At 44.1% G+C, this 72,089-nt stretch overlaps 3 protein-coding genes across 10 annotated transcripts in view; all 3 read left to right on the top strand.

Moving 5' to 3' along the window:
* The window catches only part of LOC106586850 (uncharacterized), a 7,686-nt gene extending 6,130 nt beyond the window's left edge, over nt 1–1,556 (top strand). For both annotated transcript variants that reach the window (XM_014174569.3, XM_014174570.3), the window contains exons 5-7: nt 830–899; nt 1,000–1,124; nt 1,247–1,556. In XM_014174569.3, the coding sequence (XP_014030044.2) occupies nt 830–899; nt 1,000–1,124; nt 1,247–1,278 (227 nt within the window). In that variant the 3' untranslated portion in view covers nt 1,279–1,556. The remainder of the gene's footprint in view (nt 1–829; nt 900–999; nt 1,125–1,246) is intronic.
* A 12,616-nt stretch (nt 1,557–14,172) lies between these two features.
* LOC106586849 (uncharacterized) lies at nt 14,173–20,702 on the top strand. Its single transcript, XM_014174568.3, has 4 exons — nt 14,173–14,289; nt 14,809–14,914; nt 16,602–18,272; nt 20,356–20,702. The coding sequence occupies exons 1-4, from the start codon at nt 14,245–14,247 to the stop codon at nt 20,523–20,525; spliced, it is 1,992 nt and encodes a 663-aa protein (XP_014030043.2). The 5' UTR covers nt 14,173–14,244; the 3' UTR covers nt 20,526–20,702.
* A 594-nt stretch (nt 20,703–21,296) lies between these two features.
* Nucleotides 21,297–33,685, top strand: pknox1.1 (pbx/knotted 1 homeobox 1.1). Of its 7 annotated transcripts, none has more exons than XM_014174564.3 (11): nt 21,297–21,373; nt 22,984–23,047; nt 24,437–24,546; nt 24,763–24,934; nt 25,248–25,436; nt 26,930–27,074; nt 27,320–27,417; nt 28,177–28,305; nt 29,519–29,595; nt 29,773–29,936; nt 32,472–33,685. In XM_014174564.3, exons 2-11 carry the CDS (start codon nt 22,994–22,996, stop codon nt 32,651–32,653), a joined length of 1,320 nt encoding a protein of 439 aa, XP_014030039.1. In that variant the 5' UTR covers nt 21,297–21,373; nt 22,984–22,993; the 3' UTR covers nt 32,654–33,685. The 7 variants fall into 7 exon arrangements, 6 of the variants coding, with proteins under 6 accessions (XP_014030039.1, XP_014030038.1, XP_045563332.1 ...); XM_014174563.3 differs by having other exon boundaries at nt 21,300–21,373; nt 22,959–23,047; XR_014382662.1 differs by lacking the exons at nt 21,297–21,373; nt 32,472–33,685 and adding exons at nt 31,471–31,534; nt 32,178–32,254 and having other exon boundaries at nt 21,474–23,047.
* Nucleotides 33,686–72,089: the final 38,404 nt, after the last annotated feature.

Genomic DNA, 72,089 nt, shown 5'->3' with positions numbered 1-72,089 from the left:
ACCCTGTGTTTGCCAAGTGATGCAATGAACTTCACAGATGTGAAGCACAGCATTCCCCCTTCACAGCAACTTATAACCTGTTACCTGACCTTTCTAACTTAATCTTTTCTCTCTTACCCCTGTCGATGCCATACAGAGTCTACCACTTCTAAGTGCTGTTTTTGTGCATGAGGGTATTGGTCAAAGACGTGATTAGTTTTCATCATGTGGTTCAAGTCAAAAGGGGCATAGCCTGCTTGCCGTCTCCGTTCAGCTATTGCATTCCACTCCTGTCATTTGCCAAAGAGGCTAGCATTTCACAATCTTCAAATATGAATAGCGTCATTAATGAGCTCGAGGAGATCATAGGATTTGATCTTGATTCGATAACCCTCACAGCTATCATCCAATCACAATGTTTATGCAAATTAGACTGATAGTAAAAGGATTTAACTTCATGACGTCAGGTGCCAGTTTTGTTTCTTTCCTCATTAATGGGACGCAACGGAAGCAAACGTAGCTCTATTGAATCTGGTAGGCTAATAATTTCCGTATCATTATTTATTTCATTAAAGTCCTATCTAGGCACTTAAAATTCTAATTCTATGTTGCGCCAAATTTGCGCACACTCCATGTTACATAACTTTATTATGGGAAATATTCATTTTGTTTCAGACTACAAATCAGGATTTGCGCTGCAAATCTGGCTGCATATTGAACGTTCTATTGGCGAAAGGCCAGTCTCTTTGGCAAATGACAGGAGTGGAATGTCAGCTAAACAGACTGGTACCCAGACTAAAAAGGGTAATTGTTGTAAATTAATATAAAATAATTGTGGTTCTTTCATTAGACTCAGTTCAACTAGACCCAATCCAGAAGCTCTTCCTGGATTCGATCCGCGAGTACTCCTCAAAGAGCGTGTAAGTTACACCGCTGTTTCTGGCCATCTCTTCTGTCTTGCTCACAATCATCCCCTTTTTGTCATCAAGCGGACATTTGAACCCTATTTTCTTCTCTCAGGGCCAGTGGCGGCTTGGTAGATGCAGGCCCTGCATATGAGAAGAACTTGGCAGAGGAGCTGACTAAACTCCAGCGGCTTTATGGTGGTGGAGACATCACAGCTTTCCCAGAGTTCAAGTTCACAGGTTAGTAGTTTTATAAAGGTGGCCATGAGCCCATTTGAAATGCTTTATTAGATTCTTCTAGGACCAAGAATATAATTCATTAATATTCTCATTGCACACCATTTCTCTCCGTCTCTGTCCAGAGCCCAAGCTGGAGGAAGTGGCCCCTAAGTAAACATCACCAGTTTACTTTTCTGCAGCTTTTTCCTGTCCAGCTGTTCTATGAATATTGGAAGTCTAAAGATAACTGTATCAAGTTGATGCTAAAATCCTTTACATTTTCTATGTGGGGGGATAGAGCTGATTCCATATAAATATAAATTCTGACTTAAAGTCTGTTTTAGATGCACATGTTGGCGGTCAAGCGTAGGCTGAGCTGTGAAATATATATGCATTTGCATAGGATGATCCAGGAATGTTGGATGGGGGGTAAATAAACTGATCCATATTCTACTTTTCTTGCAGTCTTTCTTTCCAAGTTGATCAATGTCATCATTGTAAATCACATGCAATGCTTAAATAAAGACTACCCATGTTTGTATTGTATAACTGCACATAAGTTACTGAATGCAGATTTGCCTTGAAACCGCAGTTACAGAAAATGTGTGTTCATACAGTTGAAGTCGGAAGTTTACATACACCTTAGCCAAATACATTTAAACTCAGTTTTTCACAATTTGTCAATTAATCCTAGTAAAAAAGTCCCTGTCTTTGGTCAGTTAGGATCACAACTTTATTTTAATAATGTAAATGAATAGTAGAGAGACTTATTTCAGCTTTTATTTCTTTCATCACATTCCCAGTGGGTCAGAAGTTCACATACACTCAATTAGTATTTGGTGGCATTGCCTTTAACTTAACTTGGGTCAAACATTTCGGGTAGCCTTCCACAATAAGTTGGGTGAATTTTGGCCCATTCCTCCTGACAGAGCTGGTGTAACAGTCAGGTTTGTAGGCCTCCTTGCTCGCACACGCCTGTTCAGTTCTGCCCACAAATTTTCTATAGGATTGAGGTCGGCTTGTGATGGTCACTCCAATACCTTGACTTTGTTGTCCTTAAGTTGTCCTCATTGTCCATTTGGAAGACCCATTTGCGACCAAGCTTTAACTTCCTGACTGATGTCTTGAAATGTTGCTTCAATATATCCACAATTTTCCTTCTTCATGCCATCTGTTTTGTGAAGTGCACCAGTCCCTCCTGCAGCAAAGCACCCCGACAACATGATGCTTCCACCCCCGTGCTTCACGGTTGGGATGGTGGTCTTCGGCTTGCAAGCCCCATTCTCCTCCAAACATAACAATGGTCATTATAGCCAAACAGTTCAATTTTTGTTTCATCAGACCAGAGGACATTTCTCCAAAAAGTACGATCTTTGTCCCCATGTGCAGTTGCAAACCGTAGTCTGGCTTTTTATGGCGGTTTTGGAGCATTGGCTTCTTCCTTGCTGAGTGGCCTTTCAGGTTATGTCGATATAGGACTCGTTTTACTGTGGATATAGATACTTTTGCACCTGTTTCCTCCAGCATCTTCACAAGGTCATACTTGCTGTTCTGGGATTGATTTGCACTTTTCACACCAAAGTACGTTCATCTCTAGGAGACAGAACGCGTCTCCTTCCTGAGCGGTATGACGGTTGGGTGGTCCCATAGTGTTTATACTTGCGTACTATTGTTTGTACAGATGAACATGGTACCTTCAGGCTTGTGGAAATTGCTCCCAAGAATGAACCAGACTTGTGGAGGTCTACAATTGTTTTTCTGAGGTCTTGGTTGATTTCTTTTGATTTTCCCATGATGTCAAGCAAAGAGGCACTGAGTTTGAAGGTAGGCCTTGAAATACATCCACAGGTATACCTCCAATTGACTCAAATGATTTCAGTTAGCCTATCAGAACGTTCTAAAGCCATGACATCATTTTCTGGAATTTTCCAAGCTGTTTAAAGGCACAGTCAAATTAGTGTATGTAAACTGACCCACTGGAATTGTGATACAGTGAATTGTAAGTGAAATAATCTGTCTGTAAACAATTGTTGGAAAAATTACTTGTCATGCACAAAGTAGATGTCCTAACCGACTTGCCAAAACTATAGTTTGTTAACAAGAAATTTGTGGAGTGGTTGAAAAACGAGTTTTAATCACTCCAACCTAAGTGTATGTAGACTTCAACTTTATAAGACTTGGCTTACCATTCATGCCCATCACAAAACCAAAGTTAACACTATAAAAGCATAATTATATAAATCCAAGATGGCAGCCAATCACTGTCCGTCTGATCCTTGAGATCTGAGTTTTAATGATCCTGTCTACAGAAGCAAAAACGTTTGATGTGAAGGTGGTTGCTCTATTTTACTTTTTTATTTTAAGATCTCAGCCTCTTACTAAATTTGCTTGTACAAAGATTTCTGAAAATGTATTTTTTTCTGCCTTGGGCGGCTTGTAAACTAGCCTACACCTTTTTGGGGTTGGAGCGCGCCGAAGCAGCAGCGTCTGCCTGCGTGCAAGGTCTGCTACGCAAGCGCAGATGCACACTGAAGGCTTTTTATTTTATGTTATTGGTGATCTCTGGGAATGTGGGACCAACCCCTGGACCGGTAGATACCATGCGATCTCTACCGACTCCCAAATAAAAAAAAACAGCAGGTTTTGGCCTCTTGCATGTACCCTATCCCCAGACCGGACGCGCAAATAGATTTTTACCCCCCCATGCCAAACGCGATCACGACATGCAGGTTGAAATATCAAAACAAACTGAACCAATTACATTAATTTGGGACAGGTCGAAAAGCATTAAACATTTATGGCAATTTAGCTAGCTAGCTTGCAGTTGCTGGCTAATTTGTCCTATTTAGCTAGCTTGTTGTTGCTAGCTAATTTGTCCAGGGATATAAACGTTGAGTTGTTATTTTACCTGAAATGCACAAGGTCCTCTACTCGACTATTAATCCACACATAAAACAGTCAACTGAATCATTTCTAGTCATCGCTCCTCCTAGGCTTTTTCTTCTTTGGACTTTATATGGCGATTGGCATCTAACTTTCATAGTATTTCCCACGACAGACCGACCGACCTCAATTCATATTTCAATCCCCCACCTGGGTGTAACCAATGAGGAGATGGCATGTGGGTATCTGCTTCTATAAACTAATGAAGAGATGGGAGCGGCAGCAACGCGTTCAGCATCACAAATACAACGGACTATTTTAGCGCTCTGCAATGTAGAGGCTCGTTGGCGCAATGATTGAATAACATGTATGTGTACATTTATTTTGCAACGCTCGCGCACACGATGCAAGCGTGTTGTCAGCATGTTAATGTCAGAAGTCTATTTCCAAAAATAGACATGATTAGAATATTGGCCAATAAAACCATTACGTCTGCATTTGTTGTACCATAAACTTGGCAAAATCTGTGTCAAATAACTCTATTTCTATCGATGTGTAAATGGTTTTTAGAACGGATCGGATGAGTAAAGGAGGGGATGCAATTTATGTGAAATCCAAGTTTAACACCTGAAATTCTCGATTACCAAAGCCGAACATTTGGAATTGCTTGTGGTTATTTTATTTATTTTATTTCACCTTTATTTAACCATGTAGACCAGTTGAGAACAAGTTCTCATTTACAACTGCGACCTGGCCAAGATAAAGCAAAGCAGTGTGACAAAAACAACAACACAAGAGTAACACATGGGATAAACAAACGTACAGTCAATAACACAAAATAAAAATCTATGTGCAGTGTGTGCAAATGTATTAAGATTAGGGAGGTAAGGCAATAAATAGTCCATAGTGGTGAAATAATTACAGTTTAGCATTAACACTGGAGTGATAGATGGGCAGATGATGATGTTCAAGTAGAGATACTGGGGTGCTAAAGATCAACAACAAAAAAATAACAATAGGGGGATGAGGTAGTTGGTTGGGCTGTGTACAGGTACAGTGATCGGTAAGCTGCTCTGATAGCTGATGCTTAAAGTTAGAGAGGGAGATATAAGGGGAGGGAGATATCTCCTCTAGCTTCAGTGATTTTTGCAGTATATTCCAGTCATTGGCAGCAGAGAACTGGAGGGAAAGGCAGCCAAATGAGGTGCTGGCTTTGGGGGTGACCAGTGAAATATACCTGCTGGAGCGTGTGCTACGGGTGGGTGTTGCTATGGTGACCAGTGAGCTGAGATAAGGCGGGGCTTTACCTAGCAGAGACTTGTAGATGACCTGAAGCCAGTGGGTTTGGCGACGAATATGTAGCGAGGGCCAGCCAACGAGAGCACACAGGTCGCAGTGGTGGGTAGTATATGGGGCTTTGGTGACAAAACGGATGGCACTGAGATGGACTACATCCAATTTGCTGAGTAGAGTGTTGGAGGCTCTTTTGTAAATGATATCGCCAAAGTCAAGGATCGGTAGGATAGTCAGTTTTACGAGGGTATGTTTGGCAGCATGAGTGAAGGAAGCTTTGTTGCGAAATAGGAGGCCGATTCTAGATTTAATTTTTGGATTGGAGATGCTTAATGTGAGTCAGGAAGGACAGTTTACAGTCTAACCAGACACCTAGGTATTTGTAGTTGTCCACATATTCTAAGTCAGAACCGTCCAGAGTAGTGATGCTAGTCGGGCGGGCAGGTGCGGGCAGCAATCGGTTGAAGAGCATGCATTTAGTTTTACTAGCATTTAAGAACAGTTGGAGACCACGGAAGGAGTGTTGTATGGCATTGAAGCTCGTTTGGAGGTTTGTTAACACACTGTCCAAAACGTACATAAGGACTCCCATATCGTCGGGAAACGCACGTAACTCTCTTTCTGATGTCCTGCACAAGCTAAATGACTCTGAATTAATTATTTTAGGAGATTTAAACTGGGACATGTTTACATCTGTATTGGACTCTTTTAAAGAACTGCGTGACACTGAATCTCACGCAATTAATTAATGCGCCTTGTTAAGATCGAATCCAAGAGCACCTAACAAATCAACGCTATCGGACATTCTTCTAACGAATACCCCTCGCGAGTATCGCCTGGTATATTATGTAATGATGTCAGTGATCGCTGTGCAATTGCTTGTGTTAGAAACACAAAAATGACCAAAGCCTTTCAAAAGGCAATTAGACAGTTCTTACATTATCTGTACCAATAGACAGATGTTGACACTGCCTGGGACTATTTTTATATGAAATTTGTGTCCATTTGTGATAAGAATGCCCCTGTTGAAGGAACTCCTTTAGCACCTCAGATTCAGTGACTGCCTGCAGGGAGAAACATTTTAGCGGGACAGAGAAAAAGAGTGAGGAGCATCAGGGCTAGTCGCATTAGAAGGGGTGGGAGATGAGGAAATGTTGGACGGGCAAGGAGACATGGCTGAGTCAAATAGGAATCCTGACTCAATGAAGTGGTAATTAAAGAGCTCAGCCATGTGCTCCTTGTCAGTAACAACCACCTCATCAAAATTAAGGGACCTGGGAAGCTGTGAGGACAAGGGTTTATCCTCCAGGTCTTTAACCGTTTCCCAGAACTTCTTGGGGTTAGACCCACAGAGAGAAAACTGCTCCTTAAAGTAACTAACATTGGCCTTCCGGATAGCCTGAGTGCACTTATTTCTCATTTGCCTGAACGAGAGCCAGTCAGCCTGAGAATAACGTGTGCCGAGCCTTTCGCCAAATTGAATTCTTGAGGTGGAGTAACACTGCCAGATCACGGTCGAACCAGGGGCTGAACCTGTTTTTCATTTTCTTTATGGGGGCTTGTTTCTTAACAATACCACTGAAAATATAAAAAAAGAAGGTCTAAATATCTTTGACAGAGGGGGGATCAAGCTGATTCTATACCAATTTGCAGAGGCCAGGTCATGAAGGAAGGCTTGCTCAAAGTTTTTTAGCAAGCATCTATGACAAATCAGGACAGGTCGTTTCACTGAGCAGCCATTACAAACACAGGCTTAAAACAGTGATCACTAAGGTCATTCCAGAAGACACCAGACTGATACCTATCAGGATTATTTGTAAGGATAACATCAAGGAGAGTAGCGTTTTCTGGGTGTTTGAAGTCATACCTTGTGGGATTGGTAATAATCTGAGAAAGATTTAGGAAGTTCCATTGCTTTAGGACTTGGTCAGGTGGTTTAAGCATGTCCCAGTTTAGGTCATCTAGCAGGACAAATTCAGACTTTGATTTGCTGGTTTTAAGCATTACACTTTCAAATAACTCTTTGTTGACTGTTGCTGGGTGTTATCGTCAACCTTCAGCACCGGCCTGTACCCTACCTGCCCTAAACTCTCTCCTGACCCCTTACACTAATTGTTTAGGGACAGACTTGGTGGAGACAACCGAGCACTGAAGGTGTTCCTTGGTAAAGAATGCCACTCCACCACCTTTGGAAGATCTCTCTTGCCCGAAAAAGGTTATAACCAGAAAGGTTAACATTAGTGTTCAAAACACTCTTTCCTAACTCAGTAATGACCAAGACATCTGGATTAGAGATGTGAACCCACACTTTCAATTGATCAATTTTTGTTAATAAAATTCTAGTGTTAACGTGCTGAAAGCCAGGCTTTTATGAGAGCAGAAATCAGTGAAACAGATATGTGGCTAGCAACAGTAGATGGGCCAGGGTGTACATGCACATTTCCAGATATCATCAGCAGTAATACAATCAGGGCACGGCAGAGGACAGGGAGAGCTCTGCAGTACAGATTTTTTATGACATTTGAATGTGCATCAGATGGCAACAAGATCATACTGTACAGCAATTTCTTTAGGTAACATGAATACAAAGCCGGCGAGAGGTAGAATAGGAAGGGAGGCCAAGAGTCTGTGTAACCAATAGAGAGTCAGAGTCCCAAGTGTGGGAACAAACAGTCTGTTCCACGGTTGGGTAAACAAGCAAGTTCGTAGTCAACAAAGCATGCAGGAGTCATGAGGCAAATAGCATAAAGCACAATAAAAATAATAAACGATTTGGGGCTAGCCATTGTAAGTTCAAAGAGTCACCTACCCCATCAAGATAACTTGAGAGAGTAGGTTTATATGTGTCCAGTAGGCTATAAAAGTATTAAATAAAAATTTATAAATAGCAGGCTTACACTAATTAATTCAAGTGTTTCTGAGTAAAGCTCACATAAGACGATAGTTATTAGCATCTTATTATCTCCAAAACTCCCTATCCTGGCCAACATTTATGAATCCCTAGTGAATTCACAGTCAAAAAACGTTTTAATTTAAAAGAGCATACTATGCTGGGTTCAGTCTGGCTTTAGATCGGGGCACAGCACCACAACTGCAAAATTACATCATCAAAAAAAAGCAACATTGTGCTGCTGTGTTTGTTGATTTATCAAAGGCATTTGATTCAGTTGACCATGAATTGTTGCTAGCTAGACTCAGTAACATTGGTCTCAGTGAAGGGGCAGTAAATTGGTTTAGGAACTATCTTTCTGACAGAACACAATGTGTATATGCTGACAGTCACAAGTCTAGCTTACTAGAGATTAATATAGGTGTCCCCCAGGGTTCCATTTTAGCTCCTGTGTTGTTCTCAATTTCTATTAATGATTTGGGAAATGGGATGCAACCAGCAAAGTTAACCTCTATACACAGATGATACAGTCATATATTCATGTGCTCTTTCTCTGTTTCAGGCTGTTGAAGAGCTCCAGACTGCTATTCAGTCTCTGCAGACCTCCCTTTATGGTCTCAAACTGGTCCTGAATGTACAAAAAACAAAATGCATGACCTTTACTAGAGCTCGCACTCAGTCAGAGAAGGTTAGCATTGTCACATCTGGTGGCTTACCCATTGAAAAAGTGTCATCCTACAAATACCTAGGTATATGGTTGGATGACAAGTTGTCCTAAAGTTCATATGGATAATCTTGTGAGCAAGCTTAAATTAAAATTCGTTTTTTATTTTTGTAATAAGGCTTGCTTCCCGCTTATGGCATGAAATAAGCTTGTTCTGGACACTTTCCTCTTTGTAATTGATTATGGTGACTAGTTGTATATGCATACAGCCTCCTTCCAGCGACTGGACTCTGTTTAAATCAAATCATATCTGATTGTCACATACACATGGTTAGCCGATGTTAATGCGAGTGTACCGAAATGCTTGTGCTTCTAGTTCCGACAGTGCAGTAATATCTAACAAGTAATCTAACAATTCCCCAACAACTACCTTATACACACAAATGTAAAGGGATGGAATAAGAATATGTACATATAAATATATGGATGAGCGATGGCCGAGCGGCATAGGCAAGGTGCAATAGATACAGGTACAGTATATACATATGAAATTAGTAATGTAAGATATGTTAACATTATTAAAGTGGCATTGTTTAAAGTGACTAGTGATCCATTTATTAAAGTGGCCAGTGAAATGAGTCTCTATGTAGGCAGCAGCCTCTCTGAGTTAGTGACTGCTGTTTAGCAGTCTGATGACCTTGAGATAGGAGCTGTTTTTCAGTCTCTTGGTCCCAGCTTTGATGCACCTGTACTGACCTCGCTTTCTGGATGGTAGCAGGGTGAACAGGCAGTGGCTCGGGTGGTTGTTGTCCTTGATGATCGTTTTGGCCTTCATGCGACATCGGGTGCTGTATGTGTCTTGTAGGGCAGGTAGTTTGCAGGTAGTTTGCCCCCGTTGATGCGTTGTGCAGACCGCACCACCCTCTGGAGAGCCTTGTGGTTTAGGGCAGTTTCTGTTGCCGTCCCGGGCAGTGATACAACCTGACAGGATGCTCTTGTTTGTGCATCTGTAAAAGTTTGTCAGGGTTTATGGTGACAAGCCAAATTTCTTCAGCCTCCTGAGATTGAAGAGGCGCTGTTGCGCCTTCTTCACCACACTGTCTGTGTGGATGGACCATTTCAGTTTGCCTGTGATGTGTACGCCGAGGACCTTAAAACTTTCCACCTTCTCCACTACTGTTCCTTCAATGTGGATAGGGGGGTGCTCCCTCTGCTGTTTCCTGAAGTACACGACCATCTCCTTTGTTTTGTTGACATTGAGTGGGAGGTTGTTTTCCTGACACCACACTCCGAGTGCCCTCACCTCCTCCCTGTAGGCCGTCTCGTCGTTGTTGATAATCAAGCCCACTACTGTTGTCGTCTGCAAACTTGATGATTGAGTTGGAGGTGTGCATGGCCACGCAGTCATGGGTGAACAGGGAGTACGGGAGGGGCTGAACACGCACCCTTGTGGGGCCCCAGTGTTGAGGATCATCGAAGTGGAGATGTTGTTTCCTACCTTCTCCACCTGGGGGCGGCCTGTCAGAAAGTCCAGGATCCAATTGCACAGGGCGGGGTTGAGATCCAGGGCCTCTAGCTTAATGATACGCTTGGAGGGTACTATGGTGTTAAATGCTGAGCTGTAGTCAATGAACAGCATTCTTATTTTTAATGTTTTTAAATTTTACCTTTATTTAACTAGGCAAGTCAGTTAAGAACAAATTCTTATTTTCAATGACGGCCTAGAAACAGTGGGTTAACTGCCTTGTTCAAGGGGCAGAACGATAGATTTGTACCTTGTCAGCTCGGGGATGCAATCTTACAACCTTTCGGTTACTGGTCCAATGCTCTAACCACTAGGCTACCTGCCACCCATGATCTGAGGACGCAGGTAGGGATGCCGTCTGGGCCGGCAGCCTTGCAAGGGTTAACACGTTTAAATGTCTTACTCATGTCGGCCACGGAGGGGGGGGGGACGGTCGCAGTCCTTGTTAGCGGGCCGTGACGGTGGCACTGTATTATCCTCAAAGCAGGCAAAGAAGGTGTTTAGTTTGTCTGGAAGCGAGACGTCGGTGTCCGTGTCTGGACTGGTTTTCCTTTTTGTAGTCTGTGATTTCCTGTAGACCCTGCCACATACGTCTTGTGTCTGAGCTGTTGAATCCAGGTTATCCTGTGCCTGCTCTACGCACGGTACCCCCTTTCACCAGCACAGCCCAGTTTGTCCTGTGCCGGCACTCCGCCCTTGCTTGGCGCAAATCACCATTCAGCCAGGACGGGGTGTGCCAGCTCTAAGCTCCAGACCTCCGGTGCGCCTCCGGAGCCCAGTACGTCCTGTGCCTCCTCCTCGCCCTCGCCCTGAGGTGCGTGTTACTAGTCTGGCGCCTCCTATGCCAACTCCACGCATCAGGTCTTCAGTGCGCCTGCCCAGTCCAGGGTGTCCTGTCCCTGCTCCCCGCACTAGCCCTGAGGTGCGTGTTACTAATTTGGCGCCTCCAATGCCAGTCCCATGCATCAGGCCTCCAGTGCGCCTGCCCAGTCCGGGGTGTCCTGTTCCTGCTCCCCGCACTAGCCCTGAGGTGCATGTTACTAGTCTGGCGCCTCCTATGCCAGTCCCACGCATCAGGCCTTCAGTGCACCTGCCCAGTCCAGGGTGTCCTGTCCCTGCTCCCCGCACTAGCCCTGAGGTGCGTGTTACTAGTTTGGCGCCTCCAATGCCAGTCCCACACATCAGGCCTTCAGTGCACCTGCCCAGTCTGGGGTGTCCTGTCCCTGCTCCCCGCACTAGCCCTGAGGTGCGTGTTACTATTCCAGCGACGCTCCTCAGCCCGGAGCCTCCAGCGACGCTCCCCAGCCCGGAGCCTCCAGCGACGCTCCCCAGTCCGGAGCCTCCAGCGGCGGTCTGCAGCCCAGGGCCTTCAGCGGCGGTTGGCGGTCCGAAGCCTCCGACGATGATCCATGGTCTGGTTCCTCTGGACATACAGAAGCGGGGGATTCAGCAGGCGGTGGGGGTACTACGCCCGGAACCAGAGCCGCCGCCATAGACATTAGTCACCCACCCTACCCTCCCTTTGTGTTGTGTTTTTTTTTTTGGGGGGGGGGGGGTTGTTGTTTAGTTTTGTTTTGTAGGTGCGGTCGGAGTCCGCAACTTTGGGGGGGGGGGGGGGTACTGTCACGTCCTGACCATAGTAAGTTGTTATTTTCTATGGTAGAGTAGGTAAGGGCGTGACAGGGGGTGTTTGTTCTGTTTTTGTATTTCTATGTTTAGTTTCTAGTTTTGTATTTCTAGGTTAGTTTTTGTTTGGCATGACCTCCAATTAGAGGCAGCCGGTTGTCATTGTCTCTAATTGGAGGCCATATTTAAGTTGATGTTTGTCCCACTGGTGTTTTGTGGGTGATTATTTTGTGAGTAGTGTATGCCTGCTCTGTGTCACGGCTTCCTCGTTTTTGTATTTCAAGTTTATGGTTTATTGCATTAGTTTCACGACTGAATAAAAGATGTGGAACTACGATCACGCTGCGTATTGGTCCGATCCTTCCGAAAGCCTTGACAAATAACTGCACTTTCAGTGACCACTGAAGTTGAACACACTAAATTTCATATTCTATTTTCACCATATTTAGGGTCCTGACTTTCCAGTAAAACTTCGAAGGTCATGTGCAGGCAGGTATGTTAAAGTGGAATTACCAGACACAGCAACAGACACTGGAGCTATTTTACACCTAATTTATCTTGATGCACCCAAGAGAATGTGTACATAAAATTGAAGACTGAGTGAAATCATTAGATGCTTTATGCAACTCCATGACATTTTCATGAAGGAGTTGCCAACTGAGGTATAGGTATTTACAGTATCGGCATTTACAGTATCGGTATTTACACTATTGATATTTACACTATGTATGTGTTTAATAAAATATTGATTAAAATGACTACATGGTAAGGATATTGCTGCTGGTGATTCTCTGATCCACCTCTACGCAGACGACACCATTCTGTATACTTCTGACCCTTCTTTGGACACTCTGTTAACTAACCTCCAGACGAGCATCAATACCATACAACTCTCCTTCCGTGGCCTCCAACTGCTCTTAAATGCAAGTAAAACTAAATGCATGCTATTCAACCGTTCGCTGCCCACACCTGCCCGCCCGTCCAGCATCACTACTCTGGACGGTTCTGACCTAGAATATGTGGACAACTACAAATACCTAGGTGTCTGGTTAGACTGTAAACTCTCCTTCCAGACTCACATTTAATCCTAAATTAACAACAAAGCATCCTTCACTTATGCTGCCAAACATACCCTTGTAAAACTGACCATCCTACCGATCCTCGACTTCGGCGATGTCATTTACAAAATAGCCTCCAACACTCTACTCAACAAATTGGATGCAGTCTATCACAGTGCCATCCGTTTTGTCACCAAAGCCCCATATACTACCCACCACTGCGACCTGTATGCTCTCGTTGGCTGGCCCTCGCTTCATACTCGTCAGCCAAACCCACTGGCTCCAGGTCATCTACAAGTCTCTGCTAGGTAAAGCCCCGCCTTATCTCAGCTCACTGGTCACCATAGCAGCACCCACCCGTAGCACGCGCTCCAGCAGGTATATCTCACTGGTCACCCCCAAAGCCAATTTTTCCTTTGGCCACCTCTCCTTCCAGTTCTCTGCTGCCAATGACTCGAACTGCAAAAATCTCTGAAGCTCTTACCTCCCTCACTAGCTTTAAGCACCAGCTGTCAGAGCAGCTCACAGATCACTGCACCTGTACATAGCTCATCTGTAAATAGACCATCAAATCTACCTCATCCCCATACTGTATTTATTTATTTAACTTGCTCCTTTGCACCCCAGTATCTCTACTTGCACATTCATCTTCTGCACATCTATCACTCCAGTGTTTAATTGATAAATTGTAATTACTTCGCCACTATGGCCTATTTATTGCCTTACTCCCTAATCTTACTTCATTTGCACACACTGTATATATATATATTTTTTTTGTTCTATTATGTTATTGCCTGTACGCTTGTTTATTCCATGTGTAACTCTGTGTTGTTGTTGTGTCGCACTGCTTTGCTTTATCTTGGCCAGGTCGCAGTTGTAAATGAGAACTTGTTCTCAAAAAAAAGATATCAGAATTCTAAATTGTTAACTACCTTTCTATTATGAGAATAAACATATGGAGTATATACTTTTTACTATAGAACAAATTAAACTATTTTTAAAATCCACTGAGGTGATAAAAGCTCTTTTTATGACCTTGTAAAATCCACTGAAGTGGTAAATGCTCTTTTTAATCACCCTGTCAAAGAGGAAATAATGTCGTTCCCAGACACTTCCGCCCAAATGCGCGTACCTGGGGAGAAGGTCACGGAGCAATATAATTATTGTGTTTCCCCACGGAAAATACAAGACGGAGCACCAAAATGGCGGCCTCCTTACTTCGGCTAGGACGACTGGGGTCTCTCAAGGTACTATTCGTTGTTTATTGTCTAAACATGTTTTTGTTCAGTTGTCATTTCGATTATTTTACAAATAATATCTTCGTTAGATGATTGGTTTGTACAGTAGTCAACGTATCGTAACCGTTTCCTTTTAATATTAGCTAGCGTCCTTCTGACCGGAGGAGCAACACTGCTAGCTGTATTTACCAGCCTCCACATCTCATGTTTTAAGACTATGCTTCATCTCTGCCGTTTTATTTAGTCACAAATTGTGCTGATGACATTCATAATGGATAGTAAAAATACGTGCTCATTAATCAGAATTAAGCTAGATATTTAGGTTACGTAAGTACCTACCTAACACATTGAATAACTTACGTTAAGTCAAAATGTGCTTCGCCTGGTCCCATTGTCAAACTTGAAACGTTTGGCAGACAATTCCAGAAGGAGCTGGCAAGAGGGCATAAACAGACTGGAACACAGGGCTAAGCTAATGAATGCTGAATTTACAATATAAAACAATGGTATGTATTTATTTCTGTTTAGGTTCTCCAGAAAGAGAGCTGGGGCCTTTTGAGGAGCTCCTCTGCCGCGGCATTCTGCACCAAGGCTGGGGAGCCAAAGAAAGATGTTAAAAAGGCAACGGCTACAAGTAAGAGTGCAGCTATTTATACTTTTTTTCCCTCTTCATTTACGTTAATATGTTTTATTCTAGGTCCTTTTTATTCTCCCCTAGGTAACAGTAACGCCATTTCTCTCTCAGGTATAGCCCACACTTGGAGTATCTCCCTGATGTGCCAATACAACCACATCCCGGAATCTTACAGATAAACCATAACCATTTCCTAAAGCCAATTGTACTTCTCTTTTTAAACATTTGCTTGATTGCACTGGAACTGGGATTAAGGATGAATTAACTGGTTAACAAAAAGTCACATTTTTTCCCAAACAGTAAAATGTGACCAACAGAAAATACTATAAGATATCTCTATATAATGACCAGATGCATATTTCTCCGCCCTAACAATGGTAGTCGTCCCGAGGCTGGAAGGCAGGTGACATAGAAACGCATTGGGCTTGTTTTGGGCTAGAGTTAAAGCTCTCGCATTGTCTCTTCTCTGATACTATGTATGCATACAAGGACCAGACATTTTTCGTTAAGAGCTTAATTGGAAACATGCAACAATAGCAAGCCTAACAGTCAAAAAGCTATAGCCTAGTATTGAACATGCAGCTCCTGTAATGAAGCAGCTAATGAAAAGTCATTTTCAAACATTTGCCAAAATACAATTTGCTGGAAAACTCCATTCTAAACCTAATGCGAGTAGTTGTGACAGAGATTAACTTCTCCGTTAGAAACTTAGAAAGAGGGGGAATCTATAACAACAACTAGGATGGGTTGCTAATATGATTAGGATTGTGCCTTTCGGCTTCTGGACAACTGAAGAAAGTGCATATGAAAACCAGATCGGGAGAGAAATGCTGGTTAATGGCATCAGGAAGTCTTTATAAAATAGTTTCTATGGATGGATTTTCTCAAGGCTACTTTTCCAAGGTAAGACATAACTCATTATTTGAAGTAAAGCTTTCAGACAATTCCTGCCTCAAGCTCACATTGCAAAGTGGTGGGTGATACGCAGATAGCATGCCTACCGTTGACTATAGCCTATGCACTCTAATGGCAAATGGGACGCGCACTTTAGTTACGAGTTGAGATTGACAAATAAAAATACAGCCTTTTAAAAAAAAAAAAATCGTGTCCATCAAAGTTTTTAACACGCGATTGCATTTAGAAATGTTATTTGTTGCGCAATGATTGGGCTTACAAAAGCATGTTTCACTCCAGTGAGGAGCTACTCTGGTGCTGTCTGACAGGCTATTATGCTGTCTGGTAGGCTATTATGCTCCTCAAACTAAATAAAATGAGTGACGACTAAGGAAAATACATGCGCACCAATTTCATCCCACCAAATTATGAAAATTAACCTATAGACCGATAAGCATTAACCGGTCAAAATGTATTTTTTAGCAGCTAACCAATTTTTTTTTTTATTTAAATGCATTTTTTCATTAATTATTATTATAATAATTTTTTTGAACTGTTAACATCCCTAAAATCCCTAACAGGGATTTATCATAAGAATCTAGAGAAGGTAAAATTACAACGGTTAAATATTAGTTCCACAGTAGCTTTGGTGTCAGGAGTTTTCTGTGTTGTTTGGCATAGGTGGTTTTATTTGGTGACAAGCCTCCTGGTTATGAGGAACATGCTGATTAGGCTATATACTATTACATTTGTTTTGTGTAACCTGTTCCATTTACCATTTCCTCATCCCTAGAGGCCTCAGAAGAGAGGGCTGCACCACAAGCCTACAACACCACGGTTGCCTTCCCCGTTAAGCTTTCATCCTCAGGACTTTCCCCAGCACAGGCTCTAGGTGAAATTGAATCAGTGGCTAGCCCCGTCACTGCTGAAACAATAGTAGCCGCAGCTGCAGAACCAGCTACCTTTTCCACTTCTGCAAGCCATGCTGACACTATGCCTGCTGAAACTGCTGTGGCTGAAGAAACCGCTAGTCCTGCTGTAGATGTGGCCGCTCCAGTCATAGAGGTGGCTAAGTCTGCCCCTGCTTCTGAGAGTGTTGCAGAGATCACATCCCTTGTCACAGAGGAGGCTGCAGCACCAGAAACACCAGTTGTAGAATCCACTACACCAGTTGCCAAGGCCGCAGTAGTCGCTGACGCTGTTGCAGAGGCTGCTCCAGTTGCTGAGGCTGTTGCCAGTGAAGCCGCCCCAGTTGAAGCAGTCGCGGCAGAGGCTCCTTCAGTTGCGGAGGCTGTCGCCGAACCTGCTCCAGTCGCTGACATTGCTGCTCCCATCGTCGATTCTGCTCAACCTGTAATCGACGCCGCCACTGAAGTCACGGATGCCGCTCCCCCAGTTGCTGATTCTGTCGTTGCTGCAAGTGATGAAGCTCCCGCGCCAGAAGACATTCCAGTTTCAGCCTCTGCCGATCCACCTGTTGTTGATGCTGCAGCCTCCACTGAACCTGGAGCCCCAGCCGTTGAATCCTCATCTAGTGATTCTGACTCCTCCGACTCTGACACCGACTCTGATGATGAGATGCCCGAATTGAAATCAAAGGCAAAACCAGGAATCCTAGCAGAAAAAAAGAAAAACGCAGAAAAGGAAGTAGTGGCTTTGGCCAGCGACGCTGAGGTGGCAGTGCCGTCTGATGCCATCCTTGTGGCCACTGCTAAAGCTGTGCAAGAAGCTACACCTGCAGCGACTCTGAACGCCGTTCCTGAAACTGTCAAGGAAGAAGCACCAGAAGTTGTAGCCGACGCCGCACCAGAAGTTGTAGCCGACGCCGCACCAGAAGTTGTAGCCGACGCCGCACCAGAAGTTGTAGCCGACGCCGCACCAGAAGTTGTAGCCGACGCCGCACCAGAAGTTGTAGCCGACGCCGCACCAGAAGTCACCAAAGAAGTTCAAGCGGCCGCTCCAGAAGCTGCAAGTGCTGAGCTGGTTGACCCCACCTCTGTCCTGGAAGCAGCCACTGCAAAAGCTACCCTGGAGGTTGGCCCTGAAAGTGCCCCTGCTCCAAGTTTTGAGGAGCTAGTAGACTCTGCCCCTGAGATCGCTAGTGTACCCAAAGAGATTTTTGCAGAAGCTGCTCCAGAGGTTGAAGTGACGCCTCCAGAAGTCACAGCTACACTAGAAGTCACTCCAAAAGTTGTACCGGAAGCGGCAGAAGAAGCATCTGAAGCTGCCCCTGTAGAAATTGCTGCTGAAACCCCTGTTGAACCTACAGCGGAAGATGCACCGGCTGTTGCTAAAGCTGCCCCAGCTGAAGCCGCAGCAGAGGTGCTGGTAGACATCGCCCCTGTAGTGGCTGAAGCTGCAGGAGAGGAGCTGATAGACAACGCTTCTGTAGTGGCTGTAGTCGCAGGAGAGGAGCTGATTGCAGAGGCCCTGGCTGAGGCAGAACCGAATGAGACATCAGAGGGTATACACAACACCTCGTCTAAATCCTACTCTTTCTCTCCTCTGTGGACTTTTCCAACCACAGATGGCCATATTTATTTACAATGTCCTTCATAACACGTAGGGTTAAATGTTAATACATTGTAAAGCGCATTTAATTGGCTGTAGCTAGCTTTATTGCCGTTCATAATGCAAAATTCTTAAGTGAAAGTATACTCATTTCACACACCGTGATACTTTAGCTACTTCAGCCAAGTGCGAGACGCATGTTTGAATTGTATGCTTTTTCACCTTAGCCCTGTCTGCTTGCCTTGCAATTTAACTCTCTTGTTATACTGAGGGTTCCTAGTTGGGACTTTGGGTCTGTATTTGCATATTTTATTTTATTTACAAAAGCTTTGCCTTTTTAATACCTTGCCTGCACTGTGCCTCGAGAGGTTCATACTGTGAATGTTTGGAGGTCACTGCGATGCATGGTATTTGACTGGCTCATGTTGGAATCTTCACACAAAACAAAAACCTAAACTAATCCTGCCCTGTTTCCTCCCCTCACTCTTATGACGCACTCTTATGACGCCAAGATGGAGCACTCCTGCTCTCTGTCCATATGTCTCACCTTTCTTTCTTTCTTTCTTTCTTTCTTTCTTTCTTTCTTTCTTTCTTTCTTTCTTTCTTTCTTTCTTTCTTTATCCATCTCTACTCCCAGGGTGTTGTTTTTATTTACTGTATTTGGTATATAATATTCTCTAATGTCCATTGACACGTGTGTATTCGGTTTCTGGGTTGTATGCCAAGGTGTACAGTACATGCTAAGGTGTACTGTACATGCTAAATGCTAAGGTGTACAGTACACTCTAAGGTGTACTGTACATGCTAATGCTAAGGTGTACAGTACATGCTAAGGTGTACAGTACATGCTAAGGTGTACTGTACATGCTAATGGTAACGTTACAGTGAACCAGCCTCCCACCCATGACTCCATCTTGAAGAACCGAAGCTGGGAGTGATCACTCATTGGTCTCCTTTCACTTCTTTCTCCCACTTTCTCTCTTACTCTGGACTTGTGTGGATATGCACGCTATCAATTCATGAAAATGTCTGTATATGCACATGAGGTGGAAGGTGTCATTTTGCGTATGACCGTCACCTAACTTATTTCAGTGTGATTGGATTTGGACCTGTTAACCCTCTTTTTAAGCCTGCCATTTCAAATAGGCGAGTTGCCCCCAAACAGGTCAGCTTACAATATTGCAGTAGTATTTGAATAATGGTCTGGGTATTGTCCAATTTGGTATTTTGAACAACAAAACATGACAACCAGTGTATAAAACCTTATTTGATATGGTCAAGAATAATCGTACTTCAAGGATAATACATCTATTTTTACATGCTGCCCAATTGACAATGTCTCATTCAAGCTTCTGCCAAAGTTAATTTTCTAATTGGCTGTTAGTGCCCTTTTGCTATCCTCATTCTCCCCTTCCTTCCCAGAAGGTTGTGCTGTAGACAATAGATGCTAAGGCCATTCACATCAGCCTGTCTCCAGGCTCTATAGTTGGGGTATATCCTTAATGCTGTAGGAAATGCCCCACCATAAATTACTTTTGTCAAATGGGTGAATACATTTACATTTTAGTCATTTAGCAGACGCTCTTATCCAGAGCGACGTACAGTCGTGAATGCATACATTTCATTTCATGCATTTTTTTTGTACTGGCCCCCCGTGGGAATCGAACCCACAACCCTGGCGTTGCACACACACCATGCTGGCATTGCAAACACCATGCTCTACCAACTGAGCCACGACCATGAATATTTAAATGTGTACCTTTTTTTAAAAGACATTTTTTTTAAATAAGTAAATGCTGTGTCATGTATGGGCATCACTTTTTGTGGCTAGTGATTTATACTTTTAAAACATTTTCTATTTGACGGGGTTCCGAATAGCACTCTAAAACCAAATGGAACTCGCCAATTCGCAAACCGCCTATTTCTACCTTTTGGGTTCTGGTTTTATTTAACCAAACTCCAAGTCAATCAGGGTACCCAATACCCTTATGCCTGTGCTGTGTCTTATACCCGTCTCTGTGTTCTACCCCCTTCAGAGGCGGCAGCTGCACCTCCAGAGCCAGCCCCCGAGCCTTTCGACAACAGCACTTACAAGAACCTCCAGCACCACAACTACAACCATTACACCTTCGCAGACCTGGACCTGGAGATGGCCAAGTACCGTCTGCCCCAGCCCTCCTCCGGTAGACCCTCCCCCAGGCACTGAGACAGCCAGGAACCCAGGCCCCATGTCTCCAGACAGCATGTCCCTGATACCGCTGACCACCCCATGTCTTTTTTTGTTGTTGAATAATAGTGATTTTGCCTTGTACTTTATGATCCCTAAGATGTGCTTGTAATTCTGTTTATAAGAAATCTATTATATTAAACTACACAAAAGGGATCTGAGGCGTTGAGGTTTTTCTCTTGTTTTTATAATAAGGGGAAAATATCTAACATTGATTCTTTGCCAGGTTCTGCCTCGGGTCATTTGAATAGTGCTGTATATGCAAATATTTTGTATCTACGTTCTATTTTAATGACTCCCGACTTTGACTCTGTGTCTGATCGTTCAGTACACATCCTGTTGACCTAATTATCACAGCAGTACAATCACAACACTGCACATCTGAGAAAGGATCTTCTTTGTCTGTAATAATACATTACCCACTAATGTGGGAGGAGGATAAGGCTCCTTGTAAAAGTCACAATGTCAAGTTAATTACATTAATTTCATTGTTATAACAGGCTTTTCATTTTGCATTGACCTAGATTAAAGAGTAGCAGTGGTTTAGATTTTGCCAGGCATTCCGCCAGCAAGATATGGGGGGGGGGGGGGGTAGGCAGTCATTGTAAATAAGAATTTGTTAACTGACTTGCCTAGTTAAATAAAACAAAAATATGCCTAGATTTGGGGCGAGAACAAGGCACACCAGACGTCACATCTCCCCCCCCCCCCCGTATAAATATTCATGAGACAAATATCCTGCGTGACCATGCGCGATGACGCAGCACGACAACTGCGGATCCCGATTGCTGCAGCCACTTGTCAGTGTGACGAAGATTGGCACTCAGGTAAGCTGTCACTCAAATTCTTCTTTTTCCGTTCCCTATCAATCAAACAATCTGGGCCGCACAGAATAATGCCTAGGGCAAAAGCTCGGGGGGGGGGGGAGGGAATGGGAGGCCAGTGGAGTTCATGTAGCAGTGAATAGATATCCGGAGCCAAGGAAGATGGAAATTACCCGAGGAAGGGTGGGAAAGAAGGATTCTGAAAAAGCAAGGGCGACAGCTAGAAGCAAGGCCCCAGCCAGTTTACCCCTTCCAGTTGAATCGCGACTGGCACAGGGGAGGGATAGGCAGCTGTTCCTTGCTTGATTGATTGATTGTTGTGGGCAAGATTTTAGAACTAAAATTAGAAACTAATATTTATAAATTAATTTACGAATAGTAATAATACTTTAATACAATGTCAATGGATATTGGATGAAATACGCGTTTATTTACACTTTAATCCAGCAGTATTTTATGTCACTTTACTGTGTTTTCGCGCAGTGTGAAAGCGGTAGCTAATCCGCCGCTGTAAATATGGCGCTTCTGCTAACTTCACTATTGCAAACTAACGTTTAAAACAAGGACTCTTCAGCTGGTGTTGCGGCCATGAAGGGAGTTGATGCATATTACATTTAGTACACATTTGACGCTGTTATCGCGTAATTTTGTGGGCAAAAGAAAATTCGCAATTTATTAGCTAATAAGCTAACTAGCTAGATAGTTGCTTTCGTAAATAAACTAGCTAACGTTAGCTATTTTGTTTAGCGACCTTGTCTGAACAAGTAAACATCGCAATAAATATCGTTTTAAAGTTCTCTGAAACTGAATTTTTACTTTACTGAATTGTCTCACTCGACAGCTTTCCTTCATATGATTCAAAGCTAATCCAATAATTGCTTGCTATTGCTAACCGTCAAGAAGCTAGTTGGCTTTGTTGCCTCGAGAATGGCAGCGATAAAAGCAAGTCGGTTTAACGTGGTGGGTGTGTGCCATCAGTTAGGATCATTAACCTGGTTTCATGATAAGACATGTATGATGCTCATCGATTAATAAGTCAAGACGTGCACAAAGCAGTACATTTTGAATGCAAGCGTATCAAACTTCACACATTTTGTTCCCCTTATAGCCTTTGTTTCCTAAGCCTTTAATATGTAAATATACATACATGTTTCATTGTCGTTGGACGAAGACTTTACAGTCAAATAGGTAGCTGCATGATCGTGTATGTTATTGCTCTACAGGGAGTAGATAATCTCTGTCAGAGCAATCCAGCATTGCCATGCTCTATTCATAGACATGGAAATTAATCAAGTATAAAAGTGGAATGTAATCGTGTTTAGGCCGTTAAAAACATTCTTATTTCTATGGTTTAGACTACAATATGGATCAAATATTTATGGCACTTGGTCTTTCAAAGAGGGAAAAACAATTCAATAGATTTTCACTGTAGTTTAGCAATTTACCTCAACCCTTCTCCATAGTGCAGTATTAGTCAATATTGTTTACCAAATACAAATGTCAGTTTTTGTAACTTGTACTGTTTTCTAATGTCCATTTATCACGAAGAGTAATTTATACTATAATAGCCTTTTTTAATTCTCAACAGTGTGTGGACCTATGTGTCTTTCTAGGTCCGCCAACATGATGGCTGCCCAGTCGGATTCCATAGACAAGTACCCGGAGGGAGAGCAGCAGGTGGGTCAGAAGGACAAATTTAGTCTGAGGCTCAGCTTTGTGGCCTACTTAAACCACGAGCATGGGTGTAAGGGAAGATTTCATGTTCTTGAGTTGCTTATTTGAAGTTTTGAAATATTTTTTATCCATCAATGTAAAAAAAAAAAAAAAAGTAGAACTACTGTCATTTTTACCTGCAGAATGTTTTGGGGTGTGTTGTAATTCCTTAAATGAGTTATTACTATGTATTTAGAATGTATTGCCAAAACTACGTATGAGCAGCTTCAACCCAAAGCCATAAGGCTGCTGAACAATTAATCAAATGGCCACCTGGACCCCTCCCCCCTTTGTTTTTACACTGCTGCTACTCGCTGTTTATCATCTATGCATAGTCACTTCACCTCTACCTACAGTACATGTACAAATTACCTCTAACCTGTACCCCCGCACACTGACTCTGTACCGGTACCCACTGTATATAGCCTCGTTATTGTTACTTTATTTTAAAAATTATTTTACATGAGTTTATTTATAAAATATTTTCTTAACTATAAGGTTGTATTGTTATAAGGATAAGGTTGTACCTGTTGTATTCACCATTTCACAGTAAAGTCTACACCTGTTGTATTCGGCGCATGTTTATTTATTTTTATCTTTATTTAACTAGGCAGGTCAGTTAAGAACAAATTCTTATTTTCAATGACGGCCTAGGAACAGTGGGTTAACTGCCTTGTTCAGGGGCAGAACGACAGATTTGTACCTGGTCAGCTCTGGGATTTGAATTTGCAACCTTTTGATTGCTAGTCCAACGCTCTAACCAGTAGGCTACCCTGCCGTGACCAATAAGATTTTATTTTGATTTAAGAAAATGGTGAGGACATATCAATGTGACTAACTTGAGGTTTTCCTGCTCTAGCAAACAACTATTTTTTTAGCACATTTGCTCTCAATCAAAGCCATTGTTGGTTCAATCACATGGCTGGAGATGGGATTTATGTTCTTGGAAGAACTGCTGGTAGGCAATGTGAAAATATGTGAAAGCATGAGAGGAGGAGCACGTTGGCTTCCAATCAGTGAATGTGTCTGAATTCATTCGCTCAAAGACAAGCTTTGTGTAGCTATCGGTAATAAACATGATATGCCACGACTCATCATTCTATTCTACTCCTGTCCAAAGAGAGACTGACAACCTCTGTATCATTCACCCATTTGAGAATCATTTAGCTAGGCTATTTCCTTCCATTGTGTACTGAGAAAACAGTCCTCCAACCTATTACCAATGCCAACAAGACCAATCTTCTCATGGCTTGTTTAGTAGTCGTTGAGGCAGGGTTCTGAGCGTTACCTAACCACTACTATTGCTCCTCACTCTGCTTTCATCTGATCTCCCTCGCTCCCGTTTCTCTCCAGATGCAGGGGGTGGAGCAGGCGGACGGTGAGGAGGGTTTGGATGCAGCCTCCAGTCCAGCCCCCACTGAGCCCCAGACCCCCATGGATGTAGATAAGGCTTCCATATACCGGTACACCCCCTGACTCTGTTGGCCCCCTGACAAAGCTTTGGTCAACCCCCACCTCAATTACTTTCAAAAAGGAAATGCTGCTGCTGTCAGTCTTAGATGTTGTCGGGGCTTATGTGCCCTACTAATGAAATTATGGAGTAAACACTACCACGTGTAACAAAGTAAATTATGGTAATTTAGTGATGTCTCTTCGTGTGTCTGTGTGTGTTGTTGCAGGCATCCCTTGTTCCCTCTCCTGGCCCTGCTCTTTGAGAAATGTGAGCAGTCTACACAGGGCTCAGACTGTGTCACGTCAGCCAGCTTCGACGTGGACATTGAGAACTTTGTCCGCAGCCAGGAGAAAGAGGGCAAAGCCTTCTTCAGTGAGGACCCTGATCTCGACAATCTGGTGACCTCCCTCATTTGCTGTTAATATTCGTTGAATTATTTTCCATCACAATGACCTCTAGTGACACTATTCATACATTTATGCAAATGACACATGGAAAGTGAGCTACTGTTTCATTGGCGCTGTTTGACTCTTAATAGTTTGATGAAGCCAGTTGTCCACACATAAACATTACAACAGCCTTATACTAAAGTATCTACCAGTGGAATAAATTGTGTATTTACTATAACAGACTACTATGCACATGCCATTTTCAATGCAAACGTCCTGGCCTCTCATAACTACTCTCCCTGACCTGACCTTTGACCCCTAGATGGTGAAGGCTATCCAGGTGCTGCGGATCCACCTGCTGGAGCTGGAGAAGGTCAGCGACCTGTGTAAGGACTTTTGCAGCCGCTACATCTCCTGCCTCAAGACCAAGATGAACAGCGAGACGCTGCTGAGTGGAGAACCTGGCAGCCCCTACTCATCTGGACAGGGTTTCTCCCCCACCAAGATCCAGGTACACACACCCTGCCGTACAGATATATTTTGCTGCCGTCATACACACCCATTATATACTGCTATACCCACACCATTATATACTGCTATACCCACACCATTATATACTGCTATACACACACCATTATATACTGCTATACACACACCATTATATACTGCTATACACACACCATTATATACTGCTATACCCACACCATTATATACTGCTATACACACACCATTATATACTGCTATACACACACCATTATATACTGCTATACACACACCATTATATACTGCTATACACACACCATTATATACTGCTATACACACACCATTATATACTGCTATACCCACACCATTATATACTGCTATACACACACCATTATATACTGCTATACACACACCATTATATACTGCTATACACACACCATTATATACTGCTATACACACACCATTATATACTGCTATACACACACCATTATATACTGCAATACACACACCCATTATATACTGCTATACACACACCATTATATACTGCTATACACACACCATTATATACTGCTATACACACCCATTATATACTGCTATACACACACCATTATATACTGCTATACACACACCATTATATACTGCAATACACACACCCATTATATACTGCTATACCCACACCATTATATACTGCTATACACACACCCTTGTGTACTGCTATACACACACCCATTATATACTGCTATACACACACCCTTATATACTGCTATACACACACCCTTATATACTGCTATACACACACCCTTGTATACTGCTATACACACACCCTTGTATACTGCTATACACACACCCTTATATACTGCTATACACACACCCTTGTATACTGCTATACACACACCCTTGTATACTGCTATACACACACCCTTGTATACTGCTATACACACACCCTTGTATACTGCTATACACACACCCTTGTATACTGCTGTACGCACACCCTTGTATACTGCTGTACGCACACCCTTGTATACTGCTGTACGCACACTCTTGTATACTGCAGTACGCACACCCTTGTATACTGCTGTACGCACACCCTTGTATACTGCTGTACGCACACCCTTGTATACTGCAGTACGCACACCCTTGTATACTGCAGTACGCACACCCTTGTATACTGCAGTACGCACACCCTTGTATACTGCTATACACACACCCTTGTATACTGCAGTACGCACACCCTTGTATACTGCTGTACGCACACCCTTGTATACTGCTGTACGCACACCCTTGTATACTGCTGTACACACACTGAATCCGTAAAACATAGATCACACCTTGCCTATTATATACACACATGATGCTATATACACAGACTATTGACCCATGAAGACTCCGTTTAACCTGTGTGTGTGTGTGTGTGTGTGTGTGTGTGTGTGTGTGTGTGTGTGTGTGTGTGTGTGTGTGTGGTGCGTGCGTGCGTGCGTGCGTGCGTGCGTGCGTGCGTGCGTGCGTGTGTGTGTCGTGCAGACGTCCAGCTCTTTCACAGGAACCCTCAGTCCCCAGGGGATTGTGGTGCCAGCATCGGCCCTGCAGCAAGGCAACGTAACCGTGACAACAGTCAACCCCACACAGGTTATAGCAGGTATGTCACCCTGGCATACAACAACCACAGGTAGAGCCTCAGACACCAAACCCCCACCTCCCTCACCTCAATAGGAATCATAGGGGCGGTTTCCCGATCACAGATTAAGTTTAGTTCTGGATTATATTTCAATGGAGAGTCCAGGACGAGCGAGGCTTAATCTGTGTGGCGGAAACCGGCCCTTAGCGTACAGCTGTCTGTTTCTGTACCAGCAGTTTATGAAAATAAATAAGGACTCCTCTGAAAGCATTGTTGGATCCTTGTGTTTCCTCCAGGTGGCACAGTCTACCAACCAGTCACAGTAGTCAACTCACAGGGCCAGGTGGTGTCACAGACCCTCTCGCCCCAGACCATACGCATCCAGAACACACAGGTAAGACACACAAACACATCTGGAGGCTGACATTTACTGCCCGCTGAACAGCCCCCCCCACGCTGCCCCGCTGAACAGCCCCCCCCACGCTGCCCCGCTGAACAGCCCCCCCACCACGCTGCCCCTCTGAACAGCCCCCCCCACGCTGCCCCTCTGAACAGCCCCCCCCACGCTGCCCCGCTGAACAGCCCCCCCCCCCACGCTGCCCCGCTGAACAGCCCCCCCACCACGCTGCCCCTCTGAACAGCCCCCCACCACGCTGCCCCGCTGAACAGCCCCCTGCCCACGCTGCCCCTCTGAACAGCCCCCCCCCACGCTGCCCCTCTGAACAGCCCCCCCACCACGCTGCCCCTCTGAACAGCCCCCCACCACGCTGCCCCGCTGAACAGCCCCCTGCCCACGCTGCCCCTCTGAACAGCCCCCTGCCCACGCTGCCCCTCTGAACAGCCCCCCCCACGCTGCCCCTCTGAACAGCCCCCCCACCACGCTGCCCCGCTGAACAGCCCCCCCCACGCTGCCCCGCTGAACAGCCCCCCCACGCTGCCCCGCTGAACAGCCCCCCCCACGCTGCCCCTCTGAACAGCCCCCCCACCACGCTGCCCCGCTGAACAGCCCCCCCCACGCTGCCCCGCTGAACAGCCCCCCCACCACGCTGCCCCGCTGAACAGCCCCCCCACCACGCTGCCCCGCTGAACAGCCCCCCCCACCACGCTGCGTAAATGTGAAAGAATATAGAAACCTAACTGTAACTCTCTTCAGCTCCAGCTACAGCTCAACCAGGACCTGAGTTTCTTCAACCACGACGACAGCTCACCCAAGAACAAGCGTGGCGTCCTTCCCAAACAAGCCACCAACGTCATGCGCTCCTGGCTCTTCCAGCACATCGGGGTGAGTAGAACACAGGCCAACTATGGGTTACAACCTGGAATGATTCTGGGATTTGATTGGATTGCAGTGCAAGATAAAAACACTAACTACTTAAAGGAAAGGTTCACCCATTTTGAATGTTAAATTGTTTTTGTAGAACATCACTCAGAGATTTATCTGTTCCCTGGGTCATTTCATGTTTTCATTTGTAGCTTGAGTTGTTGGCGTTTTTAAGCGGGCAGAAACCCAGCCAGTATGACGTAGTATTGTGATAAAGTCTCTCTCACTACACTGGAATACGACTTTTAGATGGTGAAAATGTCTATCATACATGTCAGATTTCAATACTGGCCGATGTCATAACTCGGGAGGGTGTCTTCTCTCGTATGAGCCTATGATCGTATTTTTGCAATACTCCTACCTCGAGAAATGTGTAATTTAAGCACATTTCTCCTTTGTCTGCCTCTTCAGTCCAGGGTGCATTGCATGGTGCAGTTGCCAGAGATATTATAGAAAAGAGATAGTAATCCAATGAATGAAGGAACGAATAATGCCCCACCCAATTGCGTTCACGTTGTCATGCTGCGTCACGCGGTTGCCAAGCTAATCGTCACACAATTCCTTCTCAGTCAGTGTATGTCGAAAAACGTGCCTATTTTCCTCGAAAGTACGTAATGTTACGATTCCAAAGCTACACGATACTACAGATAGCAAGTTAATTATCTCGGAAAAGATTTGTAATGTTGTACTTCTTGTTGATGAAATTCGTGCTAATATTGGGGTTTAGAGCCAGCGTCCAATAGACTCCCATTCCCTCTTTGAAGGAGATTGCTCCTTGTCCCAGAATGGTCCAGAGTGCACACGCATCCCATTGACGTAGCATGGGCAACGTTTCCCATCTCCTCAAAAGTATTTCTGCCTTTGAAAATGTCAGACTCCACCCTGTGAGCAACGTTATATGCTGATATGTTCTTTGGTATTATTGTGTGTAGCTAGCTAGCTAGCTAGCTAGCTAGCCAGCCCATAGAGAGAGCATTTCATTGTGGATTTGAGCTGCAACAGATTTCCACAAATATTTTTCCCTGTTGCTACCAACCTTATTATGACGGCATAATGGAACATTTGTTCACAAAAAAATATTGTTCTTAATATTGTTATTTAACACTGTAAATGATAGGAATTAGTGGTTTTGGGTGGATTTAGCAGAGCATGACTTTTTGTTTTATTTCTATAGCACCCCTACCCCACGGAGGATGAGAAGAAGCAGATCGCTACTCAAACTAACCTCAGCCTCCTCCAAGTCAACAACTGGTGAGTTACATGAACCCATGCCACACTACCATGAACTATCACCTAAGACTATAAAATACCAGAAAGAACAACCTCTCCTAGCTTGAACCAATCCAATAATGTGTCAAGTTTAGTGATTGGTTAAACCCCTTGTTTCCCCTCTCGTGATTGGTCCAACCTTTCCTCCTTCTCTCTCAGGTTCATAAACGCGCGGAGGCGGATCCTGCAGCCCATGCTGGACGCCAGCTCTTCGGAGACACCCAAAACCAAGAAGAAACCTCCTCCGAACAGGCCTCTACAGCGCTTCTGGCCTGACTCCATCGCCACGGGGATGACCCAACAACAGGTCCAGATGCCAGATGGTACTTTTTTACAATTTTTATTTCACCTTTATTTAACCAGGTAGGCTAGTTGAGAACAAGTTCTCATTTGCGACTGCGACCTGGCCAAGATAAAGCAAAGCAGTTCGACACATACAACAACACAGAGTTACACATGGAATAAACAAATATACAATCAATAATACAGTAGAAAAAGTCTATATACAGCATGTGCAAATGAGGTAGGATAAGGTAGGTAAGGCAATAAATAGGCCATGGTGGCGAAGTAATTACAATATAGAAATTAAACACTGGAATGGTAGAATGTGCAGAAGATGAATGTGCAAGTAGAGATACTGGGGTGCAAAGGAGCAAGATAAATAAATAAATACAGTATGGGGATGAGGTACTTGGATGGGCTATTTACAGATGGGCTATGTACAGGTGCAGTGATCTGTGAGCTGCTCTGACAGCTGGTGCTTAAAGCTAGTGAAGGAGATATGAATCTCCAGCTTCAGTGATTTTTGCAGTTTGTTCCAGTCATTGGCAGCAGAGAACTGGAAGGAGAGACGGCTAAAGGAGGAATAGGCTTTGGGGGTGACCAGAGAGATATACCTGCTGGAGGACATGCTACGGGTGGGTGCTGCTATGGTGACCAGTGAGCTGAGATAAGGCGGGGCTTTACCTATCAGAGACTTGTAGATGACCTGAAGCCAGTGGGTTTGGTGATGAATATGAAGAGGGCCAGCCAACGAGAGCATACAGGTCGCAGTGGTGGGTAGTATTTGGGGCTTTGGTGGCAAAACGGATGGCACTGGGATAGACTGCATCCAATTTCTTGAGTAGAGTGTTGGAGGCTATTTTGTAAATGACATCGCCGAAGTCAAGGATCGGTAGGATAGTCAGTTCTATGAGGGTATGTTTGGCAGCATGAGTGAAGGATGCTTTGTTGCGAAATAGGAAGCCGATTCTAGATTTAATTTTGGATTGGATTGGAGATGTTTAATGTGAGTCTGGAAGGAGAGTTTACAGTCTAACCAGACACCTAGGTATTTGTAGTTGTCCACATATTCTAAGTTAGAACCATCCAGAGTAGTGATGCTGGACGGGTGGGCAGGTGTGGGCAGCGAACGGTTGAATAGCATGCATTTAGTTTTACTTGCATTTAAGAGCAGTTGGAGGCCACGGAAGGAGAGTTGTATGGCATTGAAGCTCATCTGGAGGTTAGTTAACAGTGTCCAATGAAGGGCCAGAAGTATACAGAATGGTGTCGTCTGCGTAGAGGTGGATCAGAGAATCACCAGCAGCAAGAGCAACATCATTGATGTATACAGAGAAGAGAGTCGGCCCGAGAATTAAACCCTGTGGCACCTCCATAGAGACTGCCAGAGCTCCAGACAACAGGCCCTCCGATTTGACACACTGAACTCTATCAGAGAAGTAGTTGGTGAACCAGGCGAGGCAATCATTTGAATGTTTGAATGTTGTGATTGACAGAGTCGATAGCCTTAGCCAGGTCGATGAATACGGCTGCACACTAATGTCTCTTATCGATGGCGGTTATGATATCGTTTAGGACCTTGAGCGTGGCTGAGGTGCACCCATGACCAGCTCTGAAACCAGATTGCACAGCGGAGAAGGTGCGGTGGGATTCGAAATGGTCGGTAATCTGTTTGTTAACTTGGCTTTCGAAGATCTTAGAAAGGCAGTGTAGGATAGATATAGGTCTGTAGCAGTTTGGGTCTAGAGTGTCTCCCCGTTTGAAGAGGGGGATGACCGTGGAAGCTTTCCAATCTATGGGAATCTCAGACGATATGAAAGAGAGGTTGAACAGGCTAGTAATAGGGGTTGCAACAATTTCAGCAGATATTTTTAGAATTAGAGTGTCCAGATTGTCTAGCCCGGCTGATTTGTAGGGGTCCAGATTTTTCAGCTCTTTCAGAACATCAGCTATCTGGATTTGGGTGAAGGAGAAATGGGGAAGGCTTGGGCGAGTTGCTGCGGGGGGTCCGTAGCTGTTGATCGGGGTAGGGGTAGCCAGGTGGACAGCATGGCCAGCTGTAGAGAAATACTTATTGATATTCTCGATTATCGTGGATTTATTGGTGGTGACAGTGTTTCCTAGCTTCAGTGCAGTGGGCAGCTGGGAGGAGGTACTCTTATTCTCAAAGGACTTTAGTGTCCCAGGACTTTTTGGAGTTAGAGCTGCAGGATGCAAATTTCTGCTTGAAAAAGCTAGCCTTAGCTTTCCTAACTGCCTGTGTATATTTGTTCCCGGGCCAGGTCGAGTAAGTACTGACTTGCTACACTGCTCATTGGATAAGCACTGCTATGTGTCAAGAGTTGCTGGAGCTGTTGGCTATACTTGTTTTTAAGGTAACTAGGCGCAAGCGCTTACTGTAATGGAAATGATAGCCACAAGGAGAATTCAGTCACAAGGCAAATTCAAGGCTCCCTTGTTAAAGCGACTTATTTTACAATGGGTCTCCCTTTGTGTGGGAATAAGACACTAGAGAAAAACATGAGAGCTATGTGTGATGTCACTGACGTGTCCTCTCCTGGTCGTCTGTTCACCAGGAACCACGGTGATGATGAGCGTGGAGGGTCTCCGGAGCCTGTCATCAGACGGCGCCACGCTAGCCGTGCAGCAGGTGATGATGGGCGGGCACAGCGAGGACGAATCAGGAGACAGCGGGGACGAGGACGATGATGATGACATGGCTGGGCTGGGCCTGGACAACAGCGACTCGCTGCAGTAGGACACAGACGTACTGTACACACACACATACACACTTAAAAACAAACTTTGTGTGCTTTGTTTTAATATGTATGTGTGTGTGTGTGTGTGTGTATATATATGTGTGTGTGTGTATATATATATATATATATATATATATATATATAATCACATACACATATGTGGTGGTTAAGACCTTCCACAACTGACACATTATGTAGGCGGGCTGATAATGAATAAGGCGGGCTGATAATGAATAAGGCGGGCTGATAATGAATAAGGCGGGCTGATAATGAATAAGGCGGGCTGATAATGAATTGCAACACACACTAGAACCAAATCAGAGCCATTTTTGATGCTCTGCTAAAAATAGGATGGCTCAGATTATGTACGTACTGTAGATAGACCGGTATTGCATCGCAAGTACACAAATGCGGGTACATGCAATTATACGCTCTCTCAATCGGTTTACACAGAGCACAACCACTGGACATACGGGATCACTCCTGATGTCCCTTTAACGAACGGAGTGTCTTGTTTGTGAGGAGTTTGATTTCAGAAAGCGTTTTTTACTACGTCGTCTGTGTGTGTAGGCCAGTGATTTTCTGTGTAATATCATTGTGTGTTCCAAAAGACCGAGAACGGAAGCAGCAAAAGAAAAATCATGAAGTGTTAAATAACACACTCTGAATCTCCGTTACTAAATGTTGAATGATTTCTTATTTTTCATTTCATCTCTTTTTGGATGCCAACACTTTCAAGTTGTATCTGTAATGGGTTTTGTTCACTTTGCATGCCTGTGTTTGACTACATGTGCCCACTCTGATTAGGACTGGCTTACCCTATAGGTCCAGCAGAGCCCATTAGGAAAATGTAAAGTAAAGAGGCTTATTTTTATATACAAACATGAGAAGTATGTTTTTTGTTTGTTTGATGTTCTCTTGTTTTGTTTGGAATGTTTATGTACAAACGTTTTGTTATTGAAGCTAGCGGCCCTGTTTTCCAGGGTCCAATTAAGTTTTCTAAATATTGATGATAAATGAGAAAAAAATTATGTCAAATGGTTTTTAACACGATCCGAAAAAGGCCTTATTTACAGTTAACTGCCAAAATAATGGAAACACTTAAGTAAATGAGGGATACAAAGTATATTTAAACCAGGGCGTTCTACACAGGGTCTGGTTCAGGAGTCTAATAAACACATTAACATCCCATCATGCTTAGGGTCAGGTATTAAAAATGCCCAGTTGCTGATTTATTATGGCTAGAAGGGATCTGTGTGTGTGTGTGTGTGTGTGTGTGTGTGTGTGTGTGTGTGTGTGTGTGTGTGTGTGTGTGTGTGTGTGTGTGTGTGTGTGTGTGTGTGTGTGTGTGTGTGGTGTGTGTCATTTACCAGATCTCTACCAAATTGAACACTTATGGGAGATTGTGGAGCGGTGCCTGAAACAGCGTTTTCCACCACGTCAATAGAACACTAAATGATGGAATGTCTCATAGAAGAATGGTGCATCCCTCCAGTAGAGTTCCAGACACCTGTAGAACCAATTTAACGGCACATTGAAGCTGTTCTGACGGCTCCTTCTGGCCCTACACCCTATTAAATCGGGGTTTCCGTTATTTTGGCAGTTACCGGTATGTTCTTTTTGTAAAGACATAACTATAGTGAAAAGCACAGAAAGCCTAACTAGTAGAAGCTACACTCCCCTACGTTTTGTTTGGACAGTAAAACGTTTACTTTGGCACTTCAGCATTTTGGGATTTGAGATCAAATGTTTTATGAGGAGACAGTACAGAAAGTCACCTTTTTATTTCAGGGAATTTTCATACGTATTTGTTTTACATTTTTTTACATTTTAGTCATTTAGTAGACGCTCTTATCCAGAGCAACTTACAGTAGTGAATGCGTACATTTCATACATTTTTTTTTTTCTTTTCGTACTGGTCCACCGTGGGAATCGAACACACAACCCTGGCGTTGCAAACACCATGTTCTACCAACTGAGCCACACGGGACCTTTACAGTTCAGAAATTGATGCACTTTATGTATCTAGTCCCCTCCATTTGAATAACTATTTGGACAAACAGTTTGTAAAAATGTTGTGGTATTTGGTCCCATATTCCTTGCACACAATGATTACATCACTCTTGTGACTCTAGAAACTTGTTGGATGCATTTGCAGTTTGTTTTGTTTGTGTTTCAGATTATATTGTGCCCAATAGAAATTAATTTTAATTACATTTTTTTTTACCTTTATTTAACTAGGCAAGTCAGTTAAGAACAAATTCTTATTTTCAATAACAGCCTAGGAACGGTGGGTTAACTGCCTTGTTCAGGGGCAGAACGACAGATTTTTACCTTGTCAGCTCGGGGATTCGATCTTGCAACCTTTCGGTTATTAGTCCAATGCTCTGACCACTAGGCTACCTAGAGAAATGAAAGGTGAATAGTGTATTGTCATTTTGGAGTCACTTTTTTTGTAAATACACACTGCTATGTTAATGTGGATGCTACCATGATTACGGATAATCATGAATTAATCGTGAATAATAAAAATGAGTGAGGAAAGTTAAGGGCATAAATGTCATATCCCACCCAAAAATGCTAACCACCTGTTACTGCTAATGGTGAGAAGTTAGCATGTTTTGGGAGCATGATCTTAGTGCGTCTGTAGATACATAAAGTGCATTCATTTCTAAACTGTAAAACAGATATGTATGAAAATACCCTCAAATAAAAAAGGTGACTTTCTGTACTGTCACCTCATATAAACATTTGATCTCAAATCCCAAAATGCTGGAGGATAGAGCCAAATTAAACATTTTAGTGTCACTGTCCAAATAAATACATAGGGCAGTGTATATGCCTATAGGGAAATTAGTCAACGGAAGCTAAACTACAGTAGAGTGACGTAGCTACGGCATAGTAATATGTTACATTGACAATTGCAGTTGGGATAGAAATTCAGAAACATATACTTGATTTGCAGTACCCTCATTTTCTGCAAACAAGTCCAGTTTTGCCAGTGTGTCATGTTTTAAAAAAAAAAAAACATTTTTTTTTAATCATTTATAATAGTTCCGTTCGATGTCCCTCTTTCAAGTGCACAATTCAGTATACTATGCTTATTGCAACGGTCACAATGAACTGAAATAGTTATTATGGTACTTAGGCATACAGATCCACAACACAGAGATACAGCACAAATGCAATCACAGTCTAAAAAAAACATGGCTATGTTGCATGCATTTAATCTTTTATTTATGTACATATACATATTGCATTAGAGGCAGAGAGCAGTTGGGATCCTCTGACCTCAGGCAGCACATCGGTCCTCAGTTTGAGAAGGACTGGAGTACTGTGGCTGATCTAGGGATAGCTTTTTAAGAATGTTTTCCAAATGCTCCATCTTCTATTCTAATATTATTGCATAAAGTTCAGGGCCTTTTATTGTTGGGAAAACCTGCACCAATGTACTGTATATTTCCAATCTTATGCTTCTATTTTCTGTCATTCAGAAAAACTGACATGAGATTTAGATCCCCACTGAGTGTTTCTGGCTCGGGGTCAGGTGGTTCTCTGCTGCACTCTCTCTCACATCTCTGCTGTGTTTTTTTTTGGTTTTTTAAAATCTACTGTTGACTTTTCTCTGTCTGTTTGCCCTAGAGCTTTTCTATTTTGGAATAAATGATGCCTAACCTCGACTGTCGTGTTCCTCTGCCTTCATTGTGCTTGGTAGTAGACATGATTCGTGACAAAAATCAACCCTACAAAGGTTATGGCAGGTATGTCAACATGGCATACCACTTAGACGCCAAGCGCCGCCACCCATCCTCACCTTGATAGATGATATGGCTGGGCTGGGCCTGGACAACAGCAACTCCTTGCTGTAGGATACACACCAATAGACAAATACACTCAGACTTTGTGTGCTCTGTTGAAAATATATATTATGGTGGTTCAAACCCACAACTGACATATATGTAGAATAAGGCAGGCTGACAATGAGTAAGGCAGGCTGACAATGAGTAAGGCAGGCTGACAATGAGTAAGGCAGGCTGACAAATGAATAAGGCAGGCTGACAATGAATAAGGCAGGCTGACAAATGAATAAGGCAGGCTGACAATGAGTAAGGCAGGCTGACAATGAGTAAGGCAGGCTGACAATGAGTAAGGCAGGCTGACAATGAGTAAGGCAGGCTGACAATGAGTAAGGCAGGCTGACAATGAGTAAGGCAGGCTGACAAATGAATAAGGCAGGCTGACAATGAATAAGGCAGGCTGACAAATGAATAAGGCAGGCTGACAATGAGTAAGGCAGGCTGACAATGAGTAAGGCAGGCTGACAATGAGTAAGGCAGGCTGACAATGAGTAAGGCAGGCTGACAATGAGTAAGGCAGGCTGACAATGAGTAAGGCAGGCTGATAATGAATAAGGCAGGCTGACAAATTAATAAGGCAGGCTGACAATGAGTTAGACAGGCTGACAATGAGTAAGGCAGGCTGACAATGAATAAGGCAGGCTGACAATGAGTAAGGCAGGCTGACAATGAGTAAGGCAGGCTGACAATGAGTAAGGCAGGCTGACAATGAGTAAGGCAGGCTGATAATGAATAAGGCAGGCTGACAAATTAATAAGGCAGGCTGACAATGAGTAAGACAGGCTGACAATGAGTAAGGCAGGCTGACAATGAATAAGGCAGGCTGATAATGAATTGCGTACACACACCAGAACTAAATCAGAGCCATTTTTTTATGCTCTGCAAAAAATAAGATGGCTCAGATCTTTGACAGAATACATATTATGTATGCAATGTAAACTGAACAACAATATAAACGCAACATGCAACAATTTCAAAGATTTTACTAAGTTACAGAGTTCCAATTATTATTCAATTGAAATAGATTCAGTAGGCCCTGATCTATGGATTTCACATAACTGGGCAAGGGCACAGCCATGGGTGGGCATGGAATGGGCATAGCCCCACCCACTGGGGAGCCAGACCCAGCCAATCAGAGTGCGTTTTTGCCCACAAAAGTGCTTTACTCAGCATCCCCTCAGACGATCCTGCAGGTGAAGAAGCCGGATGTGGAGGTCCTAGGCTGGCGTGGTTGCATGTGGTCTGTAGTTGTGAAGCCGGTTAGACGTACTGCCAAATTCCCTAAAATGACATTGGAGGCGGCTTATGGTAGAGGAATTAACATTCAATTCTCTGGCTACAGCTCTGTTGGACATTCCTGCAGTCAGCATGCCAATTGCACGCTCCCTCAAAACTTGAGACATCTGTGGCATTGTTGTGACAAAACTGCACATTTTAGAGTGGCCTTTTATTATCCCCAGCAGAAGGTGCACCTGTGTAATGATCATGTTGTTTAATCAACTTCTTGATGTGCCACACCTGTCAGGAGGATGGATTATCTTGGCAAAGGAGAAACATTTCTGGAATCTATTATTTCAGCTCATGAAACATGGGACCAACACTTTACATGTGTTTTTATATTTTTGTTAAGGAGTAAAAGAAGTCACAATAAGTTGCATGGACTCACTCTGTGTGATAGACGGATATTGCATTGCACATACACACGTTCTCATACACACACCTACAATAGACCTTTCTATTCTGAAGTTGCAGTACACTCTACAGGAGGTTGGTGGCATCTTAATTGGGGAGAACGGGTTCGTGGTAATGACTGGAGCGGAATGGTTTCAAATACATCAAACACATGGTTTCCAGGTGTTCGATTGCATTCCATTTGCTTCGTTCCGGACATTTTTATGAGCCGTTCTCCCCTCAGCAGACTCCACTGGTACACTCACTGATTCATAATTGTATTTATTACATAAACCTATAGGGCTTATTGCAACCATCAATGGCCACCAGATTCTTGTCAGCTAATCTCTCTTTTAACCATCAACAGCACTTAAATCACCCTCGCACACCTGATCTCAATTGTTACCATTATTGTCCATCAGCGACACCTCTTGAACCTGAGGGGAAATGTTAATGCATGTGGTTCCCTCTGCTGGATACAACCATAACTGCAACATGAGTATGTGATCTGTTAACCTGTATCTACACAACATGGGCCAGTTAACTCCATTGCTTCCCACAATTGTGTCAAGTTGGCTGGATGTCCACACAGGAAACTGTTGAGCGTGAAAAACCCAGATGTGTTGCAGTTCTTGATACCAGTGCCGATTTTAGCATGTAAATGTTGGTGGGGCAAACTCCCCCCACATTTTTTGGGGATTCATGCCAGAAAATCCACTACACGACACTAATCATGACATTAATTGCACTTATAACAGTGACAAATGGTGCCCCAAAACTGTTAGGGCCTACATAAAGCTGTCCCAGCAGCAGAGATTTCTTTTCAGCACCATGGAGGGAATCCTTACTACTGCTACACCTGGCTATGAGCGGAGCCTTGTCTGGCAGCGAAACAGTTCAATCAGCCTCATGTACTGCCTTTTAAAAAAACATAGCTGATATAGCTGACTTGCTTAAACAAATGTGGTTTCTACTGACAATTGAAATGTACAGACTATGGCATAAGGGGAGGATGAGCGGATAAGAGGCAATCTGTAATTTTGAATAAGACATGAGCGAGCTAGTCAATATAACTATTTGTAAAGCACTTTTGAAATGTACAGCAATAGAATTCAGAACATGGGCCGTTCTTACAGTATTCTCCCTGTACACCAAGTCAGAACAGTATTATAAATAAAGGGTGCATATAAGCAGACAATGAGAGCTCTTATAATATTTGATGATTACATTTCTCTAAAACAGGCTATAGGCTACATGTGCACCACCAAGTCAGAACAGTAGGCTAAGTTAAGAGGGGGAAAGGGACCAAATTATTAGGGTGAGGTACATGCACTAGCGGTTCTGGGGGGGGGAACACTAATTTAACCCACACATTTTCTAGAGGGACGGCTTTAGGCGGAACACAACAGTATCGTACCACATGCATCTGTATTATGAACATGGTCTTTTGCCTGCAATGCAGTGAAGAAAAGGATATGACAACAATAACGTCTAATGTAACTAGCCCCCCCCCCCCCCCCCCAGTTGAAATGGTGTAGAACTGCCACTGCTCCCCAGTCCTTATCAATTACAAAGCATACCCATAACATGATGCAGCCACCACTATGCTTGAACATTTGGAGTGGTAGGCAGTAGTGGGGTGTATTGGATTTGCCCCAAACATAAGACTTTGTATTCAGGACAAAAGTTAATTGCTTTGCCACATTTCTTTTACAGTATTACTTCAGTGTCTTGTTGCAAACAGGATGCATGTTTTGGAGTATATTTATTGTGCAGACTTCCTTTTCACGCCGTCAGTTATGTTGTAGAGTAACTACAATGTTGATCCATCCTCAGTTTACCACAGCCTTTAAACTATTTTAAAGTCACCATTGGTCTCATGGTGAAATGGCTGAGTAGTTTCCTTCCTCTCCAGCAACCTAGTTAGGAAGGACACCTGTATCTTTGTAGTGACTGGGTGTATTGATACACCATCCAAAGTGTAATTGACTTCGCCCTGCTCAAAGGGATATTAATTTAATCCCTTCATTGAAATCATTGCCTTTATACATTTTAATACATTTACTCTTGCCATAAAGGGGTTGAATATTTGTTTCAAGATCATCTGCAATGTTAAATTTCCCAAAACGGAAATCCACTTTGACATTAAGACTTGTATGCAGCGACATTTCCCTCAATTTAATCAATTATAAATTCAGGCTGTGATGGAAAACGGGGTGTAAATACTTTATAAAGGCACTGCATCCCATGGAAAGAGCAGATGTTCTGTACACTCAGCGTATGCTACCCTTAACTATTTGCATCCCATTCAGAGCCAATTTTGCCTCGACATAAACACTACAGCTTACGCAATAGTGAGTCAATATCAAGAGTTCAACTGAACACAACCCCTGGCTCATGTACAATTTAAACATGACAATGCTGTGAACTGCAGCGAAATCTATTAACTAAAAAATAAACAGGCCTACAGTGTTCATGGGCTAATCAGAACTAGGAAACTGAAATTTCCGACATGCTATTGTAAGTCGCTCTGGATAAGAGCGTCTGCTAAATGACTTAAATGTAAATAATTGTCTGCGTTAGGTCAGATGGATCAACTTGCTGGCAAGGAGGGTGCTGCTGGTCAACAGGATAATCAACTCACTCTACATGTACTTAATAGGATTTATGTTGTATGCTTAAGCCAATCAACCTGGCACCATGAATAGCCCAGTAGCCATTTGTGGATGGACACTGACAGACCCATGGTCCATAGCTAGAGCATTAGCTCACCACGGTGGTCATGCAATTTAGATAGGCCGGATTTAATATTCAGAGCATGAGCATAGCACTATTAAGAATTTGCACAACCTACAAAAGCCTTGACATTTACAGGGGTTAAACATTATGGCTTACATCCACATACATTCCTTTTACTCGCTCATGAGTCAGATTAAGGAACCACAGCAGAACAATATTCATTTTAACAGTAGATTCACATTATGGGAGAACACCCATTTAAAATTTCACAGATATTAAAGTCATCCCAGTGTCCTGAAATTAAACATTTCATTAGCAAAATTCACCAAACTACATATGAATCAAAAGCCCAAGGATGTCCAATTGCAGTATTGAGAAGTAGGTGTCCTGACATGTGCCCTCTGATATCCAACTAGCTTTATAAACAGAGGTAGACCTTGACTACATGTTTGCTTTCAACCCACAGAATGCTACTCACATTTTTCTTTGACATAACAATTCACTATTCAGCTGGAAGGACAGCGACTACAACGAAAGATACTATATATCAAAAGTGGAAGTGAGATGAGGTAAAAAATAATAATAATTTCACCTTTATTTAACCAGGTAGGCAAGTTGAGAACAAGTTCTCATTTACAACTGCGACCTGGCCAAGATAAAGCAAAGCAGTGTGACACATACAACAGAGTTACACATGGAATAAACAAGCCAATAACACAATAAACAAGTCAATGATACAGTAGAAAAAAAAGAAAGTCTATATACAGTGTGTGCAAATGGCATGAGGTAGGCAATAGGAGCAAATAATTACAATTCAGAAGATTAACACTGGAGTGATAAATGAGCATATGAAGATGTGCATGTAGAGATACTTGTGTGCAAAAGAGCAGAAAAGTAAATAAAAACAGTATGGGGATGAGGTAGGTAGATTGGGTGGGCAATGTACAGCTGCAGCGATCGGTTAGCTGATGTAATAATAATTCATAATTCATAATTATTGCACTCAAAATTAATGACATTACTTAAAATCTATTGGAAACATTCAAATATACATGGATGTATTGTGGTCATCGGTCTAATTTTCAACTCCAAGTATTCTGCAGCAGGACAATTCCCCAAGTCCTCAACAGGCCGGGACAAGTGCAATACCATACAAGTAAAAAGCATTGCTGCCTATCCCAACCTGCACAGAAAGGGATTGTTATTCTGACGAAGGATTAAATGAATCACTGCTATGATCAGTTTTGCATGGATTTGCACAGCGGTACATTGAAAAGCTGAAAGCAAACCAGCAAAACGAACCAGAGACCAGTGGCTCCATCCCTCGGCGGCGTCTGCTGTACCCTGTGGCGATGCATGCATTTAGAAGTACATCAAGTGCTCACACTGCAGTAGATGGCCATAGAACTACCTGCACTATAAGCACTTTAATACTGCTGAAACCCGTTTGCACACATTAACGTTGCTGTGGGTGGAAAAGGGTGTAGGATGCCCAAGAGCCCTCCATGCTGCTCAACTGATTATACATTTGAAAAAGTCACCCGGACAGATGGACACACAGGCCACCGTCAGTTTTGCATAGATTTGCACAACTCCATTTCTCTTGTAGTGCAACTATGCAAAACTAGCAGAGGTCTGCAAGGATAAATCATACACTTTTCATAGACCAGACGAGTCCCGGCCCTTATGCCAGAAGGAGCACGTAGGGCAGTAGGTGCTGGTCTACTTCACTATCTGCACTAGATGCACCTTAGCATAAGCACCAGTTAAGGTTCACACAATCAGTGTGCAATGAAGCCAGTCATCGTGCCACTATAGTGCTTAAAGTGCCTTCACTGCAGTAGATATTAGATGACTACCTGCACTGTAAGCACTTTGACACTACAGTGACTTAGGCCAGTGAAGCATCCATGCACATATCCAAAACCAACGACGGAATGTTTCTGGGTCAATCACTTGAACAGGGCGCTGGATTCCAAGTGTACATCCCAATGGGTGCCTGTAAAAGGAGAGAAGAGAAACAATTAATTGTAAAAGACAGACTACCAGACTATTTTAGCAAGTTCGATGGGCCTATGGTTGACAACTTTACCATGTGAGTTGAGAAAGTAACCATAGCTACACTGCATTCACTGTAGCATCATGTAAAAAATATTTTTTTAGCTAGGAAGACCTCGTTTTACATGTTTTGCGACATATTGAAAAGCCACCATAATATTAGTTAGATCAATTTCGCTTGCAAGTGTGCACCTAGTTACACGCAGAGCAATACATCACACAAAACAATTTGTACAGGCGGCAGGATCAAACGCGCAATCTAGAAACATGTTGACAATTCAACCAATAGTGGAGATCCTTGGAAGACATCAAGGCAAGTTTAAACGTTGTATGAAATGCGCAGCTTGCGGCCGCCGCGTCGTGGGAGCTGCACATGCGTTCTCTAACAATTCACCAATCCCCCTCCCCCACTGCCATGGCGCCGCTGAGTCCGCATTACCAACATTACCAACCATAATCAGTGTTAGCTGTAATAAACAAACAAATATAGCCCATAATAGACTCAATACACTGCGTATGTTGGGGGTGTATGAAATATGCGTTGGTAGTTGGCCAAGCGCACCACGCACACGATATAACACAAAATCCGTAGGAATCGCACACGGCAAAACGCTGCATACAAAGCATGTGGTAGCTGGCTCACGGTTAGCTGGCTAGCCCATGCCACAATAAGTTTATTGCCGAGAGAGCAACTTGCCTCTAATTTTGGCAAACTAGTGTTGGTCGTAAATCATACATTGAGAATTTAACAAAATGTGGGTAACACTCATTTATCAAGCAAGAACGTACGCAAAGATCCTAACCGCTAGCCATGACCGTTAGCAAGCTAGCCCCCCGGCCTTCACAATCCGCGCATACTATTCAACACTGTTGATATGTCATCGACTGCATGTTCTGGACACTTTACACACACGCGTGAAACATTTTGGCCGGCGTTAACACAATTTTCTTTCACTAGCCACCCGCTGATAACTAGTTGAAATAACTGGCCAAGTAATATATGTAGATAAGTACTCTGTAGTTATCGTTAGCTAGCGTAGCGTTGAAATCCAGCGGAGGCGTGCGGCCTGCTACTTCCCCATGTGTTACTGCATTGTTCTGGAGACACTTCAACAAAAAAAACGCACACCACTGAAGACAGAGTATACCAAATCATTTCACTTTATTTCCCGTCTAGGCAAATATCATTAAAAATGGACGAAATCCAGCATTACCAGAAGTAACGCTCACTTCAGCTAGCCACACTGCATCAGGAGGCAACAGCCCACGCTTTTCAAACATCTCTCATTCTAATAACTATGGAGGAGAGTGGCCATGCGCCTCTTACATCGCTTTTAAAAAGTCGTTTTAAAAGAATATAATTCCCGGTATCATTTAGGTAAATCTGTGGCAACAAACTGCGCGAATAAGCACGGTTTAACTTGGAAAGTTGCATCCCAGGAAAAGGCTAACAACAGGTTTCTTGTCAATACCATGCGCGAACTAAGACAGTCGCCTCTGAAATCCACCATCTTCACTCACTTGTGCAGACTTACCCTTTACTGTCACTGCTCCAGGCATATCTACGAAAGTAAACCACAAACTTGTCAATTGCACAGTAGCTAACAAACATCGCATCCGCATTTGCTGCTATTTTGATTCGGCATGAGTTTCTGAATCGTAGTAAAATTGCGAAAGTGGCGCGAACATACCGTGGTTTTAACCATGTGGTGAATGAAGGGCGGCTCCCGCCGTCCAACGTAAATATCTACAACCCCGACTCCTTCATTAGCATAAATCAACCACTTCCGATCTTGACCCTCCGCCAATCAGACACACGAGTTACAACAATGGACATGTTGGACACGACTCCTCTTCTCTTGGACCATCGTGTATCTTAGATTGGCTACGAATATATCAAAAAATAGACCTAGCCTATGTCTCTTATGATGAATAGATTGCAGGCTAGTGAGATAAAATAATAAAATACCAAAGTTCTTCAGCATCAGTCTGAACTATTTTCTGTTTTTAGGTTAGATAGGTTATGCAATTAGAATTCATTATAATAGGGATAATTAGTTTAATGTATTCTAAATACGTGAGATTTACATTACTTTTTTTTTTTAAGTTGCAAAACTAAATATGGAGGGAAATCATGATAACACTTTGGTAACACTGCAAGTATAATGCTTTATTACTTGTTATAAACAAGATCATTTATCGGTCGTCTCTCCTTCCAGTTCTCTGCTGCCAATGACTGGAACGAACTACAAAAATCTCTGAAACTGGAAACACTTATCTCCCTCACTAGCTTTAAGCACCAGCTGTCAGAGCAGCTCACAGATCACTGCACCTGTACATAGCCCATCTATAATGTAGCCCAAACTACTACCTCTTCCCCTACTGTATTTATTTATTTTATTTATTATTTTGCTCCTTTGCATCATATTATTTATATTTTAACTTTGAACTTTCTTCAAATTACAAATCTACCATTCCAGTGTTTTACTTGCTATACTTTATTTACTTAGCCACCATGGCCTTTTTGCCTTTACCTCCCTTATCTCACATCATTTGCTCACATTGTATATAGTCTTATTTTTGTCTACTGTATCATTGATTGTATGTTGTTTTACTCCATGTGTAACTCTGTGTTTTTGTATGTTGTCGAACTGCTTTGCTTTATCTTGGCCAGGTCGCAATTGTAAATGAGAACTTGTTCTCAACTTGCCTACCTGGTTAAATAAAGGTGAAATAAAATTAAATTAAAAAATGAGGTTTATACTGTATGTTATGCCTATGAAGGACATTTGCAACAGACTCAAAACGCTGTTATTTAGTAAGGACCGTTATTAGACGATAGGCTAACATGATAAAAGTCTTGCAATGCTTTATAACATCATCATAATGCATTATACCTGGAGGCTCTCAAATAAAGGTTTACCTAAAACATTAATGTAGTCTCCATTGAACAGATTTTTTAGTTCATAGGCTTAATCTGTGTTCGGGGGGAAATAATAATTAACAATCATTAGGACTAGTTATATTTGAAAGTCAATTTAACTACAGGCATTTTGGCACTCCATATTTATAAACTTTATTTCCCACTGTGATTAGCCTATATGGGCGGCAGGTAGCCTAGTGGTCAGAGCGTTGGACGAGTAACCGAAAGTGTTGCAAGATCGAATCCCCGAGCTGACAAGGTAAAAATCTGTCAGCGCAGAACAAGGCAGTTAACCCACTGTCACTAGGCTGTTTAAAATTCAAATATGCCTGTACTAAACCCCAAGTCTCAACTATAATAACTCCCATTATATCCTTAGCACATTCACTGAAACTACGTGGACTGTTCAGTTATAGTGTGTCATGCAAATGCAATGATTATTTTTTACATTCATTTTTTTTTATTTCACCTTTATTTAACCAGGTAGGCCAGTTAAGAACAAGTTCTCATTTATAACTGCGACCTGGCCAAGATAAAGCAACAACACATTGTACACATGGGATAAACAAACGTACAGTCAATAGCACAATAGAAAAAAGTCTATATACAGTGTGTGCAAATGTAGTAAGATTAGGGAGGAAAGGCAATAAATAGGGCATAGAGGCCAAATAATTACAATTTAGCATTAACACTGGAGTGATAGATGTGCAGATGATGATATGCAAGAAGAGATACAGGGGTGCAAAAGAGCAAAATAAATAAATAACAATACGGGGATGAGTTAGTTGGGTGGGCTATCTACAGATGGGCTGTGTACAGGTACAATGATTGGTAAGCTGTTCTGACAGCTGATGCTTAAAGTTAGAGAGGGAGATATAAGGGGAGGGAGATATCTCCTCCAGCTTCAGTGATTTTTTGCAATTCGTTCCAGCCATTGATTAGGAGAGAACAACAATATGAATAACTTAGTAAGCTATAGTGTCTTAAATATGATCAATATGGGTGAACATGCAGATTGTAGTCTGTGTGACATGTTGCTTCATCCTTACAGAAATTTACAAAGGTGCCAGTGTAGTTGAAAGTACTCCAGTATATCAATTACTGACATGGATGATGGATAATGTTTCCAACAAAAACAGAGATGGCTGGCTTCATGCTGTTGCACACATTACACTGACTAGTGAAGGGAAGCACTTACAAATCAAATCAAATAAAAATGTATTGGTCACATAGAACATATTTAACAGATGTTATTGTGGGTGTAGCGAAATGCTTGTGTTCCTAGCTCCAACAGTGCAGTAGTATCTAACAATTCACAACAATACACACATCTAAAAGTAAAATATTGAAATGACGAAAAATATAAATTTTAGGACAAACAATGTTGGAGTGGCATTGACTAAAATACAGTAGAATATAATACAGTATATACATATGGGATGAGTAAAGCAATATGTAAACATTATTAAAGTGACTAGTGTTCCATTATTAAAGTGGCATGTATACATGTCTATGTATATAGGGCAGCAGTTGAGTAGCCGGGTGGTAGCTGGCTAGTGAAGGCTATTTAACAGTCTGATGGCCTTGAGATAGAAGTTGTTTTTCAGTCTCTCTCTGATGCATCTGTACTGACCTCGCCTTCTGGATGATAGCAGTGTGAACAGGCAGTGGCTTGGGTGGTTGTTGTCCTTGATGATCTTTTTGGCCGTCTTGTGACATCGGATGCTGTAGGTGTCCTGGAGGGCAGGCAGTGTGCCCCCGTTGATGCTTTGGGCAGACCGTACCACCCTCTGGAGAGCCCTGCGGTTGCAGGCGGTGCAGTTGCTGTAAAAGGTGGAGCTGCTACCATGTTGTGTTGAGACCATGTTGTTGTCATGTTGTGTTTCTACCATGCTGTGTTGTCATGTGTTGCTGCCATGCCATGTTATTGTCTTAGGTCTCTCTTTATGTAGTGTTGTGGTGTCTCTCTTGTCGTGATGTGTGTTTTGTTCTATATTTGTATTTTATTGATTGTATTGATAATTTTTTATTTCAGCCCCCGTCCCCGCAGGAGGCCTTTTGCCATTTGGTAGGCCGTCATTGTAAATAAGAATTTGTTCTTAACTGACTTGCCTAGTTAAATAAAAGTGAAATGAAATTAAAATTAAAATTAAATTAAAATACAGCCAGACAGGATACTCTCAATTGTGCATCTGTAAAAGTTACTGAGGGTCTTAGTGGCCAAGCCAAATTTCTTCAGCCTCCTGAGGTTGAAGAGGCGCTGTTGCTCCTTCTACACCACACTGTTTGTGTGGGTGGACCATTTCCGATTGTCAGTGATGTGTACGCCGATGTGTACGCAGAGGTACTGAAGCTTTCCAACTTCTCCACTGCGGTCCCGTCAATGTGGATAGGGGCGTGCTCCCTCTGCTGTTTCCTGAAGTCCATGATCAGCTCCTTCGTTTTGTTGACGTTGAGGGAGAGGTTAATTCCTGGCACCACTCCGCCAGGGCACTAACCTCCTTCCTGTAGGCTGTCTTGTCATTGTTGTTAATCAGGCCTACTACTGCTGTGTTGTCTGCAAACTTGATGATTGAGTTGGAGGTGTGCGTGGCCATGCAGTCATGGGTGAACAGGGAGTACAGGAGGGGCTGAGCATGAGCATGAGCTGAACAAATACACCTCTGCTGTTTTCAATCAGGATCTCAGGGATCACTGCCTCATTGCCTGCATCCGCTATGGGTCCGCGGTCAAACGACCACCCCTCATCACTGTCAAACGCTCCCTAAAACACGACCTGGCCCGGGTATCCTGGAAGGATATTGACCTCATCCCGTCAGTCGAGGATGCCTGGTTGTTCTTTAAAAGTAATTTCCTCACCATCTTAAATAAGCATGCCCCTTTCAAAAAATGTCCTTGGCCCTTGGTTCACTCCAGACCTGACTACCCTCAACCAGCACAAAAACATCCTGTGGCGGACTGCAATGGCATCGAATAGTCCCCGCGATATGCAACTGTTCAGGGAAGTCAGGAACCAATACACGCAGTCAGTCAGGAAAGTAAAGGCTAGCTTTTTCAAACAGAAATTTGCATCCTGTAGCTCTAACTCCAAAAAGTTTTGGGACACTGTAAAGTCCATGGAGAACAAGAGCACAAGAGCACCTCCTCCCAGCTGCCCACTGCACTGAGGCTAGGTAACACTGTCACCACCGATAAATCCACGATAATCGAGAATTTCATTAAGCATTTCTCTACGGCTGGCCATGCTTTCCTCCTGGCTACCCCAACCCCGGCAAACAGCTCCGCACCCCACGCAGCTACTTGCCAGAGCCTCCCCAGCTTCTCCTTCACCCAAATCCAGATAGCAGATGTTCTGAAAGAGCTGCAAAACCTGGACCCGTACAAATCAGCTGGGCTAGACAATCTGGACCCTCTCTTTCTAAAATTATCCGCTGCCATTGTTGCAACCCCTATTACCAGTCTGTTCAACCTCTCTTTCGTATCGTCCGAGATCCCGAAAAATTGGAAAGCTGCTGCGGTCATCCCCCTCTTCAAAGGGGGTGACACTCTAGACCCGAACTGTTATAGACCTATATCCATCCTGCCCTGCCTTTCTAAAGTCTTCGAAAGCCAAGTTAATAAACAGATCACTGACCATTTTGAATCCCATCGTACCTTCTCTGCTGTGCAATCTGGTTTCCGAGCTGGTCACAGGTGCACCTCAGCCACGCTCAAGGTACTAAACGATATCATAACCGCCATCAATAAAAGATTGTACTGTGCAGCCATCTTCATTGACCTGGCCAAGGCTTTCAACTCTGTCAATCACCGTATTCTTATCGGCAGACTCAACAGCCTTGGTTTCTCAAATGACTGCCTCGCCCGGTTCACCAACTACTTCTCAGACAGAATTCAGTGTCTCAAATCGGAGGGCCTGTTGTCCGGACCTCTGGCAGTCTCTATGGAGTCTCTAATTCTCGGGCCGACTCTTTTCTCTGTATATATCAACGATGTCGCTCTTGCTGCGCGTGACTTGCTGATCCACCTCTACGCAGACGACACCATTCTGTATACATCTGGCCCTTCTTTGGACACTGTGTTAACACACCTCCAAACGAGATTCAATGCCATACAACACTCCTTCCCTGGCCTCCAACTGCTCTTAAACACTAATAAAACTAAATGCATGCTTTTCAACTGTTCGCTGCCCGCACCCGCCCGCCCGACTAGCATCACTACTCTGGACGGTTCTGACTTAGAATATTTGGACAACTACAAATACCTTGGTGTCTGGCTAGACTGTAAACTCTCCTTCCAGACTCATATTAAACATCTCCAATCCAAAAATAAATCTAGAATCGGCTTTCTATTCCACAACAAAGCATCCTTCACTCACGCCGCCAAACACACCCTAGTAAAACTGACTATCCTACCGATCCTCGACTTCAGCAATGTCATTTACAAAATAGCCTCCAACACTCTACTCAGCAAACTGAATGCAGTCTATCACAGTGCCATCCGTTTTGTCACCAAAGCCCCATATACCACCCACCACTGCCACCTGTATGCTCTAATCGGCTGGCCCTCGCTACATATTTGTCGCCAAACCCATTGGCTCCATGTCATCTATAAGTCTTTTCTAGGTAAAGCTCCGCCTTATCTCAGCTCACTGGTCACGATAACAACACCCTCCCGTAGCATGTGCTCCAGCAGGTATATCTCACTGGTCATCCCCAAAGGCAACACCTCCTTTAGCCGCCTTTCCTTCCAGTTCTCTGCTGCCAATGACTGAAATGAATTGCAAAAATTGCAGAAGCTGGAGACTTATATTTCCCTCACTAACTTTAAACATCAGCTATCCGAGCAGCTAACCGATCGCTGCAGCTGTACATAGCCCATCTGTAAATAGCCCATCCAATCTACCTACCTCATCCCCATATTGTTTTTATTTACTTCCTGCTCTTTTGCACACCAGTATTTCTACTTGCACATCATCATCTGCACATGTATCACTCCAGTGTTAATTTTGCTAAATTGTAATTATTTGCTACTATGGCCTATTTATTGCCTTACCTCCTCATGCCACTTGCACACACTGTATATAGACTTTATTTTTTTTCTATTGTGTTATTGACTGTAAGCTTGTTTATTCCATGTGTAACTCTGTGTTGTTGTTTGTGTTGCGCTGCTTTGCTTATCTTGGCCAAGTCGCAGTTGTAAATGAGAACTTGTTCTCAACTAGCCTACGTGGTTAAATAAATGTGAAATAAAAAACATTTAAAAAATGCACCCTTGTGAGGACCCTGTGTTGAGGATCAGCGAAGTGGAGGTGTTGTTTCCTACCTTCACCAGCTGGGGGCAGCCCGTCAGGAAGTCAATGACTAAGTTGCACAGTGTGGGGTTCAGACCCAGGGCCCCGAGCTTAATGACGAGCTTGGAGGGTACAATGGTGTTGAAGGCTGAGATATAGTCAGTGAACAGTATTCTGACATAGGTATTCCTCTTGTCCAGATGGGATCGGACAGTGTGCAGTGCGATGGCGATTGCTTCGCCTGTGGATCTATTGGGGCTGTATGCAAATTGAAGTGGGTCTAAGGTGTCAGCTAAGGTAGAGGTGATATGACCCAACTTCTTAGGGATAGGTGGCAGTATTCGGAAGTTCGGATGACTGAGGTGCCCAAAGTAAACTGCCTGCATATAATTATTGGATTGGATAGTATTGGATAGAAAACACTCTGAAGTTTCTAAAACTGTTAAAATAATGTTTGTGAGTATAACAGAACTGATATGGCTGGCAAAAACCCGAGGAGAATCCATCCGGAATTTTTTGTTGTTGTTGAGGTGACCACCCATTGAAATGGCTGTCTATGGGAAAATCAAAGGGAATCCTCCCAGATTGCAGTTCCTATTGCTTCCACTATATGTCAACAGTGTTTAGAAAGTGTATCAGGCTTGTTTTTTGAAAAATGACTTAGACATTTTTGTTTTTCTAGGTGGCTCTTATTTTGACTGTAGTCTTGTGGCGCGCGTGGATGAGGGCGCGCACTTCCTTATTTATCTCCGGTATTGAACACACTATTCTCCGTCTTAAATTTGATCGTTTATTTACATATTAGGGTACCTGAGGATTGATTAGAAACATTGTTTAACTTGTTTGGACGAAGTTTATTGGTAACTTTTGGGATTCCTTTGTATGCATTTTGAACGAGGGGAACAGGTGGATTACTGAATCAAGCGTGCCAACTAAACTGACTTTTGTGGGATATAAAGAAGGACTTTATCGAACAAAACGACCATTTGTTATGTAGCTGGGACCCTTGGGATTGCAAACAGAGAAAGATCTTCAAAGGTAAGTGATTTATTTTATCGCTATTTCTGACTTTTGTGACACCTCTGCTGGTTTGGAAAATGTTTTTAACGTTTTTGTATGCGGGGCGCTATCCTCAGATAATCGCATGGTATGCTTTTGCCGTAAAGCCTTTTTGAAATCTGACAAAGCGGCTGGATTAACAAGAAGTTTAGCTTTTAAACAATGTAAGACACTTGTATTTTCATGAATGTTTAATATTACAATTTTTGTATTTTGCACTCTGCAATTTCATCAGATGTTGTCAAGGTGGGTCACTAGCAGCACATCTAGCCCAAAGAGTATATATTATTAACTAGTCTCTCAAAGCACTTCATGATGACAGAAGTGAGTGCTACAGGGTGATATTAATGACTGCATTGAGCTGCAAGTGATTCCAGACCACCACATAACACTACCTACTGCAGTTTATCTTTGGCAGCTTGGTCCTCCCTTCTGGTGGCTCTGTGCCCTCCCTTCAGTCTAAAGGCTCTGGTTCTTGTAGTACTAAATCCTGTTTGTTTGTTCTTGTAGTACTGTTATTACTACTGCATTTTATATTTTAGTCATTTAGCAGACACTCTTATCCAGACTGACTTACAGTAGTGAATGCATACATTTCTTTCTCCAGAATGGTCCCCCGTGGGAATCAAACCCACATCCCTGGCATTGCAAACACCATGCTCTACCAACTGAGCCACACGGGACACCTTTGCTCTCCTTTGCTCAGTGTACACAAATGGGTGTTTAATGACTTTTGTCAATATCATATCAACATTCGTTTTTTTTTGTGTGTGATGAGGAAACATCTTAAGGATTTCAGAAATATGTCATGTGTTGGTCTAATATGTTGGATAGGTGTCAAAAGAGGTTACGGAAGACGGAAATACAAGAAGTGTCCCATTATTCAGAATTCCCCCTAGCTGATTTAAACATTTGGTTAACTAATTGTTTGCATTTGTGTTCAACAATAGAGTTAATGTTTCAGTCCATATCATCTCAGTGTGAAGGCTAATAATGGAATCCCTGAAGTAGCAATGCCACCAAGTCTATTTTAAAATGGCAGTTGCTGAAACTCCTCCCACCGTGGGGCCACAGGAGTGTTCCCCACCATAAAAGCAATGCTTGGAATTGTCTTGCTTTGTGACCTGCGGTCAGGCCAGCTCACCTCTAGTTCCATTCATGTGTAAAATCTCACACAAGGGGAGCAAAACACAGGGGTCCTTCCTCTCAGAGCCTCATGACAACAGATAAAGCGTTACCAAAACATTATTTTGTTGCTGCTTTCTTGTGTAATGTCAAAACTAAATGGTTTGAATGTATTTGACAAATTGAATGTTTAACCAAGTTTGTGAAATTAAAACAATGTATTTAATCAGCTTTCCATCGATACAAATAAACAGTACTTCTAGCACCTCTGTATTATTAACAGAAGAAAACCTCTGCCAAGTTATTAATTACATTTACATTTACGTCATTTAGCAGAAGCTAATACTACTGAATTATTGCAATGCATGGATTGATCCCACTTACTGAACTGTTGCTGTGTTTGTTTGTTTGTGTTTAGCTTTTTAGATTCAACAAAATGTCATGGGAAGAATAATATAGAATTGAAGAGAAAGCACCATAACATCTGCCTGTCTGGTCTCGTACTCACTATATTCAGCACATAGAAGTAGATTGGCATTAAGTCTATACATTTTTCTTCAGTTTTTTTATGCATGAATTAAAAAAGCATATGGTAGAATTAACCAAACGTGAAAATTAGATGTATGGTTTAGTCAATAAATCGCTAGAAAAATATTCAACATTCACCCATTCATATAGCCTAGTTCTTCGGACATCTCAAATTCTACGTAACCTGAACATTTTAACCTGGCTTCTGATACTCGCAGAGGTGCTTCAACATTTGAAAAAATAAATAAATATATATATATAACATATACACTACTGGTCAAAAGTTTTAGTCTTCAATTAGCCACCCTTTGCCTTGATGACAGCTTTGCACACTCTTGGCATTCTCTCAACCAGCTTCATGAGGTAGTCACCTGGAATGCATTTCAATTAACAGGTGTGCCTTTTTAAAAGTTAATTTGTGGAATTTCTTTCCCTAATGTGTTTGAGTCAATCAGTTGTGTTGTGACAACGTAGGGGTGGTATACAGAAGATAGTCCTATTTGGTAAAAGACCAAGTCAATATTATGGCAAGAACAGCTCAAATAAGCAAAGAGAAATGACAGTCCATCATTACTTTAAGACATGGAGGTCAGTCAATCCGGAAAATGTCAAGAACTTTGAACGTTTTTTCAAGTGCAGTCACAAAAACCATCAAGCACTATGATGAAACTGGCTCTCGTGAGGACCGCCACAGGAATGGAAGACCCAGAGTTATCTCTGCTGCAGAGGATAAGTTCATTAGAGTTACCAGCCTCAGAAGTTGCAGCCCAATAAATACTTCACAGAGTTCAAGTAACAGACACATCTCAACATCAACTGTTCAGTGAATCAGGCCTTCATGGTTGAATTACTGCAAATAAACCCCTACTAAAGGACACCAATAATAAGAAAAGACTTGCTTGGGCCAATAAACATGAGCAATGGACATTAGCATGGATATTTGTCCTTTGGTCTGGAGTCAAAATGTGAGATTTTTGGTTCCAACCGCTGTGTCTTTGTGAGACGCAGTGTGGGTGAACAGATGATCTCTGCATGTGTATTTCCCACCATGAAGCATGGAGGAGGAGGTGTTATGGTGTGGGGGTGCTTTGCTGGTGACACTGTCTGTGATTTATTTAGATTTCAAGGCACAATTAACCAGCATGGCTAACACAGCATTCTGCAAAGATACCCCATCCCATCTGGTTTGCGCTTAGTGGGACTATCAATTGTTTTTCAACAGGACAATGACCATACACACCTACAGGCTATGTAAGTGCTATTTGACCAAGAAGGAGAGTGATGGAGTGCTGCATCAGATGACCTGGCCTCCACAATCACCCAACCTCAACCAAATTGAGATGGTTTGGGATGAGTTGGACCGCAGAGTGAAGGAAAAGCAGCCAACAAGATATCAGCATATATGGGAACTCCTTCAAGACTGTTGGAAAAGCATTCCAGGTGAAGCTGGTTGAGAGAATGCCAAGAGTGTGCAAAGCTGTCATCAAGGCAAAGGGTGGCTATTTGAACAATCTGAAATATAAAATATATTTTGATTTGTTTAACACTTTTTTGGTTACTACATGATTCCATATGTGTTATTTCATAGTTTTGATGTCTTCACTATTATTCTACAATGTAGAAAATAGTAAAAATAAAGAAAAACCCTTGAATGGGTAGGTGTTCTAAAACTGTTGACGTGTAGTGTATATGATAAAGCGTGTTCTTTATTCTGTGTTTGTCCCCTTGATACAGCCCTCTCCAGGTACTGCTCTACTCCCACACTAGTAAGTGTTGAAGGCTATCTGCTGAGCACACCAGTGAAGAGACAAGGTCATACCCTCCCTCTGACCTCCTGAGACTGCCCCACTCACACTGCCCTACTCACACTGCCCCACTCACACTGCCCCACTCATACTGCCCCACTCACACTGCCCCACTCACACTGCCCCACTCACACTGCCCACTCACACTGCCCCACTCACACTGCCCCACTCACACTGCCCCCCTCACACTGCCATACTCACACTGCCCCACTCACACTGTCCCACTCACACTGTCTCACACTGCACCACTCACACTGCCCTACTCACACTGCCCCACTCACACTGCCCCACTCACACTGCCCCACTCACACTGCCCCACTCATACTGCCCCACTCACACTGCCCCACTCACACTGCCCCACTCACACTGCCCCACTCACACTGCCCCACTCACACTGTCCCACTCACACTGCCTCACACTGCCCCACTCACACTGCCCTACTCACACTGTCCCACTCACACTGCCCCACTCACACTGCCCCACTCACACTGCCCCACTCATACTGCCCCACTCACACTGCCCCACTCACACTGCCCACTCACACTGCCCCACTCACACTGCCCCACTCACACTGCCCCACTCACACTGCCCCACTCACACTGCCCACTCACACTGTCCCACTCACACTGCCTCACACTGCCCCACTCACACTGCCCCTCTCACACTGCCCCACTCACACTGCCCCACTCACACTGCCCCACTCACACTGCCCCACTCACACTGCCATACTCACACTGCCCCACTCACACTGTCCCACTCACACTGCCCCACTCACACTGCCCTACTCACACTGCCCCACTCACACTGCCATACTCACACTGCCCCACTCACACTGCCATACTCACACTGCCCCACTCACACTGCCTCACTCACACTGCCTCACACTGTCCCACTCACACTGCCTCACTCACACTGCCCCACTCACACTGCCCCACTCACACTGCCATACTCACACTGCCCCACTCACACTGCCCCACTCACACTGCCTCACACTGTCCCACTCACACTGCCTCACACTGCCCCACTCACACTGCCATACTCACACTGCCCCACTCACACAGCCATACTCACACTGTCCCACTCACACTGCCCCACTCACACTGCCCCACTCACACTGCCCCACTCACACTGCCCTACTAACACTGCCCCACTCACACTGTGTCACTCACACTGCCCCACTCACACTGCCCCACTCACACTGCCCTACTCACACTGCCCCATTCACACTGCCTCACTCACACTGCCCCACTCACACTGCCATACTCACACTGCCCCACTCACACTGCCCCACTCACACTGCCCCACTCACACTGCCCCACTCACACTGCCTCACACTGTCCCACTCACACTGTCCCACTCACACTGCCTCACACTGCCCCACTCACACTGTCCCACTCACACTGCCCTACTCACACTGCCCCACTCACACTGCCCCACTCACACTGTCCCACTCACACTGCCCTACTCACACTGCCCCACTCACACTGCCCTACTCACACTGCCCCACTCACACTGTCCCACTCACACTGCCCCACTCACACTGCCCTACTCACACTGCCCCACTCACACTGCCTCACACTGCCCCACTCACACTGCCCCACTCACACTGTCCCACTCACACTGCCCCACTCACACTGTCCCACTCACACTGTCCCACTCACACTGCCTCACACTGCCCCACTCACATTGCCCTACTCACACTGCCCCACTCACACTGCCCCACTCACACTGCCCCACTCACACTACCTCACACTGTCCCACTCACACTGCCCCACTCACACTGCCCCACTCACACTGCCCTACTCACACTGCCCCACTCACACTGCCCCACTCACACTGCCCCACTCACACTGCCCCACTCACACTGCCATACTCACACTGCCCCACTCACACTGCCCCACTCACACTGCCCCACTCACACTACCTCACACTGTCCCACTCACACTGCCCCACTCACACTGCCCCACTCACACTGCCCCACTCACACTGCCCCACTCACACTGCCATACTCACACTGCCCCACTCACACTGCCCCACTCACACTGCCCCACTCACACTGCCCCACTCACACTGGCCTACTCACACTGCCCTACTCACACTGCCCCACTCACACTGCCCTACTCACACTGCCCCAGTCACACTGCCCTACTCACACTGCCTCACTCACATTGCCCTACTCACACTGTCCCACTCACACTGCCCCACTCACACTGCCCTACTCACACTGCCCCACTCACACTGCCCCACTCACACTACCTCACACTGTCCCACTCACACTGCCCCACTCACACTGCCCCACTCACACTGCCATACTCACACTGCCCCACTCACACTGCCCCACTCACACTGCCCCACTCACACTGCCCCACTCACACTGGCCTACTCACACTGCCCTACTCACACTGCCCCACTCACACTGCCCTACTCACACTGCCCCAGTCACACTGCCCTACTCACACTGCCCCACTCACACTGCCCCACTCACACTGCCCCACTCACACTGTCCCACTCACACTGCCCCACTCACACTGCCCTACTCACACTGCCCCACAGACACTGTCTCACACTGCCCCACTCACACTGCCCCACTCACACTGCCATACTCACACTGCCATACTCACACTGCCCCACTCACACTGTCCCACTCACACTGCCCTACTCACAGTGCCCCACTCACACTGTCCCACTCACACTGTCCCACTCACACTGCCCTACTCACACTGCCCTACTCACACTGTCCCACTCACACTGCCCCACTCACACTGTCCCACTCACACTGTCCCACTCACACTGCCCCACTCACACTGCCCTACTCACACTGCCCTACTCACACTGCCCTACTCACACTGCCCCACTCACACTGCCCCACTCACACTGCCCCACTCACACTGCCCCACTCACACTGTCCCACTCACACTGCCCTACTCACACTGCCCTACTCACACTGCCCCACTCACACTGCCCTACTCACACTGCCCCACTCACACTGTCCCACTCACACTGCCCTACTCACACTGCCCCACTCACACTGTCCCACTCACACTGTCCCACTCACACTGTCCCACTCACACTGCCCCACTCACACTGCCCCACTCACACTGCCCCACTCACACTGCCCCACTCACACTGCCCCACTCACACTGCCCCACTAACACTGCCTCACACTGCCCTACTCACACTGTCCCACTCACACTGTCCCACTCACACTGCCCCACTCACACTGCCCCACTCACACTGCCCCACTCACACTGTCCCACTCACACTGCCCTAATCACACTGCCCCACTCACACTGCCCTACTCACACTGCCCCACTCACACTGTCCCACTCACACTGCCCCACTCACACTGCCCTACTCACACTGCCCCACTCACACTGCCTCACACTGCCCCACTCACACTGCCCCACTCACACTGCCCCACTCACACTGCCCCACTCACACTGCCCCACTCACACTGCCCCACTCACACTGCCCCACTCACACTGCCCCACTAACACTGCCTCACACTGCCCTACTCACACTGTCCCACTCACACTGTCCCACTCACACTGTCCCACTCACACTGTCCCACTCACACTGCCCCACTCACACTGCCTCACACTGCCCCACTCACACTGTCCCACTCATACTGTCCCACTCACACTGCCTCACACTGCCCCACTCACACTGCCCTACTCACACTGCCCCACTCACACTGCCCCACTCACACTGCCCCACTCACACTGCCCCACTCACACTGCCATACTCACACTGCCCACTCACACTGTCCCACTCACACTGCCCCACTCACACTGCCCCACTCACACTGCCCCACTCACACTGCCCTACTCACAGTGCCCCACTCACACTGTCCCACTCACACTGTCCCACTCACACTGTCCCACTCACACTGCCCTACTCACACTGCCCCACTCACACTGCCCTACTCACACTGCCCCACTCACACTGTCCCACTCACACTGCCCTACTCACACTGCCCCACTCACACTGCCCTACTCACACTGCCCCACTCACACTGTCCCACTCACACTGCCCCACTCACACTGCCCTACTCACACTGCCCCACTCACACTGCCTCACACTGCCCCACTCACACTGCCCCACTCACACTGCCCCACTCACACTGCCCCACTCACATTGCCCTACTCACACTGCCCTACTCACACTGCCCCACTCACACTGCCCCGCTCACATTACCTCACACTGTCCCACTCACACTGCCCCACTCACACTGCCCTTCTCACACTGCCCCACTCACACTGCCCCACTCACACTGCCCCACTCACACTGCCCCACTCACACTGCCCCACTCACACTGCCCCACTCACACTGCCATACTCACACTGCCCCACTCACACTGCCCTACTCACACTGCCCCAGTCACACTGCCCTACTCACACTGCCTCACTCACATTGCCCTACTCACACTGTCCCACTCACACTGCCCCACTCACACTGCCCTACTCACACTGCCCCACAGACACTGTCTCACACTGCCCCACTCACACTGCCCCACTCACACTGCCATACTCACACTGCCATACTCACACTGCCCCACTCACACTGCCCCACTCACACTGTCCCACTCACACTGTCCCACTCACACTGTCCCACTCACACTGCCCCACTCACACTGCCCTACTCACACTGCCCTACTCACGCTGCCCCACTCACGCTGCCCCACTCACGCTGCCCTACTCACACTGCCCCACTCACACTGCCCTACTCACACTGCCCCACTCACACTGTCCCACTCACACTGCCCTACTCACACTGCCCCACTCACACTGTCCCACTCACACTGCCCCACTCACACTGCCCCACTCACACTGCCCCACTCACACTGCCCTACTCACACTGCCCCACTCACACTGCCCTACTCACACTGCCCCACTCACACTGCCCTACTCACACTGTCCCACTCACACTGCCCCACTCACACTGCCCTACTCACACTGCCCCACTAACACTGCCTCACACTGCCCCACTCACACTGCCCCACTCACACTGCCCCACTCACACTGCCCCACTCACACTGTCCCACTCACACTGTCCCACTCACACTGGCCTACTCACACTGCCCTACTCACACTGCCCTACTCACACTGCCCCAGTCACACTGCCCCACTCACACTGCCCCACTCACACTGCCATACTCACACTGCCCCACTCACACTGCCCCACTCACACTGCCCTACTCACACTGCCCCAGTCACACTGCCCCACTCACACTGCCCCACTCACACTGCCCTACTCACACTGCCCCAGTCACACTGCCCCACTCACACTGCCCCACTCACACTGCCATACTCACACTGCCCCACTCACACTGCCCCACTCACACTGCCCCACTCACACTGCCCCACTCACACTGCCATACTCACACTGCCCCACTCACACTGCCCCACTCACACTGTCCCACTCACACTGTCCCACTCACACTGCCCCACTCACACTGCCCTACTCACACTGCCCCACTCACACTGTCCCACTCACACTGCCCTACTCACACTGCCCTACTCACACTGCCCCACTCACACTGCCCCACTCACACTGCCCCACTCACACTGTCCCCCTCACACTGCCCCACTCACACTGCCTCACACTGCCCCACTCACACTGCCTCACACTGCCCCACTCACACTGCCCTACTCACACTGCCCCACTCACACTGTCCCACTCACACTGCCCCACTCACACTGTCCCACTCACACTGCCCCACTCACACTGCCATACTCACAGTGCCCCACTCACACTGCCCCACTCACACTGCCCCACTCACACTGCCCCACTCACACTGCCCCACTCACACTGCCCCACTCACACTGCCTCACACTGCCCCACTCACACTGCCCCACTCACACTGAAAGGGAATTTATATTTCCAGGATCAAGCCATGTATGTCTGCCCCAACCTCCCACATATTATATATGGGTCATTCCACCAATCAAGTGCAATTACATATTATATATGGGTCATTCCACCATTCCACCAATCGAGTGCAATTACATGTTATATATGGGTCATTCCACCAATCAAGTGCAATTACATATTATCTATGGGTCATTCCACCATTCCACCAATCGGGTGCAATTACATATTATATATGGGTCATTCCACCAATTGAGTGCAATTACATATTATATATTGTACATGAATGTCTGGCTCTGGAGCCAATCTGCCCTATACCCACCTCTGCTTCTCCTGGAATAATCAATGTTCAGGGGAAACCGTATCAACTGCTAAGGGATCAGATAACAAGGTTATATCTGTATATCTGATTGTGGCTGGAATGTTTTATTCATCTCTGATCTATTTCTCCTGTTTAAATTAATCATTTGTAAGTGATGCCTTGGCTTTTTACTAAATTATATTGAATCAATGCAAGTATTATGCCACATTATGCCACCATAAGCAAAGTGATTGTCCTGGTAATCTACCAGAGGTTTTTTTCTCCAATAATCAATCGCTAGATAAGTAGTGTTTGAATTCTTCCCTCGGAGAGGAGATTGTGTGCCATTCTTGGGTCTTGCCAGCAGAGGACGCTCTGCACATGCAAATAAGACTGTAGACTGGATTATGATTTTACAACCCAGAGCTGTTTGTCCAGTAGTAATTCATCCTCTACACCAGAGTTCAACCTGGGAGACAATAGCATAGACATACATACGACTGGAATGTTGAACCTTTTCTTGTCTGTTTTAATAATCCTCAAACAGTAATCCTTAGAAACAATATCTAAGGGGTTGGCCCGTTCTTATACTGTAGTACAATACACCATAAGAAATGTAGAGTCTAGTAGTAAGAGGTAGTGTTTATGTGCATTATAAACAGGCCTACATAATAACTGTTCATAAGTGGGACTGACACCATCTGAGCAAGACAGAAATTACAGAAAGGTAGAACACTGTTTTAATATAAGACAATACACTTATTTAATACATGTTTTAACATACAACAATACACTTATATAATACACTTATATAATACACTTGCATCTATTGTGTATCACAGTCTGCTTTGACTATGACAAATCTATTTCTCATAGAAATCAAAGGATTCATAATAGTCAATTCCTATACCTAATATGTTTAATCTCCAGTGGTATGAAAGAGTGGTGCAGTGTAAAACAGATTAGTAATTAGTAAAACAGATATTTTCTGTTGCTACAGATATAGGATTGTGATTTGGTCACCCTGTTGCAGTAAACTAGTAGTGTAGTGACTTCATTTTCCCTTATGATAAATGTACCAACCCCTTCAAAAATGTCCATTAATTATAATCCACATAATAATTCAAATTTCCTGTTTCTGCAGGATTATTTTCATGCTGTAGCAAACTTGCTCAAATTAAGATCCTACATCTGTATACTGAATCAACATACACAACATACAGTATATGGAAAAACAAACATATTTTTATATTATGGAAAAGCATGAATATGTAAAAAAAATTACATTACACAACCTTTCCTCTGCACTACAAATCTGAAAACAGATCAAAGTAAATTCGCAGTTGGGCACTTTCAAGTCAGCGTTACCCCTGCAGCTAGAGTTCTGGAGTGTGCAGGAAGCATGCTTTTGAAGTGGAGATTACTCAGTTTCTCGTTCAGAAACATTTTATGGGGGGATTCATGTGCAACACCATGGGACGGCGATGGCTAAACAAACCCCAGAACTCTGGATGGAGAAAACATTCTTTCTGTCTTAGTTCTTTTGTCAACACTATTTGTCTCTTGGGGTTTAGGTTAAGTAGGGTTGCAGTGGGTGGGGTCTTCCTGTCAAAAGGCAAGTTGTTTAGTGGAGACATACATGGAAGAATGTGAAGAAAGATGTATTGTGACCTTGGGTGATTGTGGTATTGTACATAATATCAAAAAGGTGCTACAAGGTCAAGAGTTAAGTACCGGTTTGTCTCATTACACATTGATACGCGTGACGAAAGGGAAAGGGAAAGGGGGATACCTAGTCAGTTGTACAACTGAATGCCTTCAACTGAAATGTGTCTTCCTGCATTTAACCCAACCCCTCTGAATCAGAGAGGTACGGGGGGCTGCCATAATCAACATCCACGTCTTCGGCGCCTGGGGAACAGTGGGTTAACTGCCTTGCTCAGGGGCAGAATTACAGATTTTTAACCTTGTCAGCTCGGGGATTCGATCCAGCAACCTTTCAGTTACTGGCCCAAAGCTCTAAGCAAGGTCATTTACCAAAGTTAATGACTACAGGCCTAACTGTGAATAGATCTGAAATTAAATATGGTTGAAGAAAGACCCATTTCTGAAACAGGGTACCAGTTAATGGAGGAGACACCAGTAGAGTGAATGCTCTCTCTCAGTAATCCGCTTCTCATTTGCATTTCAATTCTCTTGTTTTTTGCTCAGCCTCCAAAGCTAATCCAGTGGCAGCATGAATGTGGCCTGTGCGTGCAGCAACAATTGCTCAAGGCCTCTCCACACAGAATGGTTACCGTCTGACATGACTGTTCACTATGAATCTCTGTAATAACTGTTCTAAACCCATCATCCGACACTTCTCCGGGAGGAATTTCCATATTTCTCCAATTGGTGCATAAGGACAAAACCAGCTTTACCATTTCTAATCGTCTCAAAACTGGAGTCGTCGACATGTTACCCTGAAAGTCTGGAAGGTAGCAATTGCAGGATATGACACGTATTGTCCTGCAAAGTGGCTGATAAAAGGTGCTGGTTAATCGTCAATTAATTTGTGACATGGGCGTAATGGTATTAGCTATCCTTGGCCCAGTGCCTTCCTCTCCTTAACACCATTTCCTGCCCCCTAAGTGGCATTCAGCCATGATTGTGGATCTATGCATTTAGCATTCCATTCAGCACCTCCCCTGAACCAACCGCTGCAGGGACATTACAATGTGAGAGTGTTAGCATTCTACACTTGTGAAGCCAGCAAGTGCTGATAGACCATTTTTTTTAACCTAAACTAAACCCACATTCGCAGACTTTAAATAGTCGTAAGTTCCACACAGTCTTTTAAACCTCCTCTCCCTCTATGAATAGGGATCTTAAGGCCAGGCACCACAGGCTGAAATTACAATTCTGCATCTATTTATTTATTTTGAAATTTGTTGTTTGTTCCATTAATATGAGTATTTTCAAAAAGTAATCATAAAAATGTCAAAAACTTTATGAAATGTTTTATTTGATTTATTTTCTCATACTACCTTCATTAATATTTTTATGAATTTTAACCACTCTAAAATGGACATACTGTACATCAATAATTTCAAAGATCAACATTGAATTACACATCATTTCAAAGTCCATTTCATAAAGAATGTTTCAAACTGGACTACATTTAATAACTTACTTTGAAGAGATGATGATTGGGTCTAAATAGGGTTTTGGCATTTGGTAGTCTAAATTCAGTGTACTTGTCTTTAACTGTCATTTCCTGAAAGTCAGACTCTCCTCACATGCCAACACATTTTTCTTAGTTTAAGAAGCATCTGCATTCACACCATGTTGTGTGACTATGCTTAGATACATTCTCCAGACTTGCACAGAGGGAATTGTTGATATACTGTCAATGTTTAATTGACAGCATATCAACATTTTATTGGGAAAAATGCGCCAAAAATGTATTTTACATACTGTATACACTACCGTTCAAAAGTTTGGGGTCACTTAGAAATGTCCTTGTTTTTGAAAGAAAAGCAAATTTTTTGTCCATTAAAATAACATAAAATTGATCAGAAATACAGTGTAGACATTGTTAATGTTGTAAATGACTATTGTAGCTGGAAACGGCTGATTTTTAATGGAATATCTACATAGGTGTACAGAGGCCCATTATCAGCAACCATCACTCCTGTGTTCCAATGGTACGTTGTGTTAGCTAATCCAAGTTTATCATTTTAAAAGGCTAGTTGATCATTAGAAAACCCTTTTGCAATTATGTTAGCACAGCTGAAAACTGTTGTTCTGATTAAAGAAGCAATAAAACTGGCCTTTAAACTAACTGAGTATCTGGAACATCAGCATTTGTGGGTTCGATTACAGGCTCAAAATGGCCAGAAACAAAAAACTTTATTTTGAAACTCGTCAGTCTATTCTCAACACAAAAAAGCATTTTAATTGTATCTACATTAAACCGGTAAAAGTTGATTGTGATATGATTAGGATTATTTTGTTTTAAACATCCCATGGTGATAATAACCCAGTCATCACATGGTAGAAATAGGCTGATAATAACACAGTAACATGGTAGAAATAGACTGATAATAACCCATTCACAAGGTGGAAATAGGCTGATAATAACCCAGTCACATGATAGAAATAGGCTGATAATAACACAGTAACATGGTAGAAATAGACTGATAATAACTCAGTCACATGGCGGAAATAGGCTGATAATAACCCAGTCACATGATAGAAATAGGCTGATAATATCCCAGTCACATGGTAGAAATAGGCTGATAATAACCCAGTCATCCCATGGTAGAAATAGGCTGATAATAACTCAGTCCCATGGTATAAATAGGCTGATAATAACCCAGTCACCCATGGTAGATATAGGCTGATAATAAACCAGTCACATGGTAGAAATAGGCTGATAATAAACCAGTCACATGGTAGAAATAGGCTGATAATACCTAAGTCATCCCATGGTAGAAATAGGCTGATAATAACCCAGTCATCCCATGGTAGAAATAGGCTGATAATAACTCAGTCATCCCATGGTAGAAATAGGCTGATAATAACCCAGTCACCCATGGTAGAAATAGGCTGATAATAACCCAGTCACATGGTAGAAATAGGCTGATAATAAACCAGTCACATGGTAGAAATAGGCTGATAATAAACCAGTCACATGGTAGAAATAGGCTGATAATCACTCAGTCATCCCATGGTATAAATAGGCTGATAATAAACCAGTCACATGGTAGAAATAGGCTGATAATAAACCAGTCACATGGTAGAACTAGGCTGATAATCACTCAGTCATCCCATGGTATAAATAGGCTGATAATAACCCAGTCATCCCATGGTAGAAATAGGCTGATAATAACCCAGTCACATGGTAGAAATAGGTTGATAGTAACTCAGTCATTCTATGGTAGAAATAGGCTGATAATAACCCAGTCATCCCATGTTAGAAATAGGCTGATAATAAACCAGTCACATGGTAGAAATAGGCTGATAATAAACCAGTCATCCCATGGTAGAAATAGGCTGATAATAACCCAGTCATCCCATGGTAGAAATAGGCTGATAATAACCCAGTCATCCCATGGTAGAAATAGACTGATAATAACCCAGTCACATGGTAGAAATAGGCTGATAATAAACCAGTCACATGGTAGAAATAGGCTGATAATAACCCAGTCATCCCAAGGTAGAAATAGGCTGATAATAACCCAGTCACATGGTAGAAATAGGTTGATAGTAACTCAGTCATCCTATGGTAGAAATAGGTTGATAGTAACTCAGTCATCCCATGGTAGAAATAGGCTGATAATAACCCAGTCATCCCATGGTAGAAATAGGCTGATAATAACCCAGTCACATGGTAGAAATAGGTTGATAATAACCCAGTCATCCCATGGCAAATAGGCTGATACCACCATCAGCTTCGCCCTGCTGGCATTGGAGGGTGCCACGCCATTGTCCTGGAACCTTGGGTTCGGATCCTCCGTGCTCCCCCCCTCATTGGGCCACGAGGGTGTCTGAGGCTCTGGCCCCTTCGTCAGCCACGATGGATTCTATGGCTGGCTCGGGTCCACTGTACCCCACCTCCCATCGGTCATCGAGTGGTCTCCTGAACATTTAAATTTTTACATTTACGTCATTTAGCAGACGCTCTTATCCAGAGCGACTTACAAATTGGTGCATTCACCTTATGATATCCAGTGGAACAACCACTTTACAATAGTACATCTATATCTTTTTTTGGGGGGGGGGGGTTAGAAGGATTACTTAATCACTTGAAGCACAAATATTGCCATTTCACCAGCTGTTATCATCCTCAGCTCTATGGTGAGAAACATCTCAGTTCCCAGGGCAAAAACCCTATGCTATCCTGGGGCACGAGTATAGGATATTACTCAGCTGCTTCCTACCGTTCCACGACAGCTGCGGGGGGCTGACGCTGTCAAACGACATTAGGAGGGCTAGCTTGGAACTGCTGAAACTGGATTTATGAACCCAGTGATGGGTTTTCTACTAAGCTAACATATGGAATTGTTTTAAGATGGTTACACCAAGGATCATTTAGTTATTTCATTTAGAATTCTAGGACCCCTGTAGGTATTAAAAAATATACAGTACCAGTCAAAAGTTTGGACACACCTACTCATTCCAGGGTTTTTCTTTATTTTTTACTATTTTCTACAATGTAGAATAATAGTGAAGACATCAAAACTATGAAACAACACATATGGAATCATGTAGTAACCAAAAAAGTTTTAAACAAATCAAAATATATTTTAAATTTGAGATTCTTCAAAGTAGCCACCCTTTGCCTTCATGACAGCTTTGCACACTCTTGGCATTCTCTCAACCAGCTTCATGAGGTAGTCACCTGGAATGTATTTCAATTAATAGGTGGGCCTTGTCATAAGTTAACTTGTGGAATTTCTTTCCTTCCTAATGCATTTGAGCCAATCAGTTGTGTTGTGACAATGTAGGGGTACAGTGGGGGAAAAAAGTATTTGATCCCCTGCTGATTTTGTATGTTTGCCCACTGACAACGAAAGGATCCGTCTATAATTTTAATGGTAGGTTTATTTAAAAAAATAAAATAAAACTCATGTCAAAAATGTTATAAATTGATGTGCATTTTAATGAGGGAAATAAGTATTTGACCCCCTCTCAATCGGAAAGATTTCTGGCTCCTAGGTGTCTTTTATACAGGTAACGAGCTGAGATTAGGAGCACACTCTTAAAGGGAGTGTTCCTAACCTAACCACAGCTTGTTACCTGTAAAAAAGACACCTGTCTTCAGAAGCAATCAATCAATCAGATTCCAAACTCTCCACCATGGCCAAGACCAAAGATCTCTCCAAGGATGTCAGGGACAAGATTGTAGACCTACACAAGGCTGGAATGGGCTACAAGACCATCGCCAAGCAGCTTGGTGAGAAGGTGACAACATTTGGTGCGATTATTCGCAAATGGAAGAAACACAAAAGAACTGTCTCCCTCGGCCTGGGGCTCCATGCAAGATCTCACCTCGTGGAGTTGCAATGATCATGAGAACGGTGTGGAATCCACCCAGAACTACATGGGAGGATCTTGTCAATGATCTCAAGGCAGCTGGGACCATAGTCACCAAGAAAACAATTGGTAACACACTACGCCGTGAAGGACTGAAATCCTGCAGTGCCCGCAAGGACCCCTGCTCAAGAATACATATACATGCCCGTCTGAAGTTTGCCAATGAACATCTGAATGATTCAGAGGACAACTGGTGAAAGCGTTGTGGTCAGATGAGACCAAAATGGAGCTCTTTGGCATCAACTCAACTCGCCGTGTTTGGAGGAGGAGGAATGCTGCCTATGACCCCAAGGACACCATCTCCACCGTCAAACATGGAGGTGGAAACATTATGCTTTGGGGGTGTTTTTCTGCTAAGGGGACAGGACAACTTCACCGCATCATTTGACGGGGCCATGTACTGTCAAATCTTGGGTGAGAACCTCCTTCCCTCAGCCAGGGCATTGAAAATGGGTCGTGGATGGGTATTCCAGCATGACAATGACCTAAAACACACGGCCAAGGCAACAAAGGAGGGGCTCAAGAGGAAGCACATTAAGGTCCTGGAGTGGCCTAGCCAGTCTCCAGACCTTAATCCCATAGAACATCTGTGGAGGGAGCTGAAGGTTTGAGTTGCCAAACATCAGCCTCAAAACCTTAATGACTTGAAGAAGATCTGCAAAGAGGAGTGGGACAAAATCCCTCCTGAAATGTGTGCAATCCTGGTGGCCAACTACAAGAAACGTCTGACCTCTGTGATTGCCAACAAGGGTTTTGCCACCAAGTACTAAGTCATGTTTTGCAGAGGGGTCAAATACTTATTTCCCTCATTAAAATGCAAATCATTTTATAACATTTTTGACGTGCGTTTTTCTGGAGTTTTTGGTTGTTATTCTGTCTCTCACTGTTCAAATAAACCTACCATTAAAATTATAGACTGATCATTTCTTTGTAAGTGGGGAAATGTACAAAATCAGCAGGGGATCAAATACTTTTCCCCCCCACTGTATACAGAAGATAGCAATAGTTGGTAAAAGACCAAGTCCTTATTATGGCAAGAACACCTCAAATAAGCAAAGAGAAACAACAGTCCATCATTACTTTAAGACATAAAGGTCAGTCAATCCGGAAAAGTTCAAGAACTTTGAAAGTTTCTTCAAGTGCAGTCGCAAAAACCGCCAGGCGCTATGATGAAACTGGCTCTCATGCAGTGGTGGAAAAAGTATCCAATTGTCATGCTTGTGTCACGGCTGTCAAAAGGATCAGACCAAAGTGCAGCGTGGTTGTAGTTCCACATTTTATTAAATCCGTGAAACTTTGCAAAACATAAATAAGAGTTCTGAGAGTTCTGGACTAGGGAACGTCACTGGAGGCCGGGTGCGCGGAGCAGGCACAGGGTATACTGGGCAGTGGAGGCGCACTGGAGGTCTGGATCTTATGGCTGGCACAACCCGTCCTGGCTGGATAACCTCCGTAGCCCAACAAGCGCGAGGCGTTGTGACAGGTTGCACAGGTTTGTGTTGGCAAACTGGGGGTACCGTGCGTAGAGCTGGCGCAGGATAACCTGGACCGAGAAGACGCACCGGAGACCAGGAACGCTGAGCAGGCATACTCCTTCCTGGCTGAATGCCAACTCTAGCACGGCACCTGTGAGGAGCTTGCACCGAGCGCACCGGGCTGTAGCTGCGCACTGGCGACACAGTGCGTATCTCAGCATAACATGGTGCATGCTCGATCACTCGCTCCCCACAGTAAGCACGGGGAGTTGGCTCAGGTCTCCAACCTGACTCTGCCAAATCTCCGCTGTCTCTCACACTTGCTTCGTTGTTGGTACAGTGCCTCATAATGACGCCGCTCTGCTTTAGCTGCCTCAATCTCCTCCCTCGGACGGCGATACTCCCCAGACTGCCTCCAGGGTCCTTTTCCATCCAGAATTTCCTCCCAGGTCCATTTCTGTTGCTCCTGGGCACGCTGCTTGGTCCTTTGATGGAGGGTGATTCTGTCATGGCTGTCGAAAGGATCGGACCAAAGTGCAGCGTGGTTGTAGTTCCACATTTTATTAAATCCGTGAAACTTTGCAAAACATAAATTACTGAATTTACAAAACAACAAACTGTGACGCAGAGAGAAACAAACACTACTCAAAAGATAATCACCCACAAAACCCAGGAAGAAAAACCCCTACTTAAATATGACCTCCAATTAGAGGCAACAAGGACCAGCTGCCTCCAATTGGAGATCACCCCCCCAAAAAACCAACATAGAAATAGAACAACTAGAACTTAAACATAGAAATAGAAAACATAGAAAAACACAAAACAACCCCTGTCACACCCTGACCTACTCTACCATAGAAAATCACATCTTACTATGGCCAGGACGTGACAAATTGAGTAAATTTAAAGATACCTTAAAAGAAAATGACTCAAGTAAAAGTGAAAGTCACCAAGTAAAATACTACTTGAGTAAAAGTCTAAAAGTATTTGGTTTTAAATATACTTAAGTATCAAAAGTAAATGTAATCGCAAATTTGAGATTTTTGGTTCCAATTGCCATGTCTTTGTGAGATGCAGAGTAGGTGAACGCATGTGTTGTTCCCACCATGAAGCATGGAGGAGCATGGAGGAGGAGGTGTGATGGTGTGGGGGTGATTTGCTGGTGACGCTGTCGGTGATGTATTTAAAATTCAAGGTACACATAACCAGCATGCCTACCACAGAATTCTGCAGCGCTACGCCATCTCATCTGGTTTGCGCTTAGTGGGACATTCATTGGTTTTCAGCAGGAGAATGATCCAAAACACACCTCCAGGCTGTGTAAGGGCTATTTGACCAAGAAGGAGAGTGATGATTGCTACATCAGATGATTGGCCTCCACAATCACCCAACCTCAACCCAATTGAGATGGTTTGGGATGAGTTGGACCACAGAGTAAAGGAAAAGCAGCCAACAAGTGCTCAGCATATGTGGGAACTCCTTCAAGACTGTTGGAAAAGCATTCCTTATGAAGATGGTTGATTGAATGCCAATAAAGAAAAACCCTTGAATGAGTAGTTGTGCCCAAACCTTTGACAGGTACTGTATAGAAAAAAGATATTTGATGAAACATTGAATTTGGCCTTACTTCTATTAGCCCATAGAAACCCATTG

The sequence above is a fragment of the Salmo salar genome, chromosome 25 (genome assembly GCF_965601325.2).
Source record: "Salmo salar chromosome 25, fSalSal1, whole genome shotgun sequence".
Lineage (NCBI taxonomy): Eukaryota > Metazoa > Chordata > Actinopteri > Salmoniformes > Salmonidae > Salmo > Salmo salar.
This window is presented reverse-complemented; position numbering and strand designations above follow the sequence as displayed.

Excerpts from the sequence above, each read along its gene's own strand:
- LOC106586849 (XM_014174568.3), top strand. The coding sequence starts at position 14,245 with ATGGCGGCCTCCTTACTTCGGCTAGGACGACTGGGGTCTCTCAAG. Across the intron at positions 14,915-16,601 it reads TAAAAAGGCAACGGCTACAA|AGGCCTCAGAAGAGAGGGCT; the intron begins GTAAGAGTGCAG and ends CCTCATCCCTAG. Across the intron at positions 18,273-20,355 it reads ACCGAATGAGACATCAGAGG|AGGCGGCAGCTGCACCTCCA; the intron begins GTATACACAACA and ends TACCCCCTTCAG.
- pknox1.1 (XM_014174563.3), top strand. The coding sequence starts at position 22,970 with ATGTGTCTTTCTAGGTCCGCCAACATGATGGCTGCCCAGTCGGATTCC. Across the intron at positions 24,547-24,762 it reads GATAAGGCTTCCATATACCG|GCATCCCTTGTTCCCTCTCC; the intron begins GTACACCCCCTG and ends GTGTTGTTGCAG. Across the intron at positions 29,937-32,471 it reads ACAGGTCCAGATGCCAGATG|GAACCACGGTGATGATGAGC; the intron begins GTACTTTTTTAC and ends TCTGTTCACCAG.